Source organism: Haliotis rubra, unplaced genomic scaffold, assembly GCF_003918875.1.
Source record: "Haliotis rubra isolate DU_JTF1 unplaced genomic scaffold, ASM391887v1 Scf521, whole genome shotgun sequence".
In the NCBI taxonomy this organism is placed as follows: Eukaryota; Metazoa; Mollusca; class Gastropoda; order Lepetellida; family Haliotidae; genus Haliotis; species Haliotis rubra.
Window position 1 is genome coordinate 70,740 of NW_025767215.1, and position 63,402 is coordinate 134,141.

The 63,402-nt window shown below is 38.9% G+C and overlaps 1 protein-coding gene across 1 annotated transcript; it reads right to left on the reverse strand.

The window, feature by feature from the left end:
* Window positions 1-1,817: 1,817 nt before the first annotated feature.
* On the reverse strand, window positions 1,818-34,384 carry LOC124252694 (protein jagged-1a-like). Its single transcript, XM_046686348.1, has 11 exons — window positions 34,379-34,384; window positions 32,863-32,946; window positions 12,604-12,749; window positions 7,479-7,617; window positions 7,166-7,317; window positions 5,171-5,301; window positions 4,960-5,088; window positions 4,650-4,787; window positions 2,788-2,935; window positions 2,317-2,509; window positions 1,818-1,986 (listed from the first exon to the last, which is right to left on the reverse strand). Exons 1-11 carry the CDS (start codon window positions 34,382-34,384, stop codon window positions 1,879-1,881), a joined length of 1,374 nt encoding a protein of 457 aa, XP_046542304.1. The 3' UTR covers window positions 1,818-1,878.
* Between the last annotated feature and the right edge of the window lie 29,018 nt (window positions 34,385-63,402).

A 63,402-nucleotide genomic window follows, 5' to 3' on the forward strand; every position in this document is an offset into this window, starting at 1 on the left:
GGAACTAGGTCCAAATGTAGAGTAATATTGTCAGTATAGCGTGTATAAACATAACATGATGACTGAGTGTTTCTGTTACTTTTATTTGTGAAATATTACATCAGTACAAAATCACAAAGGTAGTTTTAATATATTACAAAAACTAGTTTCAAACAGGATAAAGTGCCCGTCGCGAACACTGGTCACGGATATGAAAGGGAAACATAGATTCATACATGCAAGGAAACTTTATACATATGAATAAAAACATAATATCTGGACATGTATAAATCATCCTACTGTTTGTTTTAACTTTCTTGTGGTAATTATACTTAGGAAATTTCAAGTATTTGTTTCAATACACCTTTTTTTAAAAAGAACATGTTTTCTGATAATTTCCTTGACTTAGTTTTTTGTTGAATAGAACTCGAGTCTGTGATTAAAAAAAAGTAAACATAAACATGAACTGAACAAAGCATACACATGTACACGAGGATGAATAATTAGAATATGTCCAATTTCGTTGCAGAGAACGGCTGCAGCGAATGAATGAATGAACGAATGAATGAATATGTACTTTTCGAAAATGGTTTGAACAAAGATGTTGTTTGGAAATAGACCTAGTAGGCTTCTATATTAGAGGTATACTTCCTGTAGACTTAACATAAGCAGATCCGAAAGTGTAGCTATATGAAACTCAACTTTTAACACAGTCACATCTATTCTCCTATGACATTACTTTATGCATGTGGTGAGTGTTTAGAATTCGATGGAGTAAAATGTCAGTGGTAAACGGATAATTGCCAACAAAGTACATCTTCGTCATTGTATATATTGAAACACGTCTGTGTTGATTATTTTCTGACTGCTCTCATACAATACAGCTTAACTACTGCTGGGTGAGGAGTTTAACAGCAAACGCGCACATGTCTTTTGGGCCAAATCATTTCTACTGGTATACGTCACAGGTAACGAAGGTTTACTGTATAAACAATTTGTTTGCAAAATGCTGTGGACACACGAACGTGACTGAACCGCACATCACTATCCTGACCAAAAAATATCACGTCATATACATTTATGTATGTATGTTCAAGGGGCAATTCTTAATGTGTCACTGACAAGGGTAAATACAAAGTGGAACTACTGTCTACAGTTTCATTTAATCTACAAAACCCTTTGCACGTCCAGGAGAATTTGAGCCGGAACTACGATCTATTGCACTACTACTTCTAGTACAATGTGTATTGCAGTCAGAGAAATTAGTACATAAAGTAATAGCTTATGCTTCAATACCTATTTAACCTTTGCAAAACACGTTTATTAAATATGTACGTCCTCATAAAGATTCTCCGTTGCCCCATCTACATTAACCTCCTTGATGACAGTGTTGTCATTGGATCCTTTCTCACAGCTACCAAGTGTTGCATGGTTGCTGTTGTCTGGTGTAGGTGTAGCTAAACGACTACAACGGTTCTCGCCAGGAAGCGTGTCGTGAAATGGTTGGATGTAGGAAGCGGCCTCTTGACGCGAGCTGTGTCCGGCTGCGGCTCCAAGACGCGTGTATCCGTCTGTGGATGCTCTTGCGTCCTCCTCACAGCCTGAGGTACGTCTGTGCTGGTCCTGCACGGTCCTGTTTTCTACATCCATTTCAATGACGTTTCCCTGATTGTCTTCAAGCATTTGTCCCGATCCATGCCTTAAACAAACATCCAACAAATTCATATATAGTTAAAACCCGTGAAGACAATTGTCATTTTGAGAAAAGATAAAAACAACAAATATTTGTGTCAGCATTTTTAAACATAAACCCTCAAAAGTAAATAAACTTGTAATAATGAGAAAAACATTGTAATAATTAATGTCAAATGCAGTTAATAACCAACCCAGACACAGTACTTACGACTTTCTCCTCCACATGAGGAATAATACACACAGTGCCACCAGCACAAGTCCAGCAGAAAGAGCTCCAACCACCTTATACCAGTTACTCTTGAACCAACTTCCCTGTTGTAACAGACACATGGATATCAGATTGATATCACATCCATGTCACATGCATAAACAAATCCAAAATGTCAATTCCTTAATGTCGCATATATTACAGATATATTTTCGGACGGATGAGATTCAAGGGAGAGTATGCTTGTTGAAATACAGCTGATCAATTTGTATATAATGCATTTATGATAACATTCGGGGAATATATTGTCACCTGATTTAAATGCATTTTACCTTTGCTATTCAAAGACGTAATAACATAATGTTTGTCTATAGGCATTGCAACATTTTTAATGTTCATCACACTACATATTTATATCAACAACGTGCAACAACCTCTGTTATATTTTCTTGGGTAGTGATACCAATCTCCTCGTCATCTGTGTCCCTCGCTGGGTAGAGGGGGAAGGGAAGGTATTGGTTGATGTCAGCATCACTGTGTGATGAAAAGATCTCTCTTACAAAGTCACTCGTTAGGAAAGCATCATTTTCCAGTGTCACATAAAACTGAACTTGCGTGGTGATATTTCTGAAATAATAATAAGAACTTGTTAATATATTTCATGGTATATCTGTAAACAGAAATAATAAATATTTTTGTAGCTATTGAATAAAACAATGTTCAGTAACTCTTAAGTCCTCATTAAATGGTTTCAAAATATTGTTTGCTTCAAATATATAGCATTATGAGTGTGTGCTGAATGAAACCCTGATACATCTTGAGTTTGGAAACATCTGAGGATGTGAAGGTATGAAGGTGTTCAGATGTCATTGTGGAATCATTTGAAACACCTTTGATAAACATACATGCTTTCACTGTAGATATGTGTTGAGATCACGACATTCACTTGCCCCTGTATTCCTCCAAGATCGTTGATGACTTTCCTCAAGCCAGTAATCAGACTGCCTTTGTTGTTATGATTAATCACTCCAAGGACGGTGATGTTGGTAATATCTTAAAAAAGTAGTACAAAACAACATCGTTGTTTATTTGCTGACCATTGCCCAAGATAATATTTGTTAAGAAATCTAAGGTGTTGGAAAATATACAACATATGTTTCATAAAAGATAATCCCCTTTATAATATAAGAATATTTGATAGTTTCAGAGAAACACAATGAACATAAATTGTCATATTAAGACAAGTCAAGCGGAGAACAACGAGAAAACAAAGTCATCAGTATCCCCCGCAACGGCAAAATACTCTTTATGAATATGTCTGCTAGTTATGATTATGTCAAATGTTTTGGAGAGTATACAGCAAAGTGGAAGGGGAGTACCGAAAGGTTTTTAAGATCTGCTCAAGAAAGGAACACTACCACCAAATTCAGTTGAAGCGTAACTTGTTGCCATGGAAATGCAACAAGATGACACCCTCATAGTCACAGCCTAAGTCATGTTTCCATGGAAACAGCTAAAAATAAAATTCATATCTGGGTCTAACCCCCAAAAGGCACATCTAGGGATCATGCTTGACATATGTACACAGTTTGATGAAGCTAGCACCATAATTTAGGAAATCAGCTCCGGACAAGATGATATCCTCATAACCACAGCCTAAGTCATGTTTCCATTGAAACCGCAAACAATAAAATTCCTATCTGGGTCTAAGCCCCAAAAGCCACATTTAGGGATCATGCTTGATATGTGTACCAAGTTTGATGAAGCTAGCATGTATAGTTTGGGAGATGTGCGCTGGACAAGATGACATTCTCATAGCCACAGCCTAAGTCATGTTTCCATGGAAACAGCAAAAAAATGAAATTCCTATCTGGGTCTAACCCCCAAAAGGCAACATCTAGGGATCATGCTTGATATGTGTACCAAGTTTGATGAAGATAGCACGTATAATTTAGGAAATCTGCTCTGGACAAGATGACATCCTCATAGCCACAGCCTAAGTCATGTTTCCATGGAAACAGCAAACAATAAAATTCCTATCTGGGTATAAGCCCAAAAAAGCCACATTTAGGGATCATGCTTGATATGTGTACCAAGTTTAATGAAGCTAGCATGTATAATTTAGGAAATCTGCTCTGGACAAGATGACATCATCATAGCCACAGCCTAAGTCATGTTTCCATGGAAACAGCAAAAAAATAAAATTCCTATCTGGGTATAAGCCCCAAAAAGGCACATCTAGGGATCATGGTTGATATGTGTACCAAGTTTGATGAAGCTAGCACGTATAATTTAGGAAATCAGCTCCGGACAAGATGACATCCTCATAGCCACAGCCTAAGTCATGTTTCCATTGAAACCGCAAAAAATAAAATTCCTATCTGGGTCTAAGCCCCAAAAGCCACATTTAGGGATCATGCTTGATATGTGTACCAAGTTTGATGAAGCTAGCATGTATAGTTTGGGAGATGTGCTCTGGACAAGATGACATTCTCATAGCCACAGTCATGTTTCCATGGAAACAGCCAAAAATAAAATTCCTATCTGGGGATAACCCCCAAAAGGCACATCTAGGGATCATTGTTGACATGTGTACCAAGTTTGGTTAAGCTACCATGAATAGTTTAGGAGATATGCTTCGGACAAAGTGTGACGGACGCACGGACGGACGGAACTCTTTTCTATATCCCCCGCAAGTTCGTTGTTGCGGGGATAACTAAAACATTAGGACATTGTATAAACTGCAAATTCCAACTTATTCACTTACCAACATTTAGATCACACTTTTCTCCAGTCCATGGAAAATCACAGTCACATTTGAAGTCTGTTTCATTTCCATTACAGATCCCTCCGTTCAGGCATTTATTCAGGGCACAGTGGTTAGTTACAAGTTCACAATTCTTCCCTGAAACAGATGTTGTTTGTTATTTATTGGTTTTGCTCTAATTCGTTTGGTTAATGGGTTAACTTAATAAGTCTACATGTGACATTATCATTACTGTTGTATCTTCGTGTATAGTCTAGTACCTTCAATCTAGTATGCGAGAATGCATGTGTGCCACTAACTGTCTATTCACCTGTGATTCCCTCCACACACTGGCACTGAAAGCCTCCAGGTGTATTTGTGCAGCTGCCATCATGTTGACACACGTCCACCATTTCAGTGCACTCGTCGACGTCCTGATTACAGTAATCTCCCTTCCATCCTGCAGTAAAGACTACATTCTTCATCCACTTTATGAAACAGATATTTGTGAACAATGTGCAATAAAACTATTCATAACAAACCTTGGAAGCAGATCTTGGCCCCACTCGAAGCCTGGCAACTGTAATAGTCAGTAGTTTGCGCTTTGCAGTATGTCAGACAATCAGAGCCGTACCAGTCAGGATCACAGTAGGCACGAACACCAATACCTAAACTAAAGAAAAGACTGTATAGTAAGTCATATTGGGTCAAACATGCTGGAATTTTCATCCCAGGAATAGATACCCTATGATTGGTGGATTACTTATATATGAACACTACTTTAGTGCCATATATTACAAATATTTTTGGGAGGGATGTTGTATCGGCATGGGGTTTGTATCTATCCAAATGCTATGATAAGATTACAAATATTTCTGACATAAAGACTCAATCATTATGGTACAAATCTAATATTTCTATTAGTGGCAAATGGGTTGAATATAGGCACTGGATAGGAAAGGGTATATGTTTTATTAAGGATATGTTTAATGAAAAGGGGGAAATTTATTCCTTTAACAAATTTATAGAAACATATAATTTGGAAACGAATTTTATCCTGTATCAAGGGCTCAAGTCCACAATAGCGAGATATATAAAAAGAAGTTTGATGAATGATATCCAAGAAAGGATATATGATCCTACTCTCCCATATAATGTATACAGCATAATCAATACAATAAAGGTCAGTAAAATGTTTTATCAGATTTTATTTGCTCCAGACTTCAGTACAGATGCCCAAGAAAAATGTCAAAAGTGTTTAAATAGGAAAGTTGACAGATCAGAACAAGGAAATATTAATCTGATGTCTTATAGATGTACTGAGAGTGTGAATATGAGATGGTTCCAATTTAAAATAGTGAATAATATTTTAGCAACAAATAGCTTCTTGTATAAGATAGGAATATCTGAATCACACTTATGTACATTCTGCGGACAAGATCCAGAAACCATGGTGCACCCGCTGATTGAATGCGTGTATATGAAAAAGAAAGGGAAGGGAGTAGAAAAATGGCTTAAAACTGTTTCAGAGGGTGAAAATAATTTTTCTCTAGAGAGTATTATATTTGGATTTAAAGAAAATACAATAATCCATTGAATGCTGTAATTTTGGTCGTTAAAGAAGCTATTTATAGAAAAAGCAGTAAAAAAGCAAACTCTGAATATTACATATATTAAAGCAGAAGTCATCAAATATTATGAAGCAACAAAAATGATAGCTTTTTCTAATTGTAATTATGCCAATTTTTGTAGCTTCTGGTCCTCCTTTCATACATAATTTGCTAATAATTAAACTTTTATCACAGACTCGTATAACATGTAACACTTCATATACATTTGGGAAGAGCATGATATTGACAATGTGATCAAGGAAACACTGTACCTGTATACTATGAAGCTACCTGTAGTGTAGTGTACTACTGAGGTAAGTCTGTAAACATGTTACACTTAATGTACATACTTAGTTTGACCATTCTACGTATTTGTGAACAGCGTGATATTGACAATGTGATCAAGGAAACACTGTACCTGTGTACTATGAAGCTACCTGTAGTGTAGTGTACTACTGAGGTAAGTCTTTAAACATGTTACACTTAATGTACATACTTAGTTTGACCATTCTACATATTTGTGAACAGCATGATATTTGACAATGTGATCAAGGAAACACTGTACTTGGATACTATGAAAGCTACCTGTACTGTACTGTACTACTGAGATAAAGTCTGTAAACATATTTATGGGAATAAAAACATGAAAAAAAGGAAGAAAAGATTTCATGTGACTTTGTTAGGTTACTCCATGAATGTCTTACCTTTCCTCGTTAATATTCCACATACATAATTCATATTTTATCTGTTCTCTCTAGGTTTGCTTATTAAGCAAATCGTGCGTTACATGCATTGCATAAATGCGGCTAATATCTAAGTCTATTATAGAATCTAACTCGTTTTTGAGCTCAATAACAGTACCCGATCCTCGGTATATATGCTTAAGAGGGTGAGGGATGGTGATGGATGAAAGTGAAATGGACCTACTTGGTTCTACTCAGCAGAGAACATGGCTTGTATGGAGACATGATTTTGTTTGGACTGGCAGATATGTTGATGAATGCTGCCAGAGTATCCATGTAATCATCTGCGTTGTTCTGGTCGTAATCATATACGGTCACCTGTATCTTTATCGAGGACTATTGAAACAACAGCGAGTATGTGAGACACATTAATATGTACATTCAACCTTTATAGAAAACTATAGAAAGATAGACAGTTAATATTATATTATATCATTGTTGTATCTTGGGAGTGAAAAACATGTTACTATAGATCAACTTGACAATATTTCCTCTACCGGCATTGATTTGTCCACATCTATAATAAAAGGATTTGGTGTTCCATTTATGCTGTTGCCGAAAACCACATTATTGCTTCCAGTGTCCATCCCTGCTGTAGGCTTATAGTACAGAGAACATGGCTTCGTATCACGAGGGCTGAAAAAGTACAAAGGTTAAGGTTTGGAAGGTATATAATCCGAGGTTACAATATAAATAATCACACAAAGAACGTTTCATTTAAGTTTACACACAACCAAACTGTGTTAGTAGGAAACCCGAAATATAAAAAAGTACTGCAAACTGTACAGAGGTACTGGGGACAAGGTTTAGCATTACTTTCCGTGTTCACACACAAATAGTCCAAATAGTCCACACAGTACCTGAAGTAATCTTTCAAGTCAAAAAGCCAAGTCAAAAGAGTTTATTGTATTTAAGGCTTCCGGCCCACATACACATATACATTTGTAAATAATATACATTATACAATACATATAATGGAGAGAACAAAATGACAGGCTATTGTAAAATTTCGTTGTTGCGTTTTAAATTGTTAACAGTTCATTTCTTAGTCTCATACTATGTTTGATAAATAATGACAGATTAAGAATATCATTATCATTTTGAGAAGACATTAAGGATGTAAAAGCTAGAGCAGGTGATTTTGGCAAAAACGGGTGTGGAATGTATTTGCTTCTCAGAATGGAGTAGGATACAAACTAGCATAAAGCGGATTTCATCCTCAACTGCGGATTTAGATAACGGACAAATTCTCCTTTATCTTTGGACATTTTCCTGCCTTCGTTTATCATTAAATCTAACAAACCAAGTCTAAATTTGATAAAATAAATTCTTAAGTCTTAAGAATATTTTTCAGGCTGAAGTAAACTTTTAAATGTCCTGTAGCAATCATACCTTGAGCTGTCGTGAAGGGTAGAATGCCAATTCTGATAGAACATATCAATAGCTTGGTATTTAAAATTATATAAAAAGAGACTGATATTTCTAATGGTTTGGTTCATCCAAATAAAACCAAAACCATGAGCAAACAATATGCTTCTTACATGGGATGCTCATGTAGTTTTACAGATGTTGTCGAAATGTAAAAGCCTATTATAAGCCAGCTTTGGAATTCTATTTTCAATCAAACCAATAAGTTTTATCCAGTATTTCAAGCATCTAAGCATCATGAGAATTTATATATAATGGGTGTCTTCCACATTCGCCGTAAATCTTACAGTTTGGTGCAGATCCATATAACATTATTGGTTGTATCTGCAAATCAAAGAGTTTAAAAATATTTTAGGTGAGGTAATTCCAATTTTATATGAAATAGACGTAACGTTGAATAAGGCTTTCCTTGCTCTTGATACCAAACCTTATATGCTTTTAGAAGAGTGCATTGTGTGGGTAAACAAAAGACCAAGATATTTTTAATGACTATTAATCTAAAGATGTATCCTATTTAGTACCCACTTTTCATTTACGGATAACGACCCAGCCCTTCTGAAAATGACAATATTTGTATTGTCGTAATTAACCGATAACTTCCATTCTTTTGTGTAACGTCTCAAAATATTAAGTTGAGTTTGTAATCTTACAATAGTGTCTGAAACTAAAATGACATCATCAGCAAAATGTAGCATTAGTATTTCAGTCATATCCGGGTCATATCCGCGAATAATCCGTAAAATCATCACCACACCGTAAACATGATTTTATATTAAAATACAGAACATATTAAAACAGAATATATTTTCCCTCGTAATCCGGTCTTTAGCAGACAATACCATAATTCAGAACGATCAACAGAATCGAATGCTTTTTTAAAATCGACGAACGCTATATACAATTTGTGTTTTCGGCGTGAAAGACATTTTTAAATTATTGCATGTAATGTAAAAATGTGATCTGAAGTAGAATAATTTTTTCGAAAACCGGCCTGAGTTTCTGGGATTAAATCCCGCATATTTGGCCAATTATAATTCTATTATTCAATACAGTTGTGAATATTTTACCAAGAATACTCATAAGTGAAATGCCTCTATAGTTATCAGGATCATCAAAGTTCCCCTTCTTATGTAGAGGAATTGTAATTGAAGAAGACCAGCTAGTTAGAAACATATCATTATCAAACAGTCTTTTGAAACATTTTATCAGAAATGACATGATTACGAATTCCGAATATTTTATCATTTCTATGATGATATGATCAGGGCCCGCTGATTTCCCGGTTTTTAAATGTGATGTAGCATTGGATATTTCATTTTCTAATATTGGTGATTAATAAATTTATCCACATCCATATAACATTCTGATGGTGAACTAAACATATCCATTAAAACATCGTTATCTTAATCGATATCAAATACGGACTCGTTCGAAAAGACTTTCTTAACATTTATCAGCTATTCAGTTTTAGGAATAGAATTTGGATGGTGCGGTCGGTTTTGTGAGGAGCGTATGTCTTTCCAGAATTTAGAAGGACATTTGATCGAACTGTTGAGTCTGTTTTGCTCTTGTTTACAAAGTTTAGTTTTAAATCTCCTACAGCAATTCTTAAACTTATTTCTCATTTTGAAATATTGCGTTCTATTCGAATCTGTGCGTTTACACCGAAATGCACCGCATTCAGTTAAGGCGTTCTATTACTGTTAACATGTTGAGCATTAACCTTTTTCTTCATACAGGCGGACGAGGTTAAAATCATATGTACAAATTCATCAATAGCACCATCTAAGTCAATATCAAGCATTGTAAGTAATGTTGACAACAGGACAGCATTTTATCAGATAAATTATCGACAAAGTATTTACATAGATAATCATTCCAAACTTTTTTTTCTTTATCATAACAACCATCGGTTAGTTCATTTTCATTGTTTACATGTGGAAATTTACAAGTCAACTTCATTGGGAAATGGTCTGAGTCAATGCGATCTCCAATGTTAAACATCTCAATATACTGGGAAAAACCCTGTGAACGAATGATATAGTCGTTCACGCTAAAACCCTGATGACTACAAAAAATATATTTTCCCAGCCTGTCTCAAAAAGTTCTGCCATTTACAATAAACAATTGAAGTGCATAACACATATCTAATAAAGTACGACCAAAACTACAACTTTATCATGAGATTTGCGGTCATCGAGTGGGTTATCCCCTTCTTCACTATATTTTAGATGTTCATTTCCGATGTCATCATCAAAACTAACGTAATGGTTATTTTGCTCGCCTCGGCGTGCATTCATATCTCCACAGAGTATTGTGAATGAATCACTGACTTCTGGAAGGGTTTAATACGAAACTGTTCGATTTGTTCAATGTTACATTTATGATCTCTGTTAGAATAATACGGCGAACCCAAGAGTAGGATACAAGTACATATTAAGTTGATATCTTTTGCAACTGAAAATAACTTTTTAGGCAGTTTAAAGAAGATCAAATTGTCAACTAATGGCGATAGTAAAGTGCACACTTTGCTTATAGAATGGTGGATAGAAACACATACACCACCAGAAAGTCTACCAAAACCAGATAGTTTTACTGCTGGGCTATAGAAAACGTCATACCCGTCCAAACAATTCATATTTGACATGTCGATAACAAACGTCTCAACAAGGCATACTATTTCGAATTTCCGAAGATAAACTAAAAATTCACAGTCGTTTATTTTGTCCCTCAAACCGTTAACGTTCCAGCACAAAAGGGAGACAGTGGTGTTGTGAGTCACGAGACCACTCTCGGAGTCAGTATTTGCGGCTCATTGTCGATAGATCCTTGTGAAATAATAACCGGGCCTCGGCCGCTGCCATATGGGCGTACCGAACGAGAAGGCGTCTTGCTTCTGTTACGTGAAGAGTCGGTTGCCGGTTGCCGCTTGCGTTGACGTGTTTGAATCTGACTACGTGTGAACTCACTGGAATCTTCACGATCTACCGTTATGAGTTTGCCGTCTTTAAAGTATCCGAATTTACCGGTTTCCTTAAGGGCTTGTAACTGTTTTCTCTGTCGTGTCGTCAAGTTGAGCGAAATTCTAAGACCATTCTCCTTGAGGACTGGTCTCGATTTCAGAGCTCGGACCTTTTCATTTGACTGTGCGAGTTTCACAATGATGGGACGTGGTTTTGTTGCTTGTTGACGTTTAGCGCCAAGGCGGTGTGCACGAATCACATCAGACAATAGCCATGTCTTAAAAGTCAAGTATTTGTCAAATGTAGACAACACAGTTTCTTTACACGCCATCGACTAATAGCTCAAGTGTATCTAAGTCGTCGTCAATTTTGGTCATGCGTTCGTCAATGTAATCCTTCTTTTCCGAAATGGCGTCAAAATCCATATACATAGTCTCGCTAGTTTGTTTCATGTTCTATATATCCGATTTGATAAGGTTAACTGTTTTATCAAGTTTATCACAACTAGAAGAAATCGACTTAACGTCTTCTTTCAACGATGTTACGTACGTTACATATTAAGAACGAACAATTCCCCAGTGGAAAAAGATTGACCAAACTTTAAGATTCTCAATTCTCCTGGATCATATATCCTGTCTAAACGGAGGCGAGATAGTACTGGAACTGATACTGCTTGGACTTAAAGGCACAATGTCACACATTTTCGACAATATTTTGGTTCGTATTATACATATTGGGACATATGCTCTCACTTTAGCTTCATATTGATGCAATCAAAGACGACTTGTGTGAAACAGATATTTGTAACTTAGAGGCGAACAACTTCCAAACAGAGACCACTTGTAGACAATTGTACCGTATATCGAAAACTGCCGCACGCGGTGTTGTTGGTGTTTGCCAAACTGGTTTCAATCACAAGTTGCGTTATAGGATATTCGTAAAGAGCGCTCCAAGGGACATAACTCTATGGGGTTCGCTTGAAATAATGTTCGGCCGGTAGAGCGCGAAAGGGGATTTAATGCAACGCTGCATTAATTCATTCGAACTTTTAATTCAATATTGTAATCAAAATATGTATTTTGGGGGGGGAATAAAATATATTGTAGCTTCCCCGAGGGCTGATAGTATCATTGAGAGGAATGACTTATTTATATCTAGAGAAGTGTGGTGTGAAATAGTGCCTTTAAATTCCCATAAAAACAATTTGGTAATACAATAGTTAGATACCTACTCTTTAACGCACAGGGTAAACATTGGATCACATGTATCATTGCATGGTGGTCCTTTCCACGTTTCACTGCAAAACCCATTGTTGTCCGTTCCGTCTGACGAATATCTGATGAACTTAATGTTCAACTTGCCTTCATTCTTCACCTGCTGAAAGGTGAAAGTCCATAACATAAAGGGATATTTTGTGGTCTCATCGGATGCTCCAGTACGGACATTTTAATGCTGATATAAAAACAAATGGTTTCCCAGTAAGTATATTTTATGTACCAGTACTAGCTAGACATGGAAGATTTGGTACAGCCATCGATACCCTTTACTGGCTGTTTGTTTATGTAGAATTGTTGCTTTAATATGGATCACAGTTAGGTGGTTTTAAAAGACTAAGTAAGGACAAGCATAACATTCTGTAAACAATATGCCTACATCCGATCAGTTTGTAAACATACACATGAAAAAAAGTATCGCAACCCGCATGTAGCCGCATGTATCCATATCATAATTATGTTTGTTTGTGCGATTATTTTGATCCTTTGTGAGCCCCATACATTGGTCTTAGATATGCACGTGCTGGGATCAAAGTTGAGCATCACGTGTAATACGTGTACCCGTCATTAAGCAAATATCAAGTTTTTCTGTAAACTGTTCTTTGATATTGTGGGGTCCTCCCACGGGACTGTACACTTGACCTTGTGACGATTAGACAAAATCTGAATGGACCACTGGTCACTCACATCTGAGACAGGGTTGTTGGACCATTTTGATCACCATCCTCTGAACATTAGGCCGGTCTTCATGGACGACAATTCTAGGCCACATCAAGCACGTGCCGTTTGTGATTTCCTTACATGAAGAGGAGGTGTCTCTTCCTTAGCCCACCAGTCCAATCACAATACCATAGAGCATGTTTGGGACACTATTGGTTGCAGAACATGCCGGAGAGATCCTCCAGTACATAACCTTGATGTATTAGAACAACCCCTAATCAAGAATAGAACCCAATATCTCAACGTCAAAATCAACGCCTGATACAGTCATTGTTCTCGGTTATTGATACTTGTTTAATTTCGTAAGGATTGTATGAACAGAATCTTGAACATGTTAAGGTTAATCATAGTTATCAGCACTACGAAATGAGTCAATGTGTTGCAAAGTTTGTTTCTCTGAGTAAAACCACAGTTTTTAATTCTTTATGCGTTATTAGATTTGTCGTCTAATTATTCCAGTTATTCAGATCGTAAGTTACACTGATCTTTGAATAAGCTCCTTTGATATGGAAATATGTGGTACTGCAACACTTTTTTCCATGCATATTTATATTCACACATGCTCAGAAAATGTTTACCACACCAAATGAAATCTTCACATGATGTCGCTGTAACCACGCCGTCATGCATACGACATACTCTTCCGGGATATCGAAAGTTTGTTTCAACTTTCATCACTTTAAAGTTCAACCATGTTAACTCGAAAAGAGTTACTCATTGTCTCTAGTGGCAACACAGATCTCGGAGCTTGCGCTGTTCATCGAATTGAAGACTTCGTAGTTTGACAAGTTGAATATTTAGGAATCTGACATAGAGTGTGCAAGTCTTCAACTTATATATGTCCTGGAATGAATCATGAAGTGTTTTGGGGCAACATTTTGACCATATATACTGCTCAGGGTCAAGCTCGTGATACTGCAACCAAATCTGATAATATCCACAGGGTGGAAGCGCTGTCAACGCGAAATGTGGAGTTGCCCCAAAAGCAACTCCATTTCCTCGCTGGACAGTGAAAGAAGAACGTGTGGAGCAAGAAGAATGGTAAGTTTTCCCTCGCATTGTTTTGCAAGTATATCAGGTTTTGGCCATTTGGCAGACGGGTCTAGAAATTTACAGACTATCTGTAATAGCTTGATACCCTCTCTATTTATTGCAATTGTGCTTTAAGCGAGGGCACCCTCCTGAGTGTCGAAACAAGATCGCGGAAAATGATCGTTTCAACACGAAATGTGACAATCTCATCAGCAGACACGCCTTCTTTTGCTGTCAATTCTTAAATATAGTTATTTTAGGTCTTCATTCGGAGAATAGGCTTCAATGCGTCAGTATTTCTTCAGTTATCGTCGAAAAATCAAACTGTACATTTGATATGGATTTGCTCACATTTAGCAAACAAATTAAACTGTCCATTGCGTTGTGATTTTACTGTCCAGGAGTTGACAGTTTAGTGTTTTTACCGTCATGTCGTCAAACGTTATTCTGGAGATATTTGTTGTGAAGAAGAATGCCTACCTGGCGTATTTTGGAGTATTTATTACGATTTTGTATAATCAAGTACGATTGTACACCCATATTGCGGTTTGTTCAACAGGGATTTAATATAAAACCTCCAAACAAGTACATGTACCCCAGGAATAACCAAGACCTTTGCCCCGTTTCACAAACCACTCGTAAGCCTAAAAGCTCGTAACTTTTCTCGTAGCATTCATACTTACTATACTGTAACAATGACTTACGATAGTTGTAGCGCTACGAGAGCTTTGTGAAAAGGGACCAAGGTTATTCCAAAGTATGTACATTGTTCATACTATCATTCAGATATTAGCACTGCACATTCGGGTAAAGTACATCACTAAGCATCTGAAAACCAGGGGACATCAAACCAATGTTGAATGTGCGAAATCAAATACAATAAATTCTCCCTTTGTTCCAACCGTTGGCACCAGAGATATGGACAAGTCAATGGCCGATGTTAAAGCAGAAATCCAAATGACAGACGAGCAGCAGCCAGACCAGCTACAAATCCAACCACAAAGGGCCAGGAGAGCTGCAGTCAGGCACTCCCGGGTGCGGCCATGCCTCATAGAGGAGAGGGGATAACAGTTTGGACAGCTTTCTAGCCTCCTAGACACCCATTTGAGGCTGGAGGATACAGTAGCGTTCCATAACTACACAAGGTTAACACCACAGCCCTTCGATGAAGTCTTGCAGATGGTGGCCCCAGCAATCGATAGGGAAGTCACCAGTTTCAGGCAAACTCTTTCACCTGGACTGAAATTGGGAGTCACACTTAGGCACCTTGAGGTTGGAGAGAACTATGGGTCCCTTGCGTATGCCTTCAGGTGTGGAGTGTCCACCATCTCAGAGATGGTTCCAGAAGTGTGACAGGCAATTGTGTCTAGCCTACCTGTGACCCCTGAAGTATTGGCCTGATTCATGTCTTGAGATGTTTGAAACCATATAAATACAGATCTAAATTACTCACATCAGACCGATTTCCTCAGCAACAGTTGCTAGCCCATGCTACTTTTCATACCCATTTACAATGTTTTATTGACATGTGCAGTTATTCTGTTACTAGTAAAAAGACACGAAAGACACCTGGAAAAACATTACATACAACATAACATCTCTAACGCCCCAAAATGAGGTTGCGTGAGGAGTGAAACACAAAATAGCTAACAGATTATCAGAATGCATTACTGAAAATCAGTGATGACACCAGGTGTTCCCGGAATGGGTAAGCATGTCCTACCCTAGCGGTAGTACAGACTTCCCTAAAATAACTATGTATTAATTTTGCTGACTGACTCTCGGCCTGTATGGGCGGTGGGCACACTAGTGGTTAAAGCGTTCGCTCGTCACGCCGAGGACCTGTGTTCGATTCTCCACAGGGGTACAATTTAAAAGCCCATTTCGGGTGTACCCAGCCATTATATTGCTGGAATATAGCTAAACGCGGCGTTAAACTAAACTCACTTACTCGGCCTGTCTCAAGATAGAACCACAACCTGATCGAGAACTAATGGATATGTGTGTGTGCGTGCGTAGATAGTGCCCATGACAGCTTGCCTCTGCTCTTTCATCATGAAACGATGTCCTCGTCCCAACTATCACAGTGTAGCGGGATTCTATTATGCGTCTCATATTAACCTGTATTCTCTAGGTGATTGATTTATATCTCCAAAGCTTTAGTAAGAGTGTATGTGCTTACCGATATAAACAGGAGCCATAGCACGAAAGAAACGCCGAAACTGTATCCCAACCAAGAAGACATAATAACTTCATTGGGTCATCAGAGCTGTTCTTGGTGGAATGTTGTTTCTCAGGTCCCGTTCACAGTTCAGGCGACTGCGATTTCTGGACAAGACGTTCAGACGCACATCTGTTGTGACGCATCTTAAATGTGACCAAAGCATTGCCTAATGAGCGAATCACTATTGTTAGCTGGGAAGATGTGTGAGAGTTTCCGTTCCATATGCCTCCTTAATTTCCTGATATAACAAATGTTCCCGAGGAACTAAATTACTTTCATCAGACCTCAGCCACATTTACTAGCATACGCTTCTTTTCATACTCTTTCGCTACTCATTTTTTATCCTTTATTGACATTTTCATTAATTTCGTAATTTACAAATAGACATAAAAGCACCTGAAAAACATTCCGGCCTTTCAGAAAACAGGTTCCTTGGGGCAAAAAGACAAAGAAAACATTTCTGACTGCATCACAGAAATACTGACTGAGTTTGGTTTTACGCCGCTTTAAGCAATATTCCAGCAACATCACGGCGGGGAACACCAGAAATGGGCTTCACACATTGTACCCATGAGGGCGTGACGAGCCAACGCTTTAATCACTAAGCTACCGGACCGCCCTGCATCACAGAAATAAAAGATGACACTAAGTGTCACAGAAAAGGATATGCATGACATCCCCTACCGGTAGAACATAATATTCCGAAATAGGAATGCTATTGCTGACTGCTTGGGAGTACTCCTGCCAATGCACTGCCAGCAAACCTCTATTCTTAACGTCCGTAATATCTTCCAGATAAATCTACATACTGATCTGGACCGCCTCCGTGGTGTAGTGGTTAGAGCGTCCGCCCGGAGAGCGGAAGGTCGCGGGTTCGATCCCCGACTGCTTCATACCAAAAAGACGTTTAAATATGGTACTTGTTGGTCCCTGCCTGGCGCTTGGCATTAATGGGTTACACCAAGGACTGGTCGGATCGGAGTCAGTATAATGTGTCTGAGTGGGGTGTTCATGCTTCACTGCGGCGTGGCATCTCAGTGGGCTAGCACTATAAAACCAGCTTCAGTCTGGGCTAGTACAAGCAGCCGCACATACACATACACATGCATGCACGTCGTCATATGAGCGAAATATTCTCAAGCACGACGTTAAACCCAATTTCACCTCACCTCACCTCACATACTGATATCATTTCCTGCAGACCTTACAAGAAGTAGGTCATATCACACAGAAAGCAGAAAAGGGAAATAAGAGGGAAGTCAAATAACAATTCTCGTGGGAATATAACAATATTTTTTTATACCGCTTTGTGTCATACAACAAAGATTTTTATGTGTATTTTAATGTCACTTTTTAAGCCAAAAATATTTGCTCTCAGAAATCGACTTTTCTTAAAGCGAGATAGTAGTGGATAAATAAGAAATGTAGCGATACCATGACCTGTCACAAAACGAAACAGCGTCTATCGTGCCAAGTAGGGCGTGAATAACACATGGAAGAAGGTCAACTTGACTGAACAAAATATCGTTAAGGTGTTGTTTGAAAAAAACAATTCACCAATAAATAATAACCACATGGTGGTTGTTATGCTACACATCATATGCCCTGCGATTACAACGAATTATTGGAAAACGTGTAGGAGAAATCATATGTTATAACATATAGTACATTAAAAGGAATTTGTACATTTCATATCAATGTATCACTTCAGATGTTTACTGATATAAATAATAATGTGGAAAGTAGGCCTGTGTGCAATTTTCGTATGTAACTTGTAGTTAGAAGAAGAAAACATCCCCAATTGTGCATACGAATAAGAATTTCTGCTTTAAATCCACTGATTTAACCACCGACACTAAAGAGAATAACGAATCATATAAAAAATTCAGTACCACGACAAATAACTGCTAGGCTGTATGGACCGCCTCCGAGGTGTACTGGTTAGAGCGTCCGCCCGGAGTGTGGAAGGTCGTGGGTTCAATCCCCGACTGCGTCATACCAATAGACGTTAAATTATGGTACTTGTTGGTCCCTGCCTGGCGCTTGGCATTAATGGGTTACACCAAGGACTGGTCGGATCGGAGTCAGTATAATGTGTCTGAGTGGGGTATTCATGCTTCACTGCGGCATGGTATCTCAGTGGGCTAGCACTATAAAACCAGCTTCAGTATGGGCTAGTACAAACAGCCGCACATACACATACACACGCATGCACGTCGTCATATGAGCGAAATATTCTCAAGCACGACGTTAAACCCAATTCCACCACCACCACTAGGCTGTATGATAAAGGGGATGATATCATCGCCCCAATATTCAACTTTATGCTGTTGGGCGGTGGGGTACACTAGTGTCGTGATAAAGACCCTCATAATATCAATCACAAGTTTGTTCGATATATATTCCATTTTTGTACTAAATTACTCAAGATATTATTTACCTATACTATTTACACGTTCCTAAGGAATGTTTGATATTCAATTGCTGACTACAACATAACACTGACATAGAGTATAAGCGATACTAGAATACAAACGACGTCCTTACCCACCAGCTGAGACTGACCACTTCTCCGATCTATTTACCGCCTCTAACGACAAACATCCATTGCTTGCCAATGTCATTCATTTGTAACTATTGTGGATATACAGAAATAATTGTACGCATAAAACATGTGGCTAACATGATCATGGCAAAACTGACAGTGAAGAGGAACTATTTTCAAATGTAAAGTAATATCTGTTTGGTGTATAGTGTGTATAAACATAACATGATCAGTGAGTGCCTCTATTGCTTTTACTTGTGAAATATTACATGATTTTCACATTAAAAATCCTCAATACAAAATCATATAGATACATGTATCTTTAATGTGTTACAAAATCTAGTTTCAAACAGGACATATTATTCGTCATGAACACTGGTCACGAAATAACAAGGGAAAACATGGATCCATATTTGCATGCAAACATTTTAAATATGAATTGCACACACATAATATCTGTACATGTACAAAAAAGTCCTACTGTTTTAACTTCCTTAAATTAATTCTTCTTAACAGAAGTATTCAAATTTTTGTTTCAATACACCATTGTATATATGTTCTCTGACATTTTCCTTGACTTAGTTATTTGTCGAATTCTACAGAATCTCGAGCCTGTGATATAATTTTTAATAGTTTACTTTTCAAGTAATTCTACATGGAAAAGGAGAATGCCTTATAAACGTGGATTGAACAAAGCAAACTTATGTGCATGAGGATGATCATTTAGTCCATTTTTGTGAATGATTGAATGAATATGTACTTATTGAAAGTGGATTGAACAAAGCAGGGACATGTACATGTGAATGAAACTGTTTGGCATCTTACCAATTTTTGCATTCAAAGTAGAGTTATACTTCCTATATACTTAGTTCTGAACCGCAGGGGGCGGTGTCGTAGCCTAGTGGTTAAAGCTTTCGCACGTCAAGACGAAGCCCCGGGTTAGATTCCCCACATGGAACCCGCGCCGTGATATTGCTGGAATATTAGTAAAAGCCACGTAAAACCAAACTCATCCACTCATTCTGAACCGCAAATTGCTGTCCTGATCACAAGCTGCTCGAGCTAGTTTAGGCCCCCAAAATACCACGTACCATATATATATATATATATATATATATATATATATTCCTGGGGAAATTTATTAACACCCTGTAAATTTGTCAGCAAAACCATTTGCACGCCCAGGAGAATCTTATGCCAAGAATAGGATAGATTGTACTACTACTACTGCTACGACGACGACTACTACTTGTTGCTGTTGATGTTGCTGCTACTGTTATGATTACTATTACTAGTGCATAAAGCTGCATAGATCATAGATCACGAATTCAAAAGGCATACGGCTGAGACAAAAAACAACAACACTAAACTGTGAACTCTGGTGATGGTGTCACCGTCATACCAGCTGTTTGAATCAGAGGCGGGTATTTAACAAAACTGATCAATCAGAATACAGTAATTTCGAAAGTTATTGTAAAATCAGCCATGTTTTGTGATTCCGGACTTGGTCCACGTGAGGTTATGCGACATTCAAAATCATATGGTATGTGGCTTGTGTTCTGACTAAAAGCTGTCGTTTAAAAATTTGACCAGCTACTCTGATTTGATGCATGCATCTTGTACTGCAGGTAGTGAAAAGTGTACGTAAAATTATAACTTGTGCTTCAACACTTATTTAACTGATATTTAAACATTCGTAATTTCTGTCACATCGCTAATCATCACTGATGGATATGGAAAACACGAATCATCCATCTAATATTACAAAACACATTCGACCAAACAATGAACAAATCTATATTTGGTATAACAGTGAAAATGTTTAGATAACCGTACTAATATTATACGTGAAATATGTATTGCAGTTAGAGAAATGAGTGCAGAAAATGATAGCGTTTGCTTCAATTCCTATTTAACCTTTGCAAAACACCTTTATTCAATATATACGTCCTCATAAGGATGGTCCGCCGTTGCCCCATCTACATGCTGCATAGTTACTGTTGTCTGGTGTAGCTGTAGCTAAACGAGAATAATTGTTCTCGTCAGGAAGCGTGTCGTGAATCGGTTGGATGTAGCAAGTGTCCTCTTGACGCGAGCTGTCTGGAGACTACTCATGATGAAATGAAGGTGATCAAGTTGTATATAATGTACTTATTATAATGCATTCAACAGGTCTGAGTTCTCGTATTTGAAAGATATCACCCAACCCGATTAAAACTAACTTGCTACCATTTAGCCCTGTCTGAAATTTTTGACATATCATTATTTATAATTAAATTGTAATATTATCATCTATTATAACATATATCAACGTATCGTCGGCAAAAGGGCGGATGTTGCTATCTATACCATCAACAATATCATTAATATAGATAATGAACAGAAGAGGGGGCACGCCAGCTTCCACAGATTTAATATTTGAACTTAATCCCTGTTGTAGAGGGGGCGGTGGGGTAGCCTAGTGGTTAAAGCGTTCGCTCGTCACGCCGAAGGCCCGGGTTCGATTTCCCACATGGGTACAATGAGTGAAGCCCATTTCTGGTGTCCCCCGCCGTGATGTTGCTGGATTATTGATAAAAAGCGGCGTAAAACCAAACTCAGTCAGTCAGTCAATTTCAGCCATGGGTGTAGTCTTAATTAATTTCCCTCATTAGTGTCTACGATATGGGTGTCGGAATTGGTAACAGGGGTCTGGTGTTCTTTCACTCGGGTGTTGATGGGTCGGGAGGTCCACAGTGGTAGTTTGTTTTGTAGAAGACACATTTTGGGTTGTTGTTTTTGATGGAGGCTGGTTTTCTTCCATTACATGGAGAACGGTGTTAAGGCTGGAGGACACGGAAAAGATGGTATCTATGCTGGCTTGTTGTTTCAGGAGTCGGCTGATTTGATGTGACGGTTTACCAATGTAGGGAATGGATATCTTGATGGGAGCTGAAACTGGTTTGGGTCTTTCGCTAGGAGGTGACAGGGTTGCTCAATCTACTATCCCCCAATCTAGAATGGAACCAACACCTTTAAGTCAAATTCAACGTCTGATAAAGTCAATGATCGAAGAGGGTTGGGGATGTTATTACAGTTGGCGGAGGTTACACCAGTCCTGCACTGTGTACTCATGATTATCTACCATGAAACATTATGCAACACTATATATCTTGGTGAAATGGCAATACACGTACTTCCGTGGATGTTCCTATGAAAACAATTATGAACATGTTTTATGGTGATTGATATTTCACAATTGTGTTTGCATGTGAACCTGATAATTGAATATTTACTGCTTGTTCTTAAAATCCTGTAATTATATTCATGTTTGAAAAGTTGTTTTTTTATTGACCATAACCGCTGCCACAGTTCCTTTACTTTATTATTGAATTGAAATCAGCCTGGAATGATTTTGACAGAGATAAGTCATGTGCACTTGTTGAAAACAATTCTTAATGTCAAGCATTTCATGTACTGTTGGGACTACACAAGAAATTATAAGATTTTGTTATGAGTCCCCATAGTTTAAATGTTAGGTTAATTTTACAGTTTACCATTATAAGTTTTTCCACCTAGACTCGGGTCAACATTTCAGTGATTATTTTTACATTGTGACAGAACATACTGTGCCTAGGGAAATTTGTTGTTTCACTACAAGGTGACTTAAAATCTTATCATAACAGCATCTCATAGTTGGTAGTCACAAGATAAGATTACCCAATTGTCATATTAGATATTATATAATCTTATGGGTTTTCCAGGATGTACACCTCTGAGGAAGCAAAGAAAACTGGATGTTGTGCCTTCAATATTTCCCTGGGCCAAATCAGCCGACCCACTTGAGGCCAATAGAAGGCAGTGTCGTGTCGAACAACGGGAGAGCAGAAAGAGGACATTTGATACTATGAATGTTCAATGTGATATTGAATGTAACATCAATGAGTTAACAGGAGAGGAAATAATTGACCATATTGAATTTGATGATATGAATTCTGAGCCGTACAATATTTCTCAATGCAGTGCAGAGGCCGTGTATGAAAATACGTCAAGCCAGACTGATAAATATCCGATGCTTTCGATACAGAGTATCATGTTCAATGCTGCAGCAATTATGTTTTACACAGGACTAGCAAATTATACAGATTTCACTTTTGTACTTGCAAGTTTGGGTCCTTGTGCATGTCATCTGAATTGCCTGTACAGTAAAGTAGACAGTATGACCATTAGTGTTGAAAATCAATTGTTTTTAACACTTATGAAATTGCGGAGACACAAGATTAATTTTGAACTTGGTCTTCATTTTGGAATTTCTGAGAAAACAGTTATAAATATATTGATCACTTGGGTAAATTTTATGTATACACAGTTGAGTGAGCATGATAACTGGCCTGAAAGAGACTTAGTGCATTATTTTTGTCCTTCTGACTTCAAGTCCAAATTTCCTTCTACAAGGATTATCATAGATGGTACTGAATGCCCCATCCAGAAACCAAAACGCCCCATTGCTCAGCAGTCTACGTACTCAACCTACAAGAATCGTGATACAATTATGGGAGTCTTGTGTCATATGTGTCACCTGCATATGGTGGCTCCACAAGTGATCGTCAGATAGTAGAGCGTAGTAGTTTGATGGTGTTTTGTGACCAAGGGGATAGTGTCATGGCTGATAAAGGTTTTAATGTACAAGAAATATTTGCACCCAAAGATGTGACCATTAATATGCCAACATTCTTTGCAAAAAAAACCCTGTATGTCTGGCAAGAGTGTTATACGTGATAGGAAAATATCAAGCAAAGGAGTTCACATTGAACGTATTATTGGTCTGGCCAAAACATTCCAAATACTGACTCAGCCTCCCAACAGTTCGGAAACCAAGCTAGCCACAGAAATAACCAGAGTCTGTCTTATGCTTTGTTGTTTCAAAAAATGCATAGTTCCTTCTTCTAGCTGATCAAGAAGGTTACAAATACATGTTTTCCTGCTGTTTTCAGTGTATGTATGATTAAACATCGTTGCTAAATGATGATGAGGATACAGTGAAATATTATGAGTCATGCTGAGACCGGAAAGTGAAAGTCTGGTCAAATAGTGATTACGATAACTGTGTGCAATCATGCTCGCTTACTGAACTTGGGAATTTATGATATCGGTGAATTCTTATGTGGTTATTGTTGATTCAGGTGAAGACATGAAAAACAAGAGACACACATTGTAAATCTGTACCTACATAATTCCAGCTCCATGTTCCTACCTCAACAAATGCAATAACAACATTAAAGTTGTAAATGTAAATGAACAACTCAATAATGTTATTTCATTCACCCCCCAATTTAATCAATGATGTACAGCCTAATGAAACAATGAAACACACAATGTTTCATAAGGGGTTAAGATATATGTTCATGGAAATAGTTGACAGAGCTTGATTCAGCTCCAGAGCAACTTATCATTGAAAAGTGCATCCCAATGTTTATGTCTCAATTTCACCAGGCACATGTACAAAAGTTAAACACTGAGGCATGATCTTTGAAGATTCTCAATGCCCCTCGATTTTATCTAGCATACATCACTAATCCCTGTGTTATGTGTATGTTGTCATGTTTTCATCTGCTTGAAACTCACTATTGCTCACTATTACGTGTGACAGTAACTGTATTTAATGAGACGAGTGATAGCGTCTCTGATTGGAACCATAGTGACATCTTCAAACAGATTCTAGAGTACGTGCTCACTGTTACATGTTACAGTAACAGAAAATGTATTTATTTAGAAGAGTATAGCATCTCTGTTTGGTGACAGAGTGACATCTTCAAACACTTTGAACTTCTAGATCATGTGCTCACAGTTACATGGTACAGTAACAGAAAATGTATATATTTAGAAGAGTATAGCATCTCTGTTTGGAACCCTGCTATATTTACGTCTGGTCATGAATGTCCAAACATGCATAATATAATATGTTCAGCATTAAACACTGAAACAACATCCAGTCTTTCCTGATTGTTTGTTTTTGACTTCTGACACATGTGTATTATCCGTAGGTAGTATTATGTATGTCAGTATTTTGAATTTACGATGAGTATCTGTCATAATCTCTGAAATAGAATTTATCCAGTAATGTCTTTTTGAAAAACTTGTCATAAAATGACACAAGTTTTCCAACCATAGATTCAATATTATTCAATACAATAAATATACACTGTTTTCTACCAGTACAGTAGAGCTGCCCTTGCACTTGAAAGAAATATGGTTTGCTGGTGTCGAGGGTCAGTTTGCCGTCAGCTACTTTCAAATAGGGAACAGTTATCTCAGAGATTACACGGTCCTTAGAAGCAAATGGACATTTCACCTCATCAGTGGTATCATCTCCAAGAACTGCGTCTGGAGAAGCTGCGAGGAATGGATGAACATCCAACACAAACATGCCACATGGAGAGGTTTTGCAACCACTTGACTTTTGGAAAGTTTTATTGCCACCTTTTCATATTTTCTCCCATGTCTTAGCGGTGGACTCTGAATGTCCTCAAAAGGCTCGGTCATTGTTCGAGCAAGTTTATGAAAGTCAGTTTTGTCTGATACCAAACAGATTTTCCCAAAATTAGATGAAGAAATTCTCTTTGTGTGTTCAGTTCTCCAGTCCTCGCTCTTCGACTGTTTACGGGTAATTAGTTCAATGTTGCTTTTGTCAACATCAGATATTAAGTGTTGATCAGCTGAAGTTAATTCAAGATAATCATGATCATGATTAACAGCAAACGGATTTGCTGGAGGAAACATTTGAGAAACTGGTAAGGTATTAACACAAGGGTGGTTTAACCACACATTGCGGAAATAGTCAGGATAATTTGTGACTTTTCGATATTTCACTGGTCGGGGATCAAATATAACGCCAAGTTCACTGTTACACAAGTCAAGATCAGCTGCCTTAATTGGGCTGCCTGTATAGGGTTTGCTTTTCATGAAAGGTTTGTTATCTCTTTGTGTTCAGGTTTCTTCAGTTAGCAAGTCACCTGTTGTTGAACCATCCTCATCAATTGCTACATCAACCTTTGTATGTTACATGCTTCTTCATTTCAGCATGGCATTCAGATTTGAGGAAATAAACATTACTGTCAATGCGATTTGAAAACGGACATTCTTCAAGAACCTACTGGTGTAGAGATTCTTTGCACTCATACCAAGTTTCTTTTAAATGGTTGTAGATAAGAATGAATGGACTCATAAGCTAAGAATGGGGGCTTCCTGTCATTATTAACATCCTTATATGTGTCAACCGAAGGCATTGTCATTTCAAACTCGGGTTCAAGTTCTGGCTTCCTCCCAAAATTACAGTTGTGGTCATAGCTCTCGAGTCTGAAACAATAGATGGAATTCATGACTGTTACACACAAAAAGAAATGATTGCAAATGAAAACAGTACAATATAACAATACAATATTTTGACTTTAACCTGATTTTGTTTTACACACAAATATTACTCAAGTTCCCGAATTCTATGTATACATGAAGCTAAAGTCATCTCTGAATATATTTTCAGTACAAAAACTAGACATTTGTAAATTCATAGTATCTGTACTTGCATTAAAGTATTTACATACATTCTGATATCAGAAAAACTAAAAAGCAGAAATGAAAAGGATATTAGTAATAACAGAAGAATATGACGTGGCACAACGTAAAAATACATGCTGTTAACAAGGATTACTGATGTGTTTGCCTTTGACCGGAATCGAACCGGCGTCCAAAGTCTTTTAGACTACCATTCAAAAGCTTAATTACATTTAGTTTTCATGTTGAATAATACACAAAGTATGAACCCATCATACTTGTGATGCAAAAATAAATGTGTGAACCTTTCAAACTTGTGGATGAAATAAATGTGTGAACCTATCACACTTCCTGAAATAAGACGTCTGAACCCATCACACATTTCGAAAATAATATTTTAAATAAGGAAATATTAAAGGCACTCACTGTAAAGGACGATGAACCCGATAAGTACCAGTCTTGCTTCAGCCATTGGGATATTGTGGAGCTCTTGCATATTTTTAAAATCATTATATAATACTTTGTTTTGCAAACTGTCAACCGTCACTGAGTAGATGAATAAATTATGATGACTGATACTTCACTTACCTTCGGTATAAATCATATGGCCTTCACACGGCTTCCTAATAGTATCGAAATGCGTCCTTAGTAACGTGAGCGAAAACTGAATCACTCATTAGACATAAGTATTATTTTCGTGCCAATGACAACGTAATATGTTGAATGCTCGTTGTCTAAACAGCAGTTGACTAAACCTATGTTGCATGTTTGTTCTATCAATGACCATTATATCAGGATCGCAATGTGCAATGTAACGTAATTGGGGACAAATTATAATTTACTTTAATAAGTTTACCATCAAACGGCAATGTTAGACATTTACCGTTCAATTAGGTCGATTTTTCGTCCGGACACTCTTGCACACCGTGCCTTCATTCGTCCCCACTCGCCTCTTTCCGTAATCTCCAAGAAGACTCGTCCCCCTCTCGATGCTTGTTATGTGCGAAAATACGACAAACCAAACAGAACGCGCGTAAATGACTGCGGTGCTTTGGTAAAAATAATCCCGAGTACTTAAATCGTTTATGGCATTATGTCATTGTTTAAAAAATCAGGGAAAATACATATCGTGATATTGAAAGTACAAAGAACTTCGCTAACAGGATTTTGCTGCTTATTATGAAGTTTTTGATAAAAATCATGCGATTGACGGTGAGTGATTCAAATACACGCACGTGCGTTTGTTGACATAACGGCTCTCATCGGTCCAACTGAAAGTATTTCTGGCGATCTTGCGGGCTTGCTATGGAGATTGTACGTGCGCTTCCAACATTTTGGGAAATGTAATTATAAATCGCTACGAGTTTCAAAACAATAACATATATCTACATGTAATTGATCAACTTTAATCTTTAACATTGGGCATAGATTCTATATTTCACATCTCTGGGAATATTTTAGTCTGACATTCTTTGGGGTCATTCATATTTTCAGCGAATTCATATAAAATTCCACTTGGGGTATGACATCAAGGTTACACGAATGTTCAGTTTGAGAAATATTTAAAAGTCATTTTTGAGTGTCTGCTTTGGGATTTAATGTAGCTTTTATAACTGTTATTTACATAACTAATAAAACAAATCCATATGGTGATTATCAAACCCTATTTAGAAATATATTTGGAAATATAAGGTGAACATCTGATAATAGTTACGTGAAAATAAGTCTGTAACAAATAAGTTTTCCTCCTTCTTTTATTTGTATCAAAAAGGTTTAATTCTTTAAATACACAAACATCAATAAAATGTATGATTACTTCGGTGATATTAAGTACCAGGGAATCAAACAAGAATTGAGTTATCGTTCCTGTTTAAAGTAGTTCTGATGTTCATGCGCCAATATGAAATCCTCCCAGAGGGGCACGAGTCGCTATTCGGCTTGTCCCGGAATAACACGAGTTGGTCACGAATGCGCTATTCGGCTTGTCCCGGAATAACTCGAGTTGGTCACGAATGCCCGTGCCTTCAGCTCTGTCATCAAGTCTGGCAACTTCCAGCTTCCGTAATTCATTCTTCTAATTCCGGAAAATTGTGCAGGTTAATGTTTTACTGAAGTTCGAACGAGTCCGATATATTCCCTTGAGTGTTTAAACCCGCGATTGTTGGACCGTAACTACCGCAGCGCCCCAAGCGGGCAAGGGGGCGCAACTCCAGGAATGTTCCCCATTTTCTGAAGGGCAGAGATGAAACAGACAGGACTGCCTGATAACAAACAAAAGTTCTGTCTATCGGATGTCCATACATCATCTGGAGTTACATATACACTGATATCATTTCCTGCAAGCCTCACAAGGCTTTTGTTTGTTTGAGTCTGGACCAGACAATCTAGTGAGTGAGTGAGTATGATTTTACGCCGCTTTTAGCAATATTCCAGCAATATCAAGGTGGGGGACACCAGAAATGGGCTTCACACATTGTGCCCATAGGGGGGATCGAACCCGGATCTTCGGCGTGACGAGCGAAGGCTTTAACCACTAGGCTACCACACCGCCCCGACAGTCTAGTGATCAACGGCATGATCATCGATCTACACTATTAGGATACGATGACATGTAGCAATAGGGCCGTGCAATATTGCCGGTATATACCGGTACAGTATCTCGCGATACGATTATCACGATATGATTCAGATTCTGCAAATATTGTGTGCTATCCAGAACTATCTTCCTTTGATTTATCTGCCCTTGATTTTCATTGCAACATGGGGCAGTGGGGTAGTCTGGTGGTTAAAGCGTTGGATCGTCACGCCGAAGAATGAGTGAAGCCCATTTCTGGTGTCCCCCGCCGTGATATTGCTGGAATATTGCTAAAAGCGGCGTAAAACCAACCTCAGTCAATCAGTCAGTCATTGCAACAAAATGTGTTCGAAAAGTGCCGAATATTCTTTTATATCTTGTTGGTTTAAAGTAACATTTTACAAATGGAACTATCTTATAAGTGGCCCCAAAAGTGCCAAATATTCTACCAAATGCTTTAAGTTTTATGTGCTTTTTTACAGGATTTAGTGGCCTCAAATGGACCAATCGTAGGAGAAACGTAAGATTTATGGATGTCAACTTCTTGTTTTGAATAACACGACGTTTCGGGGTGTTTACTTCCTCCTTCATCGGCTTATACAAGCATACACTCCGAAATTGGATACCGTTTAGTTTGTAATGAAAATGAAACACTCGTGGTGTGTACAAACATAGCTGTTTTCATACTGATATTTAGAAAAGCCCATCATTCCTTTCTTAATAGCGTGTCATGGTCTTTCCAAATAGTGTCCAAGTTCAAATTGTATTTAAACATAACTGCACATTCACATTCCAACCAGAGATATAGTCCCTTTAAACGTGTTACATTAATTGTCCAGTTAGTTTCATTCCTCACTCAAGATGAACAGAAAATGGAAAGATGAAATTATGGTCAAAATGAAGTGCCCCTCTATTTTTACCCTAATCAGCGTCAGTTTAGCTTGGTCTGTTTTGACAAGTGGTTTGTTGCACACATAGAATATTGATAAATATGGAAAGGTTTTTTTTAGTTTACAGTTACATACTGACTCCTCTACCTAAATAGACTGGTAAGTGACAAAGACATATGCATTTGTTGGTGAAAGCCACAATAGTTACACATGCAATGCAGGCAGTGGGTTAACTATGGGATACTGTAAGGGACATTCTCGCGATCTCGCATTCTCGCGTACTCGCGATTTCGTGTTTTTGTGGCCTTTTCTGACAAGTCGAGATTGCGAGGTTGCCAGATTTGCCAGCATGACAAATGTTGCATTCTCGCTTTGTCTACTTTTGACAAAAAGTACCAAAAAACACGAGAATGCGAGATCGAGAGAACGCGAGATTTAGGCCAAATTTTGCATTCCCGCACTTTTGGCCTTTTTAGCTTGTTTCCAAAAGTCGAGATCGCGAGAATGCCCCTTACAGTATACCATAGTTAGCAGTCTTCAACGGGTAAAGTTACTATCATTTCGTCCATTGTTAAGAGGTGCGACAAAGTTCTTGGCTTTAATGGTGGACCATTGAGATGATCAGATAAATACATTCACCTACACTTTTCGTATAGTGTCTACAGATTGGATTGTTTGTTTGTTGTTTAACGCCGCACTCAGCAATATTCAAGCTATATGGCGGCGTCTGTGAATACTCGAGTCATGTGTCCAGTATAATTACACAATGCCATTTAGAAAGTGGTCAAGCTGAGCAGTCTAGGCGTCTGACTTTGTGTGCTTGCGAGGGTGTGGGTTCGAATCCCGAATGGGACTCAACCCAACAAAAGTACTAGAATCTGTACTCAACGTGTAATCCCAAATAAAACATATGTTACATTCAACAACTTTCTAAATGACATTGTGTAACCATAGCTTTCGGCTGCGGGAGCCGTGCCAATTTACACTTAACTGAGGGGTACACAAAGTCCGCAATCTAGACTACCAGTTATCCGACTTCCATTTTTGTGGAAGTCTGACTGAGCGCCTAGCAGGCAGCACGTTATCTGAGCTCACAGTTTTGCTTGATTTAAGGAATTTACAACGGCTTCTAGTCTTTGGAAACCGGACAGTAGATGAATAAGGCTACCAAGAACACATTTTTGCATTTGAAGAAGAAAATAGTTGTCGAACAATGCTGATTTTGACCGTAATAATATTGGAACTTTGCATAGTTTCTAACATCAAGACAGTGACACTCTATTGTTCACCAATCAGTGAGCCAAGCCGGCTCTCCAGCTGCTTGACAATGGACGTAAGCCACCTACAGTAGAGACCAGCTGCTGTGTATTCACAAGCTTCAATCAAAAAGACAATGGCTTGACCCTGAGTTATTTCATCACATCAGAGAATTGGGCATAAGTAATACAAAGCCTGTGAGGAGAGGGAAACGAGGTGGCTGTAAAAAGCAAAGACCAATCAAGATTCAGACTGGAGTGTGTGGTACCAATCCAATGGAACAATGCAAATCTCAATGCAATGTTGAGAATCTTATCTTTGTCTCAACTGAGACAAAAACTAACAATGTTAAAGTGTGCTTATGGAATGCCCAATCAGTCAAAAACAAGACAATTGAAATTAGTGACTACATTCTTGATTGTGATATTGACATTCTATTTCTTACGGAAACATGGTTGTCAGTGAGTGGGGATGAAGCTAAATGTTCTGAAATGACACCAAGTGGGTACAAAATGCATCAGGTACCAAGAATGAACAGAAGAGGCGGAGGGGTAGCATGTATATATAAACAGGACTTGCATGTTGGACTCTTTAAACTCTCAGGTGACTTTTCTACATTTGAACACATGTCAGTTGTAATTACTTGCGGGAAAAAACTATAAAAAGCAGTTTGCATTTACAGACCTCCACCCTCTAAGAGCAATAACCTATCCAATTCGTCTTTTTCATCAGAAATTGCCACATTGTGTTCAACTCTTGATGTCAAACGAGGATCCTGTCTCATAATTGGAGATTTCAATGTCCATCATAACTCAATGGATAGTCCGCTGACCAAACGCATTTCAAGGACACTTGCAACGCATGATCTGAAACAGTATGTTGCGGAGGCTACACATCGATTAGGTCATGTTATTGACCGGGTAATTGCAAAAGATGACGGTTTGATCCACGGAATACAAGTGGAAGACAGGCAGATGTCTGATCATTTCACGGTGATGTTCTATCTAAATTTTGATAGACCAGTACCTGAAAAGAAAACAGTTCTGGTTCGTAACATCAAAAAGATTGACATTCAGAAACTCAAAGAAGATCTTCTAGAATCTGCTCTCTTTTTAAAGAAATTACGGAAGACGTGGATGAGCTACTCGACATGTTCAATTCCTCACTATCTGAGGTTTTAGATAGACATGCTCCAGTCAAGCTTAAACAGGTCCGACCTCAAGATTCTTCTCCCTGGTACACGTCTGTTGTGCTACTGGCCAAGAGAGGTAGACGCATTGCTGAGCGTCGTTGGAGAAAATCACGTTTGGAAATTCACCGTCAAATATACAAACTTGCTCGAAATGACGTCAACAAATGCATACGGAAAGCCAGATCTGATTACTTCAATGCAGAAATCACATCTAATGCTGGTAATCCTAAACGCCTGTTTTGCACCCTCACCCGCACTCCTTGGGAAGAATTCTGACGTAGTTCTGCCACAGGGAGACGATGTTGCTCTGGCAAATGATTTCCAAAATTACTTCTCTGAAAAAATCACAAGACTTCGTCATAAGTTGGGTAGTCTCTGCGATGATGTCTCTTATAAAGAGTTCCAAGGACAACGCTTAACATCTTTCACACATGTGTCTGAAAATGACATTATGAAAATCATAACATCATCAAAACCAACATCATGTGAGGCAGATCCACTCTCAACCAAGTTCTTGCTGAAAGTACTAGACACCATTCTGCCTGTTATCACCAGGATTGTCAACCTCAGTCTCTCATCTGGAATAGTGCCGAAGTGCTTTAAACAGGCAGTAATTAAACCTTTGATAAAGAAGCCATCATTGGAACCTGAAAACCTCAGCAGCTACCGACCAGTTTCTAATCTTTCGTTTCTTTCTAAAGTCCTTGAAAAAGTTGTCAAAAGTCAGATGCTTGGGCATTTACAGAACTTCGATCTGATTGATAAGTATCAATCTGCCTACAGGACTGTACATAGCACCGAAACAGCTCTAAATGGTGTTCTGGACAACATCAAGATGTCCGTAGATGACGGAAATATTGCCCTGCTCGTTCTTTTAGACCTCTCAGCTGCCTTTGATACTATCGACCATGCAACATTGTTATCAAGGCTACAGATGGACTAAACGGCACAGTCCTAAAATGGTTTTCATCATATCTAGAAGATCGTGTACAGTCTGTTCAAATTAACAGGGCACTGTCAGACAGACATGTCCTTGAATGTGGAGTGCCACAAGGCTCAGTTTTAGGACCAATACTGTACACTATGTACACCAAACCTCTGGGACAACTGATCTCTGATCATTGCATTGGGCGGCACTTTATGCTGATGACTCCCAATTGGTGGATAGCTTTAAACCAAGTCCAGACAGTCAGCAGAAGGCCAAGGATAACGTGGAGTCGTGTCTCAATGATGTCAAGTCATGGATGACAAACAACAAACTGGTCTTAAACGATAGTAAAACAGAAGCCATCATTATTGCCCCACGTCAAAGACAGCAGAAGTGTCAGCTTTCTTCCATTTCCATTGGACAATCCTCAATCCCTTTCTCTCCCTCTGTAAGAAATCTTGGTGTTTATTTGGACTCAAATTTGTCTATGAAAAGTCATATCAACCACCTATGCAAAATATGTCACTTCCATCTCCGAAATATTGGTTCCATACGCAACATCTTAACCATGGAAGCAACGGCCACCCTCGTTCGATCTCTAGTTCTATCACGCTTGGAATACTGTAATAGTTTACTAATTGGTATCTCTGATGAACAATTACAGCGCGCGCCTTCAGAAAATACAGAATCAGGCTGCTCGCATCGTCACAAGGACAAAGCTGTGTTCTCATATTATGCCAGCTCTCAATTCTCTTCACTGGCTCCGGATCCGCGAGAGGATTGAATTTAAACTGCTCTCCCTTGTTTATCAGTCTGTTTATAGCATTGGTCCAGCATACCTCCATGATTTGATAACACTGTACAAACCTGACAGATCTCTCCGCTCCAGCGATCAACTCTTGCTAGTTGTTCCTGTGTGCAAACTTAAAACCTTTGGTGCAAATTCATTTTCTCATGCTGCTGCCACTCTCTGGAACTCTCTACCATCGGATCTTAAAACCTCTCCATCACTCCGAGTCTTTAAGTCCAAGCTCAAAACTCACCTCTTCAAGAAATATCTATGACGTCAACTTTCCTGTACATAGAACCTGTATATATGTTATGCGCTTAGAGCATGTCCCTGGGTGATGTGGATGAGGCGCTATAAAAGTACTCTTATTATTATTATTATTATTATAAGTCGCGGTGGTTGAGCGGGGTAGGCGGCTGACTTTGTGTGCTGGCGATTAGGTGCCTGACTCTGAGGGTGTGGGTTCGAATCCCGGATGGGACTAAACCCAAAACAAGTACTAGAATCCGTACTTTACTAATCCAAAATATAACATATGTTACATGTGTCCACTGTTGTCCAGTTTTCTGTGTCTTCCCACAGTGTTTGGACCTGCAGTGAACATCTGCTACCTGTTTCTGAGTGTATTTAAAAATAAAATACCCACACAGGATATTCAGCTGAACATGTTGTATTTAAATGGCATTTCTAATACCTCTACCCTTGCGATATTCTGTTCTGAAATCCGTTCTCTGGTCCTTTTCGGGGTCACGTATTACCCAGTTGTCTAAGGCGCCGATGTGCACTGTGCTGATCTTGAGTTACGTACCTTGGGAAACCGGGATTCTATGATAGCTGCTTCGAAACACGAATACAATGTGTGAAGGCCATTTCTAGTGTCCTCAGGCGTGATGTTGCTAGAATAATTCTAAAATCAATCTCTCTAGCAGGATCGGGTGATCATGCAGCCTAATAACCTTGATAGATGCTGGATTGTCTAGTTCAGACTCGATTATTTACAGGCCTCCGCCATATAGCTTGGCTACTGTTGAGTGCGGCATTAAACGATAACCAAACAAGCGTTATTAATCAGGATGAGAGAAGCGGTCATAAAATACTATGACTTCTTATGTCTTGTGGTACTCTAAAGAGTTCTCGTTTTATAAATAGTTTGGGACCGTCCAAAAGGAACTCAGACACAAGGTCCAGTAGATGTATACGTAGACACCTTAATAAAAGGATTTGCATAAAGCATTTCTATCAACACTAAAGTGAAATACCGAGAAATACCGAATGCTAAATTGCAGGCATCTTTTTTAATTTTCGCACTGTGCTAGAACACTTTCTATCATCACACTTATTTGATGCCTAGAACGGACTTGATGCCTTTGCACTATATCATTTTGTTTGTTCATATATATTACACTCGAATCTCCTCCAGTAATATCATATTCTAATCATATTACTTAACCATTGTCTAGATTTCTTTGGGGCGGTAAAATCATACTCATAGCAACCGATTCAGGAACACCTTTGTCAACATATAGCGGAGAGAGATAAGGGCCTGACAAAAGCTTTATTTGTGAAATAAAACTTTACAGAGTCTTTTGTCAGAAGTGATCTCGTACCACTATTCTACATACTACTCCATATATGGGCTTAGGTGTTGTGACCAAACGCTTTAAGGGGATTGACATCCTATAAGTACATGTAATACATTTAGTGACAGTTGCTTGACATAGCTACGGGGTAATTAGTATCAGCTGATAATATATGTTGACAAAGGTGTTCCTGAATCGGTTGCTATGGCAGTATCTAATGACGATCAATCAGACGAGAAGTGACGTTACCTGTGAGAAATATTCTAAGAAAAACGATTAATTTCAAATAATAAAATAATTCATTCAACACAAAAATCAACATTATATATAATGCCTTTAAAACACAAGCTATAGACCAGCTGTCACCAAAGCTAGACCAGGGGCACGCCGATGGTCCGATTTCGATTCGCCACATAATTACAATCATTATGTATGAAGCCAATTTCTGGTGTCCCCAGCTGTGATATTGCTGGAATGTTGCTAATAACTGCGTAAAACTCGCTCACTCACACTAGACCACCTTACTGGGGATCCTGGGGCCGCACGTCCGATGGAAAGAAATCTAGAGTATGATTTTACCGCCCCAAAGAAATCTAGACAATGGTTAAGTAATATGATTAGAATATGATATTACTGAAGAAGATTCGAGTGTAATATATATGAACAAACAAAATGATATAGTGCAAAGGCATCAAGTCCGTTCTAGGCATCAAATAAGTGTGATGATAGAAAGTGTTCTAGCACAGTGCGAAAATTAAAAAAGATGCCTGCAATTTAGCATTCGGTATTTCTCGGTATTTCACTTTAGTGTTGATAGAAATGCTTTATGCAAATCCTTTTATTAAGGTGTCTACGTATACATCTACTGGACCTTGTGTCTGAGTTCCTTTTGGACGGTCCCAAACTATTTATAAAACGAGAACTCTTTAGAGTACCACAAGACATAAGAAGTCATAGTATTTTATGACCGCTTCTCTCATCCTGATTAATAACGCTTGTTTGGTTATCGTTTAATGCCGCACTCAACAGTAGCCAAGCTATATGGCGGAGGCCTGTAAATAATCGAGTCTGAACTAGACAATCCAGCATCTATCAAGGTTATTAGGCTGCATGATCACCCGATCCTGCTAGAGATTGATTTTAGAATTATTCTAGCAACATCACGCCTGAGGACACTAGAAATGGCCTTCACACATTGTATTCGTGTTTTCGAAGCAGCTATCATAGAATCGGTTTCCCAAGGTGCACGTAACTCAAGATCAGCACAGTGCACATCGGCGCCTTAGACAACTGGGTAATACGTGACCCCGAAAAGGACCAGAGAACGGATTTCAGAACAGAATATCGCAAGGGTAGAGGTATTAGAAATGCCATTTAAATACAACATGTTCAGCTGAATATCCTGTGTGGGTATTTTATTTCTAAATACACTCAGAAACAGGTAGCAGATGTTCACTGCAGGTCCAAACACTGTGGGATGACACAGAAAACTGGACAACAGTGGACACATGTAACATATGTTATATTTTGGATTAGTAAAGTACGGATTCTAGTACTTGTTTTGGATTTAGTCCCATCCGGGATTCGAACCCACACCCTCAGAGTCAGGCACCTAATCGCCAGCACACAAAGTCAGCCGCCTACCCCGCTCAACCACCGCGACTTATAATAATAATAATAATAATAATAATAATAAGAGTACTTTTATAGCGCCTCATCCACATCACCCAGGGACATGCTCTAAGCGCATAACATATATACAGGTTCTATATACAGGAAAGTTGACGTCATAGATATTTCTTGAAGAGGTGAGTTTTGAGCTTGGACTTAAAGACTCGGAGTGATGGAGAGGTTTTAAGATCCGATGGTAGAGAGTTCCAGAGAGTGGCAGCAGCATGAGAAAATGAATTTGCACCAAAGGTTTTAAGTTTGCACACAGGAACAACTAGCAAGAGTTGATCGCTGGAGCGGAGAGATCTGTCAGGTTTGTACAGTGTTATCAAATCATGGAGGTATGCTGGACCAATGCTATAAACAGACTGATAAACAAGGGAGAGCAGTTTAAATTCAATCCTCTCGCGGATCCGGAGCCAGTGAAGAGAATTGAGAGCTGGCGTAATATGAGAACATAGCTTTGTCCTTGTGACGATGCGAGCAGCCTGATTCTGTATTTTCTGAAGGCGCTGTAATTGTTCATCAGAGATACCAATTAGTAAACTATTACAGTATTCCAAGCGTGATAGAACTAGAGATCGAACGAGGGTGGCCGTTGCTTCCATGGTTAAGATGTTGCGTATGGAACCAATATTTCGGAGATGGAAGTGACATATTTTGCATAGGTGGTTGATATGACTTTTCATAGACAAATTTGAGTCCAAATAAACACCAAGATTTCTTACAGAGGGAGAGAAAGGGATTGAGGATTGTCCAATGGAAATGGAAGAAAGCTGACACTTCTGCTGTCTTTGACGTGGGGCAATAATGATGGCTTCTGTTTTACTATCGTTTAAGACCAGTTTGTTGTTTGTCATCCATGACTTGACATCATTGAGACACGACTCCACGTTATCCTTGGCCTTCTGCTGACTGTCTGGACTTGGTTTAAAGCTATCCACCAATTGGGAGTCATCAGCATAAAAGTGCCGCCCAATGCAATGATCAGAGATCAGTTGTCCCAGAGGTTTGGTGTACATAGTGTACAGTATTGGTCCTAAAACTGAGCCTTGTGGCACTCCACATTCAAGGACATGTCTGTCTGACAGTGCCCTGTTAATTTGAACAGACTGTACACGATCTTCTAGATATGATGAAAACCATTTTAGGACTGTGCCGTTTAGTCCATCTGTAGCCTTGATAACAATGTTGCATGGTCGATAGTATCAAAGGCAGCTGAGAGGTCTAAAAGAACGAGCAGGGCAATATTTCCGTCATCTACGGACATCTTGATGTTGTCCAGAACACCATTTAGAGCTGTTTCGGTGCTATGTACAGTCCTGTAGGCAGATTGATACTTATCAATCAGATCGAAGTTCTGTAAATGCCCAAGCATCTGACTTTTGACAACTTTTTCAAGGACTTTAGAAAGAAACGAAAGATTAGAAACTGGTCGGTAGCTGCTGAGGTTTTCAGGTTCCAATGATGGCTTCTTTATCAAAGGTTTAATTACTGCCTGTTTAAAGCACTTCGGCACTATTCCAGATGAGAGACTGAGGTTGACAATCCTGGTGATAACAGGCAGAATGGTGTCTAGTACTTTCAGCAAGAACTTGATGTTGGTTTTGATGATGTTATGATTTTCATAATGTCATTTTCAGACACATGTGTGAAAGATGTTAAGCGTTGTCCTTGGAACTCTTTATAAGAGACATCATCGCAGAGACTACCCAACTTATGACGAAGTCTTGTGATTTTTTCAGAGAAGTAATTTTGGAAATCATTTGCCAGAGCAACATCGTCTCCCTGTGGCAGAACTACGTCAGAATTCTTCCCAAGGAGTGCGGGTGAGGGTGCAAAACAGGCGTTTAGGATTATCAGCATTAGATGTGATTTCTGCATTGAAGTAATCAGATCTGGCTTTCCGTATGCATTTGTTGACGTCATTTCGAGCAAGTTTGTATATTTGACGGTGAATTTCCAAACGTGATTTTCTCCAACGACGCTCAGCAATGCGTCTACCTCTCTTGGCCAGTAGCACAACAGACGTGTACCAGGGAGAAGAATCTTGAGGTCGGACCTGTTTAAGCTTGACTGGAGCATGTCTATCTAAAACCTCAGATAGTGAGGAATTGAACATGTCGAGTAGCTCATCCACGTCTTCTGTAATTTCTTTAAAAAGAGCAGATTCTAGAAGATCTTCTTTGAATTTCTGAATGTCAATCTTTTTGATGTTACGAACCAGAACTGTTTTCTTTTCAGGTACTGGTCTATCAAAATTTAGATAGAACATCACCCGTGAAATGATCAGACATCTGCCTGTCTTCCACTTGTATTCCGTGGATCAAACCGTCATCTTTTGCAATTACCCGGTCAATAACATGACCTAATCGATGTGTAGCCTCCGCAACATACTGTTTCAGATCATGCGTTGCAAGTGTCCTTGAAATGCGTTTGGTCAGCGGACTATCCATTGAGTTATGATGGACATTGAAATCTCCAATTATGAGACAGGATCCTCGTTTGACATCAAGAGTTGAACACAATGTGGCAATTTCTGATGAAAAAGACGAATTGGATAGGTTATTGCTCTTAGAGGGTGGAGGTCTGTAAATGCAAACTGCTTTATAGTTTTTTCCCGCAAGTAATTACAACTGACATGTGTTCAAATGTAGAAAAGTCACCTGAGAGTTTAAAGAGTCCAACATGCAAGTCCTGTTTATATATACATGCTACCCCTCCGCCTCTTCTGTTCATTCTTGGTACCTGATGCATTTTGTACCCACTTGGTGTCATTTCAGAACATTTAGCTTCATCCCCACTCACTGACAACCATGTTTCCGTAAGAAATAGAATGTCAATATCACAATCAAGAATGTAGTCACTAATTTCAATTGTCTTGTTTTTGACTGATTGGGCATTCCATAAGCACACTTTAACATTGTTAGGTTTTGTCTCAGTTGAGACAAAGATCAGATTCTCAACATTGCATTGAGATTTGCATTGTTCCATTGGATTGGTACCACACACTCCAGTCTGAATCTTGATTGGTCTTTGCTTTTTACAGCCACCTCGTTTCCCTCTCCTCACAGGCTTTGTATTACTTATGCCCAATTCTCTGATGTGATGAAATAACTCAGGGTCAAGCCATTGTCTTTTTGATTGGAGCTTGTGAATACACAGCAGCTGGCCTCTACTGTAGGTTAGCTGGCTTACGTCCATTGTCAAGCAGCTGGAGAGCCGGCTTGGCTCACTGATTGGTGAACAATAGAGTGTCACTGTCTTGATGTTAGAAACTATGCAAAGTTCCAATATTATTACGGTCAAAATCAGCATTGTTCGACAACTATTTTCTTCTTCAAATGCAAAAATGTGTTCTTGGTAGCCTTATTCATCTACTGTCCGGTTTCCAAAGACTAGAAGCCGTTGTAAATTCCTTAAATCAAGCAAAACTGTGAGCTCAGATAACGTGCTGCCTGCTAGGCGCCAGTCAGACTTCCACAAAAATGGAAGTCGGATAACTGGTAGTCTAGATTGCGGACTTTGTGTACCCCTCAGTTAAATGTAAATTGGCACGGCTCCCGCAGCCGAAAGCTATGGTTACACAATGTCATTTAGAAAGTTGTCGAATGTAACATATGTTTTATTTGGGATTACACGTTGAGTACAGATTCTAGTACTTTTGTTGGGTTGAGTTCCATTCGGGATTCGAACCCACACCCTCGCAAGCACACAAAGTCAGACGCCTAGACTGCTCAGCTTGACCACTTTCTAAATGGCATTGTGTAATTATACTGGACACATGACTCGAGTATTCACAGACGCCGCCATATAGCTTGAATATTGCTGAGTGCGGCGTTAAACAACAAACAAACAATCCAATCTGTAGACACTATACGAAAAGTGTAGGTGAATGTATTTATCTGATCATCTCAATGGTCCACCATTAAAGCCAAGAACTTTGTCGCACCTCTTAACAATGGACGAAATGATAGTAACTTTACCCGTTGAAGACTGCTAACTATGGTATACTGTAAGGGGCATTCTCGCGATCTCGACTTTTGGGAAACAAGCTAAAAAGGCCAAAAGTGCGGGAATGCAAAATTTGGCCTAAATCTCGCGTTCTCTCGATCTCGCATTCTCGTGTTTTTTGGTACTTTTTGTCAAAAGTAGACAAAGCCAGAATGCAACATTTGTCATGCTGGCAAATCTGGCAACCTCGCAATCTCGACTTGTCAGAAAAGGCCACAAAAACACGAAATCGCGAGTACGCGAGAATGCGAGATCGCGAGAATGTCCCTTACAGTATTCCATAGTTAACCCCCTGCCTGCATTGCATGTGTAACTATTGTGGCTTTCACCAACAAATGCATATGTCTTTGTCACTTACCAGTCTATTTAGGTAGAGGAGTCAGTATGTAACTGTAAACTAAAAAAAACCTTTCCATATTTATCAATATTCTATGTGTGCAACAAACCACTTGTCAAAACAGACCAAGCTAAACTGACGCTGATTAGGGTAAAAATAGAGGGGCACTTCATTTTGACCATATTTCCTCTTTCCATTTTCTGTTCATCTTGAGTGAGGAATGAAACAAACTGGACAATTAATGTAACACGTTTAAAGGGACTATATCTCTGGTTGGAATGTGAATGTGCAGTTATGTTTAAATACAATTTGAACTTGGACACTATTTGGAAAGACCATGACACGCTATTAAGAAGGGAATGATGGGCTTTTCTAAATATCAGTATGAAAACAGCTATGTTTGTACACACCACGAGTGTTTCATTTTCATTACAAACTAAACGGTATCCAATTTCGGAGTGTATGCTTGTATAAGCCGATGAAGGAGGAAGCAAACACCCCGAAACGTCGTGTTATTCAAAACAAGAAGTTGACATCCATAAATCTTACGTTTCTCCTACGATTGGTCCATTTGAGGCCACTAAATCCTGTAAAAAAGCACATAAAACTTAAAGCATTTGGTAGAATATTTGGCACTTTTGGGGCCACTTATAAGATAGTTCCATTTGTAAAATGTTACTTTAAACCAACAAGATATAAAAGAATATTCGGCACTTTTCGAACACATTTTGTTGCAATGACTGACTGATTGACTGAGGTTGGTTTTACGCCGCTTTTAGCAATATTCCAGCAATATCACGGCGGGGGACACCAGAAATGGGCTTCACTCATTCTTCGGCGTGACGATCCAACGCTTTAACCACCAGACTACCCCACTGCCCCATGTTGCAATGAAAATCAAGGGCAGATAAATCAAAGGAAGATAGTTCTGGATAGCACACAATATTTGCAGAATCTGAATCATATCGTGATAATCGTATCGCGAGATACTGTACCGGTATATACCGGCAATATTGCACGGCCCTATTGCTACATGTCATCGTATCCTAATAGTGTAGATCGATGATCATGCCGTTGATCACTAGATTGTCGGGGCGGTGTGGTAGCCTAGTGGTTAAAGCCTTCGCTCGTCACGCCGAAGATCCGGGTTCGATCCCCCCTATGGGCACAATGTGTGAAGCCCATTTCTGGTGTCCCCCACCTTGATATTGCTGGAATATTGCTAAAAGCGGCGTAAAATCATACTCACTCACTCACTAGATTGTCTGGTCCAGACTCAAACAAACAAAAGCCTTGTGAAGCTTGCAGGAAATGATATCAGTGTATATGTAACTCCAGATGATGTATGGACATCCGATAGACAGAACTTTTGTTTGTTATCAGGCAGTCCTGTCTGTTTCATCTCTGCCTTCAGAAAATGGGGAACATTCCTGGAGTTGCGCCCCTTGCCCGCTTGGGGCGCTGCGGTAGTTACGGTCCAACAATCGCGGGTTTAAACACTCAAGGGAATATATCGGACTCGTTCGAACTTCAGTAAAACATTAACCTGCACAATTTTCCGGAATTGGAAGAATGAATTACGGAAGCTGGAAGTTGCCAGACTTGATGACAGAGCTGAAGGCACGGGCATTCGTGACCAACTCGAGTTATTCCGGGACAAGCCGAATAGCGCATTCGTGACCAACTCGTGTTATTCCGGGACAAGCCGAATAGCGACTCGTGCCCCTCTGGGAGGATTTCATATTGGCGCATGAACATCAGAACTACTTTAAACAGGAACGATAACTCAATTCTTGTTTGATTCCAGTGGTACTTAATATCACCGAAGTAATCATACATTTTATTGATGTTTGTGTATTTAAAGAATTAAACCTTTTTGATACAAATAAAAGAAGGAGGAAAACTTATTTGTTACAGACTTATTTTCACGTAACTATTATCAGATGTTCACCTTATATTTCCAAATATATTTCTAAATAGGGTTTGATAATCACCATAGGGATTTGTTTTATTAATTATGTAAATAACAGTTATAAAAGCTACATTAAATCCCAAAGCAGACACTCAAAAATGACTTTTAAATATTTCTCAAACTGAACATTCGTGTAACCTTGATGTCATACCCCAAGTGGAATTTTATATGAATTCGCTGAAAAATATATGAATGACCCCAAAGAATGTCAGACTAAAATATTCCCAGAGATGTGAAATATAGAATCTATGCCCAATGTTAAAGATTAAAGTTGATCAATTACATGTAGATATATGTTATTGTTTTGAAACTCGTAGCGATTTATAATTACATTTCCCAAAATGTTGGAAGCGCACGTACAATCTCCATAGCAAGCCCGCAAGATCGCCAGAAATACTTTCAGTTGGACCGATGAGAGCCGTTATGTCAACAAACGCACGTGCGTGTATTTGAATCACTCACCGTCAATCGCATGATTTTTATCAAAAACTTCATAATAAGCAGCAAAATCCTGTTAGCGAAGTTCTTTGTACTTTCAATATCACGATATGTATTTTCCCTGATTTTTTAAACAATGACATAATGCCATAAACGATTTAAGTACTCGGGATTATTTTTACCAAAGCACCGCGGTCATTTACGCGCGTTCTGTTTGGTTTGTCGTATTTTCGCACATAACAAGCATCGAGAGGGGCACGAGTCTTCTTGGAGGTTACGGAAAGAGGCGAGTGGGGACGAATGAAGGCACGGTGTGCAAGAGTGTCCGGACGAAAAATCGACCTAATTGAACGGTAAATGTCTAACATTGCCGTTTGATGGTAAACTTATTAAAGTAAATTATAATTTGTCCCCAATTACGTTACATTGCACATTGCGATCCTGATATAATGGTCATTGATAGAACAAACATGCAACATAGGTTTAGTTAACTGCTGTTTAGACAACGAGCATTCAACATATTACGTTGTCATTGGCACGAAAAAATAATAATTTATGTCTAATGAGTGATTCAGTTTTCGCTCACGTTACTAAGGACGCATTTCGATACTATTAGGAAGCCGTGTGAAGGCCATATGATTTATACCGAAGGTAAGTGAAGTATCAGTCATCATAATTTATTCATCTACTCAGTGACGGTTGACAGTTTGCAAAACAAAGTATTATATAATGATTTTTAAAATATGCAAAGAGCTCCACAATATCCAATGGCTGAAGCAAGACTGGTACTTATCGGGTTCATCGTCCTTTACAGTGAGTGCCTTTAATATTTCCTTATTTAAAATATTATTTTCGAAATGTGTGATGGGTTCAGACGTCTTATTTCAGGAAGTGTGATAGGTTCACATTTATTTCATCCACAAGTGTGAAAGGTTCACACATTTATTTTTGCATCACAAGTATGATGGGTTCATACTTTGTGTATTATTTTCAACATGAAAACTAAATGTAATTAAGCTTTTGAATGGTAGTCTAAAAGACTTTGGACGCCGGTTCGATTCCGGTCAAAGGCAAACACATCAGTAATCCTTGTTAACAGCATGTATTTTTTACGTTGTGCCACGTCATATTCTTCTGTTATTACTAATATCCTTTTCATTTCTGCTTTTAGTTTTTCTGATATCAGAATGTATGTAAATACTTTAATGCAAGTACAGATACTATGAATTTACAAATGTCTAGTTTTTGTACTGAAAATATATTCAGAGATGACTTTAGCTTCATGTATACATAGAATTCGGGAACTTGAGTAATATTTGTGTGTAAACAAAATCAGGTTAAAGTCAAAATATTGTATTGTTATATTGTACTGTTTTCATTTGCAATCATTTCTTTTTGTGTGTAACAGTCATGAATTTCCATCTATTGTTTCAGACTCGAGAGCTATGACCACAACTGTAATTTTGGGAGGAAGCCAGAACTTGAACCCGAGTTTGAAATGACAATGCCTTCGGTTGACACATATAAGGATGTTAATAATGACAGGAAGCCCCCATTCTTAGCTTATGAGTCCATTCATTCTTATCTACAACCATTTAAAAAGAAACTTGGTATGAGTGCAAAGAATCTCTACACCAGTAGGTTCTTGAAGAATGTCCGTTTTTCAAATCGCATTGACAGTAATGTTTATTTCCTCAAATCTGAATGCCATGCTGAAATGAAGAAGCATGTAACATACAAGGTTGATGTAGCAATTGATGAGGATGGTTCAACAACAGGTGACTTGCTAACTGAAGAAACCTGAACACAAAGATAACAAACCTTTCATGAAAGCAAACCCTATACAGGCAGCCCAATTAAGGCAGCTGATCTTGACTTGTGTAACAGTGAACTTGGCGTTATATTTGATCCCCGACCAGTGAAATATCGAAAAGTCACAAATTATCCTGACTATTTCCGCAATGTGTGGTTAAACCACCCTTGTGTTAATACCTTACCAGTTTCTCAAATGTTTCCTCCAGCAAATCCGTTTGCTGTTAATCATGATCATGATTATCTTGAATTAACTTCAGCTGATCAACACTTAATATCTGATGTTGACAAAAGCAACATTGAACTAATTACCCGTAAACAGTCGAAGAGCGAGGACTGGAGAACTGAACACTAAAAGAGAATTTCTTCATCTAATTTTGGGAAAATCTGTTTGGTATCAGACAAAACTGACTTTCTTAAACTTGCTCGAGAAATGACCGAGCCTTTTGAGGACATTCAGAGTCCACCACTAAGACATGGGAGAAAATATGAAAAGGTGGCAATAAAACTTTTCAAAAGTCAAGTGGTTGCAAAACCTCTCCATGTGGCATGTTTGTGTCGGATGTTCATCCATTCCTCGCAGCTTCTCCAGACGCAGTTCTTGGAGATGATACCACTGTTGAGGTGAAATGTCCATTTGCTTCTAAGGACCGTGTAATCTCTGAGATAACTGTTCCCTATTTGAAAGTAGCTGATGGCAAACTGACCCTCGACACCACACTCAAACCATATTTCTTTCAAGTGCAAGGGCAGCTCTACTGTACTGGTAGAAAACAGTGTATATGTATTGTATTGAATAATATTGAATCTATGGTTGGAAAACTTGTGTCATTTTATGACAAGTTTTTCAAAAAGGCATTACTGGATAAATTCTATTTCAGAGATTATGACAGATATTCATGGTAAATTCAAAATACTGACATACATAATATTACCTACGGATAATACACATGTGTCAGAAGTCAAAAACAAACAATCAGGAAAGACTGGATGTTGTTTCAGTGTTTAATGCTGAACATATTATATTATGCATGTTTGGACATTCATGACCAGACATAAATATAGCAGGGTTCCAAACAGAGATGCTATACTCTTCTAAATATATACATTTTCTGTTACTGTACCATGTAACTGTGAGCACATGATCTAGAAGTTCAAAGTGTTTGAAAATGTCACTCTGTCACCAAACAGAGATGCTATACTCTTCTAAATAAATACATTTTCTGTTACTGTAACATGTAACAGTGAGCACATACTCTAGAATCTGTTTGAAGATGTCACTATGGTTCCAATCAGAGACGCTATCATTCGTCTCATTAAATACAGTTACTGTCACACGTAATAGTGAGCAATAGTGAGTTTCAAGCAGATGAAAACATGACAACATACACATAACACAGGGATTAGTGATGTATGCTAGATAAAATCGAGGGGCATTGAGAATCTTCAAAGATCATGCCTCAGTGTTTAACTTTTGTACATGTGCCTGGTGAAATTGAGACATAAACATTGGGATGCACTTTTCAATGATAAGTTGCTCTGGAGCTGAATCAAGCTCTGTCAACTATTTCCATGAACATATATCTTAACCCCTTATGACACATTGTGTGTTTCATTGTTTCATTAGGCTGTACATCATTGATTAAATTGGGGGTGAATGAAATAACATTATTGAGTTGTTCATTTACATTTACAACTTTAATGTTGTTATTGCATTTGTTGAGGTAGGAACATGGAGCTGGAATTATGTAGGTACAGATTTACAATGTATGTCTCTTGTTTTTCATGTCTTCGCCTGAATCAACAATAACCACATACGAATTCACTGATATCATAAATTCCCAATTTCAGTAAGCGAGCATGATTGCACACGGTTATCTTAATCACTATTTGACCAGACTTTCACTTTCCGGTCTCAGCATGACTCATAACATTTCACTGTATCCTCATCATTATTTAACAATGATGTTTAATCATACATACACTGAAAACAGCAGGAAAACATGTAATTGTAACCTTCCTGATCAGCAAGAAGAAGGAACAATGCATTATTTGAAACAACAAAGCATAACACAGACTGTGGTTATTTCTGTGGCTAGCTTGGTTTCCGAACTGTTGGGAGGCTCAGTCAGTATTTTGAATGTTTTGGCCAGACCAATAATACGTTCAATGTGAACTCTTTTGCTTGATATTTTCCTATCACGTATAACACTCTTGCCAGACATACAGTTTTTCTTTGAAAAGAATGTTGGCATATTAATGGTCATATCTTTGGGTGCAAATATATCTTGTACATTAAAACCTTTATCAGCCATGACACTATCCCCTTGGTCACAAAACACCATCAAACTACTACGCTCTACTATCTGACGATCACTTGTGGAGCCACCATATGCAGGTGACACATATGACACAAGACCACCTGGTGTAGATCCAACAAGGATTTTAATTGTATCACGATTCTTGTAGGTTGAGTACGTAGACTGCTGAGCAATGGGGCGTTTTGGTTTCTGGATGGGGCATTCAGTACCATCTATGATAATCCTTGTAGAAGGAAATTTGGACTTGAAGTCAGAAGGACAAAAATAATGCACTAAGTCTCTTTCAGGCCAGTTATCAAGCTCACTCAACTGTCTATACATAAAATTTACCCAAGTGATCCATATATTTATAACTGTTTTCTCAGAAATTCCAAAATGAAGACCAAGTTCAAAATTAGTCTTGTGTCTCCGCAATTTCATAAGTGTTAAAAACCATTGATTTTCAACACTAATGGTCATACCGTCTACTTTACTGTACAGGTAATTCAGATGACATGCACAAGGACCCAAACTTGCAAGTACAAACGTGAAATCTGTATAATTTGCTAGTCCTGTGTAAAACATAATTGCTTCAGCATTGAACATGATACTCTGTATCGAAAGCATCGGATATTTATCTCTCTGGCTTGACGTATTTTCATACACGGCCTCTGCACTGCATTGAGAAATATTGTACGGCTCAGAATTCATATCATCAAATTCAATATGGTCAATTATTTCCTACCCTGCTAACTCATTGATGTTACATTCAATATCACATTGACAATTCATAGTATCAAATGTCCTCTTTCTGCTCTCCCGTTGTTCGACACGACTCTGCCTTCTATTGGCCTCAAGTGGGTCGGCTGATTTGGTCCAGGGAAATATTGAAGGCACAGCATCCAGTTTTCTTTGCTTCCTCAGAGGTGTACATCCTGGAAAAACCATAAGATTATATAATATCTAATATGACAATTGGGTAATCTTATCTTGTGACTACCAACTATGAGATGCTGTTATGATAAGATTTTAAGTCACCTTGTAGTGAAACAACAAATTTCCCTGGGCACAGTATGTTCTGTCACAATGTAAAAATAATCACTGAAATGTTGACCCGAGTCTAGGTGGAAAAACTTATAATGGTAGACATGAATAATAAACATTTAAAATTAACCTAACATTTAAACTATGGAGACTCATAACATAAATTATCTTATAATTTCTTGTGTAGTCCAAACAGTACATGAAATGCTTGACATTAAGAATTGTCTTCAACAAGTGCACATGACTTATCTCTGTTTAAATCATTCCAGGCTGATTTCAATTCAATAATACAGTAAAGGAACTGTGACAACGGTTATGGTCAATAAAAACCACTTTTCAAACATGAATATAATTAAACAGGATTTTAAGAACAAGCAGTAAATATTCAATTATCAGGTTCACGTGCAGACACAATTGTGAAATAACAATCACCATAAAACATGTTCATAATTTTTGTCATAGGAACATCCCCGGAAGTACGTGTATGACCGTAGTGCTTGGCGCCATCTATTGGCAAAGCGATAAAGGGAGATAACTGAGGAATGTTCCCCATTGTCATAGCCGTTTTATCCTTTACTCCTCACGGAACCATTTAAAAAAAATCGTCAATGGTTATTCTCTGGCATTTTGTATGTGATGTTTTTCCATGTGTCTTTTATGTGTATTTGCTAATTAAGAAATTAATGTACATGCCAATATTGGTTTGAAAGTGAGTAGATAGTGTGAAAATTAGGATGAGCTTGCAGTTGTTGCTGAGGACATCTTTTTTGCGTGTTTTCGTCATCCCAACTACATTTGATGTACAGTAGATCAGAAGATGCATCATTGGTTTCCGATTTCACCAAGATATATAGTGTTGCATAATGTTTCATGGTAGATAATCATGAGTACACAGTGCAGGACTGGTGTAACCTCCGCCAACTGCAATAACATCCCCAACCCTCTTCGATCATTGACTTTATCAGACGTTGAATTTGACTTAAAGGTGTTGGTTCCATTCTAGATTTGGGGATAGTAGATTGAGCAACCCTGTCAGCTCCTAGCGAAAGACCCAAACCAGTTTCAGCTCCCATCAAGATATCCATTCCCTACATTGGTAAACCGTCACATCAAATCAGCCGACTCCTGAAACAACAAGCCAGCATAGATACCATCTTCTCCGTGTCCTCCAGCCTTAATACCGTTCTCCATGTAAGGGAAGAAAACCAGCCTCCATCAAAAACAACAACCCAAAATGTGTCTTCTACAAAACAAACTACCACTGTGGACCTCCCGACCCATCAACTCCCAAGTGAAAGAACACCAGACCCCTGTTACCAATTCCGACACCCATATCGTAGACACTAATGAGGGAAATTTATTAAGACAACACCCATGGCTGAAATGGACTGACTGACTGAGTTTGGTTTTACGCCGCTTTTTATCAATAATCCAGCAACATCACGGCGGGGGACACCAGAAATGGGCTTCACACATTGTACCCATGTGGGGAATCGAACCCGGGCCTTCGGCGTGACGAGCGAACGCTTTAACCACTAGGCTACCCCACCGCCCCCTCTACAAGAGGGATTAAGTTCAAATATTAAATCTGTGGAAGCTGGCGTGCCCCCTCTTCTGTTATCTATATTAATGATATTGTTGATGGTATAGATAGCAACATCCGCCCTTTTGCCGACGATACGTTGATATATGTTATAATAGATGATAATATTACAATTTAATTATAAATAATGATATGTCAAAAATGTCAGACTGGGCTAAATGGTGGCAAGTTAGTTTTAATCGGGTTGGGTGATATCTTTCAAATACGAGAACTCAGACCTGTTGAATGCATTATAATAAGTACATTATATACAACTTGATCACCTTTATTTCATCACGAGTAGTCTCCACACAGCTCGCGTCAAGAGGACACTTGCTACATCCAACCGATTCACGACACGCTTCCTGACGAGAACAATTATTCTCGTTTAGCTACAGCTACACCATACAACAGTAACTATGCAGCATGTAGATGGGGCAACGGCGGACCATCCTTATGAGGACGCATATATTGAGTGAGTGAGTGAGTTTAGTTTTACGCCACACTCAGCAATATTCCAGCTATATGGCGGCGGGCTGTAAATAATCGAGTCTGGACCAGACAATCCAGTGATTAACAGCATGAGCATCGATCTGCGCAATTGGGAACCGATGACATGTGTCAACCAAGTCAGCGAAACTGACCACCCCGATCCCGTTAGTCGCCTCTTACGACAAGATAGTCGCCTTTTTATGGCAAGCACATGGGTTGCTGAAGACCTATTCTACCCCGGATCTTCACGGGTCAAATATATTGAATAAAGGCGTTTTGCAAAGGTTAAATAGGAATTGAAGCAAAAAGCTATAATTTTATGCACTCATTTCTCTAACTGCAATACATATTTCACGTATAATATTAGTACGGTTATTTAAACATTTTCACTGTTATACCAAATATAGATTTGTTCATTGTTTGGTCGAATGTGTTTTGTAATATTAGATGGATGATTCGTGTTTTCCATATCCATCAGTGATGATTAGCGATGTGACAGAAATTACGAATGTTTAAATATCAGTTAAATAAGTATTGAAGCACAAGTTATAATTTTACGTACACTTTTCACTACCTGCAGTACAAGATGCATGCATCAAATCAGAGTAGCTGGTCAAATTTTTAAACGACAGCTTTTAGTCAGAACACAAGCCACATACCATATGATTTTGAATGTCGCATAACCTCACGTGGACCAAGTCCGGAATCACAAAACATGGCTGATTTTACAATAACTTTCGAAATTACTGTATTCTGACTGATCAGTTTTGTTAAATACCCGCCTCTGATTCAAACAGCTGGTATGACGGTGACACCATCACCAGAGTTCACAGTTTAGTGTTGTTGTTTTTTGTCTCAGCCGTATGCCTTTTGAATTCGTGATCTATGATCTATGCAGCTTTATGCACTAGTAATAGTAATCATAACAGTAGCAGCAACATCAACAGCAACAAGTAGTAGTCGTCGTCGTCGTCGTAGTAGTAGTAGTAGTAGTAGTACAATCTATCCTATTCTTGGCATAAGATTCTCCTGGGCGTGCAAATGGTTTTGCTGACAAATTTACAGGGTGTTAATAAATTTCCCCAGGAATATATATATATATATATATATATATATATATATATATATATGGTACGTGGTATTTTGGGGGCCTAAACTAGCTCGAGCAGCTTGTGATCAGGACAGCAATGTGCGGTTTAGAATGAGTGGGTGAGTTTGGTTTTACGTGGCTTTTACTAATATTCCAGCAATATCACGGCGCGGGTTCCATGTGGGGAATCTAACCCGGGGCTTCGTCTTGACGTGCGAAAGCTTTAACCACTAGGCTACGACACCGCCCCCTGCGGTTCAGAACTAAGTATATAGGAAGTATAACTCTACTTTGAATGCAAAATTGGTAAGTTGCCAAACAGTTTCATTCACATGTACATGTCCCTGCTTTGTTCAATCCACTTTCAATAAGTACATATTCATTCAATCATTCACAAAAATGAACTAAATGTTCATCCTCATGCACTTACGTTTGCTTTGTTCAATCCACGTTTATAAGGCATTCTCCTTTTCCATGTAGAATTACTTGAAAAGTAAACTATTAAAAATTATATCACAGGCTCGAGATTCTGTAGTATTCGACAAATAACTAAGTCAAGGAAAATGTCAGAGAACATATATACAATGGTGTACTGAAACAAAAATTTGAATACTTCTGTTAAGAAGAATTAATTTAAGGAAGTTAAAACAGTAGGATTTTTTTGTACATGTACAGATATTATGTGTGTGCAATTCATATTTAAAATGTTTGCATGCAAATATGGATCCATGTTTTCCCTTGTTATTTCGTGACCAGTGTTCATGACGAATACTATGTCCTGTTTGAAACTAGATTTTGTAACATTTTAAAGATACATGTATCTATATGATTTTGTATTGAGGATTTTTAATGTTAAAATCATGTAATATTTCACAAGTAAAAGCAATAGAGGCACTCAATGATCATGTTATGTTTATACACACTATACACCAAACAGATATTACTTTACATTTGAAAATAGTTCCTCGTCACTGTCAGTTTTGCCATGATCATGTTAGCCACATGTTTTATGCGTACAATTATTTCTATATATCCACAATAGTTACAAATGAATGACATTGGCAAGCAATGGATGTTTGTCGTTAGAGGCGGTAAATAGATCGGAGAAGTGGTCAGTCTCAGCTGGTGGGTAAGGACGTCGTTTGTATTCTAGTATCGCTTATACTCTATATCAGTGTTATGTTGTAGTCAGCAACTGAATATCAAACATTCCTTAGGAACGTGTAAATAGCATAGGTAAATAATATCTTGAGTAATTTAGTACAAAAATCGAGTATACATCGAACAAACTTGTGATTGATATTATGAGGGTCTTTATCACGACACTAGTGTACCCCACCGCCCAACAGCATAAAGTTGAATATTGGGGCGATGATATCATCCCTTTTATCATACAGCCTAGTGGTGGTGGTGGAATTGGGTTTAACGTCGTGCTTGAGAATATTTCGCTCATATGACGACGTGCATGCGTGTGTATGTGTATGTGCGTCTGCTTGTACTAGCCCAGACTTAAGCTGGTTTTATAGTGCTAGCCCACTGAGATACCATGCCGCAGTGAAGCAAGAATACCCCAATCCGACACATTATAATGACTCCGATCCGACCAGTCCTTGTTGTACCCATTAATGCCGAGCGCCAGGCAGGCACAAACAAGTACCATATTTTAACGTCTTTTGGTATGACGCAGTCGGGGATTGAACCCACGACCTTCCGCACTCCGGGCAGACGCTCTAACCAGTACACCTCGGAGGCGGTCCATACAGCCTAGCAGTTATTTGTCGTGGTACTGAATTTTTTATATGATTCGTTATTCTCTTTAGTGTCGGTGGTTAAATCAGTGGATTTAAAGCAGAAAATCCTTTTCGTATGCACAATTGGGGATGTTTTCTTCTTCTAACTACAAGTTACATACGAAAATTGCACACAGGCCTACTTTCCACATTATTATTTATATCAGAAGTGATACATTGATATGAAATGTACAAATTCCTTTTAATATACTATATGTTATAACATATGATTTCTCCTACACGTTTTCCAATAATTCGTTGTAATCGCAGGGCATGTGATGTGTGTAGCATAACAACCACCATGTGGTTATTATCTATTGGTGAATTGTTTTTTTCAAACAACACCTTAAGGATATTTTGTTCAGTCAAGTTGACCTTCTTCCATGTGTTATTCACGCCCTACTTGGCACGATAGACGCTGTTTCGTTTTGTGACAGATCATGGTATCCCTACATTTCTTATTTATCCACCACTATCTCGCTTTAAGCAAAATCGATTTCTGAGAGCAAATATTTTTGGCTTAAAAGTGACATTGAAATACACATTCCAGTCCTTGTTGTACCCATTAATGCCGAGCGCCAGGCAGGCACAAACAAGTACCATATTTAAACGTCTTTTGGTATGACGCAGTCGGGGATCGAACCCGCGACCTTCCGCTCTCCGGGAGGACGCTCTAACCACTACACCACGGAGGCGGTCCAGATCAGTATGTAGATTTATCTGGAAGATATTACGGACGTTAAGAATAGAGGTTTGCTGGCAGTGCATTGGCAGGAGTACTCCCAAGCAGTCAGCAAAAGCATTCCTATTTCGGAATATTATGTTCTACCGGTAGGGGATGTCATGCATATCCTTTTTTGTGACACTTAGTGTCATCTTTTATTTCTGTGATGCAGGGCGGTCCGGTAGCTTAGTGGTTAAAACGTTGGCTCGCCACGCCCACATGGGTACAATGTGTGAAGCCCATTTCTGGTGTTCCCCGCCGTGATGTTGCTGGAATATTGCTTAAAGCGGGGTAAAACCAAACTCAGTCAGTATTTCTGTGATGCAGTCAGAAATGTTTTCTTTGTCTTTTATACCCCAAGGAACCTGTTTTCTGAAAGGCCGGAAAGTTTTTCAGGTGCTTTTATGTCTATTTGTAAATTACGAAATTAATGAAAATGTCAATAAAGGATAAAAAATGAGTAGCGAAAGAGTATGAAAAGAAGCGTATGCTAGTAAATGTGGCTGAGGTCTGATGAAAGTAATTTAGTTCCTCGGGAACATTTGTTATATCAGGAAATTAAGGAGGCATATGGAACGGAAACTCTCACACATCTTCCCAGCTAACAATAGTGATTCGCGCATTAGGCAATGCTTTGGTCACATTTGAGATACGTCACAACAGATGTGCGTCTGAACGTCGTGTCCAAGATCGCAGTCGCCTGAACTGTGAACGGGACCTGAGAAACAACATTCCACCAAGAACAGCTCTGATGACCCAATGAAGTTATGATGTCTTCTTGGTTGGGATACAGTTTCGGCGTTTCTTTCGTGCTATGGCTCCTGTTTATATCGGTAAGCACATACACTCTTACTAAAGCTTTGGATATATAAATCAATTACCTAGCGAATACAGGTTAATATGAGACGCATAATAGAATCCCGCTACACTGTGATTGTTGGGACGAGGACATCATTTCATGATGAAAGAGCAGAGGCAAGCAGTCATGGACACTATCTACGCACGCACACACACATATCCATTAGTTCTCGATCAGGTTGTGGTTCTATCTTGAGACAGGCCGAGTAAGTGAGTTTAGTTTAATGCCGCGTTTAGCTATATTCCAGCAAAATAATGGCTGGGTACACCGGAAATGGGCTTTACATATTGTACCCCTGTGGAGAATCGAACACAGGTCCTCGGCGTGACGAGCGAACGCTTTAACCACTAGTGTGCCCACCGCCCATACAGGCCGAGAGTCAGTCAGCAAAATTAATACATAGTTATTTTAGGGAAGTCTGTACTACCGCTAGGGTAGGACATGCTTACACATTCCGGGAACACCTGGTGTCATCACTGATTTTCAGTAATGCATTCTGATAATCTGTTAGCTATTTTGTGTTTCACTCCTCACGCAACCTCATTTTGGGGCGTTAGAGATGTTATGTTGTATGTAATGTTTTTCCAGGTGTCTTTCGTGTCTTTTTACTAGTAACAGAATAACTGCACATGTCAATAAAACATTGTAAATGGGTATGAAATGTAGCATGGGCTAGCAACTGTTGCTGAGGAAATCGGTCTGATGTGAGTAATTTAGATCTGTATTTATATGTTTTCAAACATCTCAAGACATGAATCAGGCCAATGCTTCAGGGGCTAGATTTTCGAACCTCTCTTAGAGCTAAGATAGTGATAAGTTAATGTTAATGTATGGCACTTACGACTATCTTAGTGCTAAGAGAGCTTCGAAAATCTAGGCCCAAGAGCAAATAACAGATATCACCAGGTGGAGGCGATGTCCACGCGAAATGTGGAGTTGCCCCAAAAGCAACTCCATTTCCTCGCTGGACAGTGAAAGAAGAACGTGTGGCGCAGGAGTAATGGTCAGCTTTCCCTCGCATTTTCATTATTTTGGAAGTATATCAGGTTTTGGCCATTTGGCAGAGGTGTCTAGAAATTTACAGACCTCTCTTTAATAGCTTGGCGCCCTCTCGATTTATTGCAATTGTGCGTCAAGCGAGGGCACCCTCCTGAGTGTCGAAACTAGATCGCAGAAAATGATCGTTTGAAAACGAAATATTACAACCTCATCAGCAGACACGCTTTTTTTCTCAGAAATAGTTATTTTAGGTCTTCATTCAGAGTTTAGGCTTTAATGAGTCAGTATTTTTCGAGTTATCGTCGAAAAATCAAACTGCTCATTTTATATGGAGTGTTGAAACTGTCGATTACGTTGAATGTTTACGTTGAAGTAACTGTCCATGTAGTTGCATGGATTTTAGAGCATGAACTGTCGAAATTCCACAGTTGTTGATACCCTTTTCCACAGACTTGGCAATGGAAACGGTAGTTGTTGTGATGGATCCCCTAAATGCTATGTTCAGACTATAGCGATTCGCGGCACGATTGAAATCGTGGTCTAAATTGTGGACTAATCGTGGCAATCCTATCAAATCTTATCATATCTTGAGGTATGTCATGGCAATCGTGTTGATCGTATAAAAAAATTGCACGGTTCAAAATATTTCTACGATCAACACAATTTTATTGTCAATCGTGATCATAGCATGAGATAGTATTGCATCATAACAAAGCGCAACATATCGCATCTAATCGTGCTTAGAAATCGTAGTGGTCGAAATCAATCGTGGACAAGACAAACACCATGCTCTGTGGAGATGTTTTGCGATCTGCCACGATCTCCAACGATCTGTGACGCTGGTCCCACTTCTCACGACCTGACACGAATGACTCACGAGCAGATACGAGTTGATACGAGTAAATACGATTAATTTTCACAGACGCTCACAATCTGTTACGAGTTCTTGCGCCAAAATATGTACTGGAAATCATAATTACTGCGCCTTTAGGAGTTCCCTCTGATCCATCGCATTTGCTCTAGCTGATGTGGCTGAGAGGTGCAGAAGGTTCATCCACATCTAGCCAATCCACTTGGTCCTCCATGCCCCTGGGATGACATGGTGCTTTTCATCCTCATGGCCCACCTACTGTGCTTCAATGCCTGGATGCCTCAATAGGCTGTGCAGAGCCACTGCCGCCTCCACTATATCCTTCACAGTATTGGGCTTCTGCCCTAGAGTCATGAGGAGACACCTAAATCTATTGGCCAGGATCCTAACGATTCTCCTCCCTCTTGAGAGTCCTCTCCTCCCTGGACATCCTTCTGACGTATGGCTTCATGTGGTAGTTCCTGAGTGCGAAGGATGAAGGGCATGTCTTGGTGGTCATGTGTCCTTTTCTACCAAGCTCGATCCACACAAACTTCACTGCATCCATCAGAGCTAGGGGTGGTATCGAAAAGACGCCTTTGTAATTGACTGCTATCCAGGGCCCCAAATGGCGTGGGATATATTCCTCTCTGTTCAAACTGGTTAGCTACGTCTGTCCAGGCTTCAGGGGTCACAGGTAGGCTAGACACAATTGCCTGTCACACTTCTGGAACCATCTCTGAGATGGTGGACACTCCACACCTGAAGGCATACGCAAGGGACCCATAGTTGTCTCCAACCTCAAGGTGCCTAAGTGTGACTCCCAATTTCAGTCCAGGTGAAGAGTTTGCCTGAAACTGGTGACTTCCCTATCGATTGCTGGGGCCACCATCTGCGAGACTTCATCGAAGGGCTGTGGTGTTAACCTTGTGTAGTTTTGGAACGCTACTGGTTCCTCCAGCCTCAAATGGGTGTCTAGGAGGCTGGAGAGCTGTCCAAACTGTTATCCCCTCTCCTCTATGAGCCATGGCCGCACCCGGGAGTGCCTGACTGCAGCTCTCCTGGCCCTTTGCGGTTGGATTTGTAGCTGGTCTGGCTGCTGCTCGTCTGTCATTTGGATTTCTGCCTTAACATCGGCCATTGACTTGTCCATATCTCTGGTGCCAACGGTTGGAACAAAGGAAGTATTTATTGTATTTGATTTCGCACATTCAACATTGGTTTGATGTCCCCTGGTTTTCAGATGCTTAGTGATGTACTTTACCCGAATGTGCAATGGTAATATCTGAATGATAGTATGAACAATGTACATACTTTGGAATAACCTTGGTCCCTTTTCACAAAGCTCTCGTAACGCTACAACTATCGTAAGTCATTGTTACAGTATAGAAAGTACGAATGCTACGAGAAAAGTTACGAGCTTTTAGGCTTACGAGAGGTTTGTGAAACGGGGCAAAGGTCTTGGTTATTCCTGGGGTACATGTACATGTTTTTTGGAGGTTTTATATTAAATCCCTGTTGAACAAACTGCAATATGGGTGTACAATCGTACTTGATCATACAAAATCGTAATAAATACTCCAAAATACGCCAGGTAGGCATTCTTCTTCACAACAAATATCTCCAGAATAACGTTTGATGACATGACGGTTAAAACACTAAACTGTCAACTCCTGGACAGTAAAATCACAACGCAATGGACAGTTTAATTTGTTTGCTAAATGTGAGCAACTCCATATCAAATGTACAGTTTGATTTTTCGACGATAACTGAAAAAATACTGACGCATTGAAGCCTATTCTCCGAATGAAGACCTAAAATAACTATATATAAGAATTGACAGCAAAAGAAGGCGTGTCTGCTGATGAGATTGTCACATTTCGTGTTGAAACGATCATTTTCCGCGATCTTGTTTCGACACTCAGGAGGGTGCCCTCGCTTAACGCACAATTGCAATAAATAGAGCGGGTATCAAGCTATTACAGAAAGTCTGTAAATTTCTAGACCCGTCTGCCAAATGGCAAAACCTGATATACTTGCAAAACAATGCGAGGGAAAACTTACCATTCTTCTTTCTCCACATGTTCTTCATTCACTGTCCAGCGAGGAAATGGAGTTGCTTTTGGGGCAACTCCACATTTCGCGTTGACAGCGCTTCCACCCTGTGGATATTATCAGATTTGGTTGCAGTATCACGAGCCTGACCCTGGGCAGTATATATGTCCTGGAATGAATCATGAAGTGTTTTGGGGCAACATTTTGACCAATACATCTGCAATGTCTAATTCATTCATAGGGCCAACCTCCTTGAGATGTTGAAGACATGGCTTGGGATGCTTCTTGAAATCATGTTGATACGGAAAAGGAGATTTAATTTTATAAACATAACTACCCAAAGACTGAGAACTAGTTTGCTTGGAGTTACGGTATGCGTGGGCACTTGTAATCCTATTTAATTTATACACATAACACTACCCAAAGACTGACAACTAGTTTGCTAGGAGTTACGGCATGCTTGGGCACTTGTGACCTTATCATGGCTGGGTGTTGGTGGTAATGTTTCTTGATCTTTCATCCTGCCCTTCTTAGTCTGTTTGCATTCAGTATTCAACCATGGTGTTTATTGTGCAGAATTGAAAGATTGTTGTGCCAGCAATTTAATTCATATTGTCCGAAATCCAATACGACTGATATTTGAAAGTAAAAGTCAATCTTGATGAAGAAAGAACATTAGTCGGATTATTTGCTGTCAGTGGTCAGACTAGGGTAATGCACGCCATCTTGTCACAAATGTTTAGATCGATGTTCATGATGTCAGTCACTGATTTGTCTGCTACAGACTTCTTAACGGCCATCTTAACATCACATTGGTAGAATAGTAAGTGCAGCGTTTTACAACAAACCTGGAACAATATCACTAATACATGGATGCTAATACATAAATGCTAATTAAAAACAGAGCTATCCACATTTATCGACATCCTGTTTTCTCATCAACGATATGAAAGAAGGGTAAACTAATCCCTTTATGATCTTAAAAGGAGGTCTCACTTCAAATCGACTCTCTCTGTTCATCTTTAATGGGCTAAGGAAAATACCTAAACACTTAATATTATGTGATTGTTTATCATTGCCGCGCATGGGGTGAATTTGCAATCTTGTTTAAATACACTTTAAAGTTCAGAAATGTTTAAAGAGGGCAGTATTTTTGAAGCAGGCTGAATACAGCCTGATTTGAAAGTCAATATATCTCATATTGAAACAGAGAACTCGCATTTTGGCTTTTAATTAAATTGGGTTCTTTTAGAACATTTTCACAAATGATTACGGTAATGTTTCTAATCGGGGCACGAAACACATTCACTTCATTCATTAGCTCAGTTGCAATAGTGATTATAGACATACACACGTTGGCATCTGTGTGCACGTGCAGTAGGTGTTGATGCATAATAACAGATTTCATTGTGTGATTTCTATGCGCAGTCAGATGAAATCACATGATCTGGAAATCTCAACGATAGCCATATTTAAATAAATAGTAAGTGAGTGAGGGGGGGGGGGGGAGTTTTGCTATGCGCCGCTTTCAGCAATATCCAGATGGAGACACCAAAACTGAACTTCACAAACATTTTTTGGAATCGAACTCGGATCTTCGGCGTGACGAGCGAACGTCTTAACCACCAGGCTACCCCACCGCCCAAAATGTTTCTATTGATTTGGTTATCGATTACATAATGGCATATTTTGTAGTGTGTTATTCCGTGGGAATGGTTATTTGCCTTCCCGGTTATTTGCTGCATGTTATGTCCTTATGCTTGTGACTACCTGGGAAAACATACAGTGTCCTTGATCATGAGATATGGATAAGTTTCGACGGCACATGAGAAACAACCATCATCACAAACCATTTTTGATATTGTCGATATGTCGGTATTGTGTTAACTTGTAACCGGAAAGCTGTGTGGCTGGTTTGGACAGATGCTGTTGATATCGCCCAGGAGTTAAGCTTTAAAGACGTACTTGCACACTCTATGTCAGATTCCTAAATATTCAACTTGTCAAACTACGAAGTCTTCAATTCGATGAACAGCGCAAGCTCCGAGATCTGTGTTGCCACTAGAGACAATGAGTAACTCTTTTCGAGTTAACATGGTTGAACTTTAAAGTGATGAAAGTTGAAACAAACTTTCGATATCCCGGAAGAGTATGTCCTATGCATGAAGGCGTGGTTACAGCGACATCATGTGAAGATTTCATTTGGTGTGGTAAACATTTTCTGAGCATGTGTGAATATAAATATGCATGGAAAAGGGTGTTGCAGTACCACATATTTCCATATCAAAGGAGCTTATTCAAAGATCAGTGTAACTTACGATCTGAATAACTGGAATAATTAGACGACAAATCTAATAACGCATAAAGAATTAAAAACTGTGGTTTTACTCAGAGAAACAAACTTTGCAAAACATTCACTCATTTCGTAGTGCTGATACTTTAACATGTTCAAGATTCTGTTCATACAATCCTTACGAAATTAAACAAGTATCAATAACCGAGAACAATGACTGTATCAGACGTTGATTTTGACGTTGAGATTGGGGGTTGTTCTAATACATCAAGGTTATGTACTGGAGGATCTCTCTGGCATGTTCTGCAACCAATAATGTCCCAAACATGCTCTATGGTATTGCGATTGGACTGGCGGGCTAAGGAAGAGACACCTCCTCTTCATGTAATGAAATCACAAACGGCACGTGCTCGATGTGAGTGACCAGTGGTCCATTCAGATTTTGTCTGATCATCACAAGGTCAAGTGTACAGTCAGCCAATAAAGGGTATCGTTGGCTGTACAAAATCTTTCATGTCTAGCTAGTGTCTGTACATAACACATACTTACTGGGTGACCATTTGTTTTTATATCAGCATTAAAATGTCCATTTTGGAGCATCCGCTGGGACCATAAAATATCCGTTTATGTTATGGACTTTCACCTTTCAGCAGGTGAAGAATGAAGGCAAGTTGGACATTAAGTTCATCAGATATTCGTCAGACGGAACGGACAACAATGGGTTTTGCTGTGAAGGGTGGGAAGGACCACCATGCAGTGATACATGTGATCCAATGTTTACCCTGTGCGTTAAAGAGTAGGTATCTAACTATTGTATTACCAAATTGTTTTTATGGGAATTTAAAGGCACTATTTCACACCACACTTCTCTAGATATAAATAAGGCATTCCTCTCAATGATACTATCAGCCCTCGGGGAAGCTACCATATATTTTATTCCCTCCAAAATACATATTTTGATTACAATATTGAATTAAAAAGTTCGAATGAATTAATGCAGCGTTGCATTAAATCCACTTTCGCGCTCTACCGGCCGAACATTATTTCAAGCGAACCCCATAGAGTTATGTCCCTTGGGGCGCTCTTTACGAATATCCTATAACGCAACTTGTGATTGAAATCAGTTTGGCAAACACCAACAACACCGCGTGCGGCAGTTTTCGATATACGG

Coding starts and splice junctions, on each gene's coding strand:
- LOC124252694 (XM_046686348.1), bottom strand. Junction 5,302..7,165: donor TCTCTGCTGAGTAGAACCAA/GTAGGTCCATTT, acceptor TCTTTTCTTTAG/TTTAGGTATTGGTGTTCGTG. Junction 1,987..2,316: donor CCCAAGAAAATATAACAGAG/GTTGTTGCACGT, acceptor CTGTTACAACAG/GGAAGTTGGTTCAAGAGTAA.